We start from the raw sequence: 72,089 nt of genomic DNA on the forward strand, positions 1-72,089 counted from the left end.
TTAAAATGGGATAGAGATTCTTTGGTCTAACTATATTTATAGGAAAAAAACTGACCGTATCCTCCTGATCTCCTCAACCAATCACTGGGGTGTGTCTATGGAAATTTGCAGGGCGAGAATGAATTGCCCCTCCCATAATAGATTCACCCCAGAATTCACAGCTCCAATTCCAGATCCACAGTTTCCAAGAAGATCCACCAGTGCAGGGTGGGTGTGGCTAACACCTGCAGAGAACATTTGGAGAAGGGAGGTGGGTGGGTGGGTCTAGTAGGCTTTAGTGGGAACTCTTATTTTATTATTATTTCCTATTTATTTGTAGATTTGTTTGGGTAAATTTATCCACTGTTGAAGATGGAAATGGAAAATGGAATGGTGCTAAGTTGGAATGTTTTGTAAAGGTTAACTATTTAAAATATTTACATTGCTCATTGTACTATGGATAAACGATATCATTTACAGATTGCTTTGATTATTGTATTATGTATTGCTATGTTATATGTTGACTAAGTGTGGGCCTCCCCTGAGCCTGGCTTTTGGCTGGGATAGAGAGGAATATTAATGTATTTTTATGTATTATTTTAGGCTTAATGCCACTGTAAGCCACCCTAAGCCCTTTGGGGATAGCACAAGGTGTGTGTGTGTGTGTGTGTGTGTGTGTGTGTATGCATCTCATTTGACAAGATCATATTCTGTTTTCTGGGAGACTTTAATGTGTAGTAGAGTATGCATGCTCAATTGCAGTTAATCTTTTGCAAGCAGAATTAGATGTTTCTGAAATGGCTCTGAATCAGCCTTCATAAGGACAAAATTACCAGCACTTATGGTGAATGTGCAGTCATGCCGTCTGAGTTCACTGAGGTGCATGAAATAACCACGACAGGGAAGAATGCTTCCTTGCCGACCTACAAATGCTAAAGATCAGAACTAAAAATAGAAAAGACCAACCTGTATCTGATGGAGCTTTAATTCTAGAAAGCTGACATCCCCCAAATCTTTCTGGTTGAGGAGGAGGAGGAGGAGGAGGAGGAGGAGGAGGAGGAGGAGAAGAAGAAGAAGAAGAAGAAGAAGAAGAAGAAGAAGAAGAAGACGAAGACGAAGACGAAGAAGAAGAAGAAGAAGGAGGAGGAGGAGGAGGAGGAGGAGGAGGAGGAGGAGGAGGAGGTGTTGTTGTTGTTTGGATTTATATCTGTATATATTTCTCGCTCATGCTGTTTCGTGGATGACGTCTTTCAGCCGTGCCTGTCAGGCCTGCGGAGAAATCCAGCAGCCACCTTCCAAAATTCTTCTCCCCTCTGGAGTCCAGGAAGAACAGGCCAAGCTAAACATGATGCTAAAATTCCATGACTGAAACTCACACGAAGAAGAAGAAAAGTTGGATTTATATCCCCCTATCTCTCCTGTAGGAGACTCAAAGGGGCTAACAATCTCCTTTCCCTTCCCCCCCTCAACAAACACCCTGCGGGGTGGGTGGGGCTGAGAGAGCTTCAAAGAACTGTGTCTAGCCCAAGGTCACCCAGCTGGCATGTGCTGGAGTGCACAAGCTAATCTAGTTCCCCAGATCAGCCTTCATAGCTCACGTGGCAGAGCGGGGAATCAAACCAAGTTCTCCAGATTACAGTGCACCTGCTCTTAACTACTGCACCACACTGGCTCTCAGGTGCTACTGGGTTCAAATCTAGCTTTCATTATAGGAGAAAAAGGATGGCCAAATGCTATTTGGGGAGTGCATTAACTGACTACTTTAAATCCTGAACCTGAGCACTGAACCCACAGCCTCTCCACTCCACTCACAGGCAAGCAAATGGTAGCTCACTTTTAAATACATACATACATACATACATACATACATACATACATACATACATACATACATACATACATACATACATACATACATAACTTTCATCCATTATATATGATTTGATTTGATTTCATCCATTATATATGATTTGATTTGATTTCATCCATTATATATGATTTGATTTTTCAAAAATAATATTCAATTTTGATGTGTGTTTATATATCAAAATTGAATATTATTTTTGAAAAATCAAATCATATAACAAACAAAACAGCAATAAAATGGATCTCAATTTTCAATAAAATATAGACATTATATATGTCTATATTTTATTGAAAATTGAGATCCATTTTATTGCTGTTTTGTTTGTTATATGTTATATATGTATAAACTTGAGCGAAAACATTCCATCTTATTACATCTCACCACATCTCATTACATCTTATTACATCTCACGTTATTACATCTCACATTCTGCTATTTCATTATTTAATTAACACCCACTGATATATATCAAATAAACTTACTAGCTGCCTTGACCACTAACATATTAATAACATGCAAAGAGTCAGGAATAGCAACGTTTTAATCAATACACCAAAACAGTGTCTCTCCTTTTCCTCCCTGGATGCCGGCCTTTCCCTGCTGAGTAGATCCTTGAAAAAGTGCAGGGCACTGCATATCACACCCCAGTCCGCAACCCAAATGACTAATTAAGAACATAAGAACATAAGAACATAAGAACAAGCCAGCTGGATCAGACCAGAGTCCATCTAGTCCAGCTCTCTGCTACTCGCAGTGGCCCACCAGGTGCCTTTGGGAGCTCACCTGCAGGATGTGAAAGTAATGGCCTTCTGCGGCTGTTGCTCCCGAGCACCTGGACTGTTAAGGCATTTGCAATCTGAGATCAAGGAGGATCAAGATTGGTAGCCATAGATCGACTTCTCTTCCATAAATCTGTCCAAGCCCCTTTTAAAGCTATCCAGGTTAGTGGCCATCGCCACCTCCTGTGGCAGCATATTCCAAACACCAATCACACGTTGCGTGAAGAAGTGTTTCCTTTTATTAGTCCTAATTCTAAAGAGTCCCAAACGCTGCAGCCTCTCCTCAGAAGGAAGGTGCTCCAGTCCCTCAATCATCCTCGTTGCCCTTCTCTGCACTTTTTCTATTTCTTCGATATCCTTTTTGAGATGTGGTGACCAGAACTGAACACAGGACTCCAAGTGCGGTCGCACCACTGCTTTATATAAGGGCATGACAATCTTTGCAGTTTTATTCTCAATTCCTTTCCTAATGATCCCCAGCATAAAGTTTGCCTTTTTCACAGCTGCCATGCATTGAGTTGACATTCCCATAAAACTATCAACTAAGACGCCCAAATCAGACTAATTCTGAGTCCCGAAGACTCAGAGCACTGTTTTTTCCTGATGTAGGAGGAAGCAAACCTGCACGCGAGTCTCAGAACTTAACTCAGCACAAGCTTTGCAAAGTGAGGGCTCGAGTGAAATCTTTTCTGACAGTGCTTAATCTCCACCTTTCGGAGCCGGCACAGAAACACACGTTCTACTGCCCAGGTCGCTTCTGCTGTTCACACTCTGTTTCCCAATCTGTCGCCTCCTTGCACTCGCTTCCCGCCTGCTGCGGGCCCACTCGGTGTGACAAATGTGTCCGGGCACCCACGGAGGCAGAGGGCCTTGCAGGGTTGCTGAGCTTAATGGAAAGGGGCACCTGTGCCTCATCCAGACAGGGGGCTGCTCAGCACGGGGGGGGGGGGGAGCCAGCCTCCTGTAGCATCCAAAGCTCAGAGGCAAAGGCCAGGTGGGGCTCAAATGCTACAGGAGGTGCTAAGCATAGATCAGGGGTCTGCAACTTGCGGCTCTCCAGATGTTCATGGACTACAAATCTAAGGTGACCAGCCGTCCCGCTTTTGGCGGGACACTCACGCTTTTGCGCAATGTGTCCCGCATCCCGTGGGGCTTTAAAATTGTCCCGCGTGTGCCTCCTGCGCTGCCGCACTGCCTTCTGGGGCGCTTCCCGGTTTCCTGACCAGGGAGCGCCGCAAAAGGCAGTGAGCTCCTGTGGCTGCGCGGGTGCGTGCGCGCGCGGCCGCCCCGCTTTACAGGAGCAAAAATCTGGTCACCTTATACAAATCCCATCAGCCCCTGCCAGCATGGCCAATTGGCTGAGCAGTGGGATTTGGTATTCCTACCCCTCATCCTCTGCCAGTTCTGAACATTAGAGGAGGAGGAGGAGGAGGAGGAGGAGGAGGAGAGTTGGATTTATATCCCCCTTTCTCCCTTACAGGAGACTCAAAGGGGCTGACAAACTCCTTTCCCTTCCCCCCCCCACAAGAAACACCCTGTGAGGTGGGTGGGGCTGAGAGAGCTCCGAAGAACTGTGGCGAGCCCAAGGTCACCCAGCTGGCATGTGTTGGAGTGCACAAGCTAATCCAGTTCACCAGATAAGCCTCCACCACAGCTGAAGTGGCAGAGTGGGAAAACAAACCCGGTTCTCCAGATTAGAGTGCACCTGCTCTTAACTACTACACCACGCTGGCTCATAAGAGCTAACTGATTTGTATATACATGATATTCTATAAAATCACAAGCAGATTATAATAATGAAACACAATACTATGGAATAAATACATGATTACTATCATTAGTTTCTGGACACATTTCTTGCAAGTTATTCATTATACCATCAAAGTCCAGCAATATTTTGGTGGTTGCCTAGCAACCTCCCAAAAGACTACTGTTGTTTCTGTTATTTTCTAGTTTTAATCCATCCATATTCTATTATATTAGATTCCAGATGTTTCTGCCAACCTGGGAATTCCTGCAGGTGTGCAAAGAAATCTCGCGCTCTGCCTCCCTAGCTCCCTTTTGTGGAACTATTAATCCACACTCTGTGGCCAGCTTTGGAATTGGATATATCATGAACAGACGTTCCAGGCTGTGGTCGTAGACTGCTGGATTCTGGCCCTGCTCTTTGAGTTTAGTAGAGGACGGGCCCCATTACCTGCTAGATTGCAACTTCGACGCTCGCGTCGGGATGAAATGGATTGTTCTTGGACTAACTGCGAAATCATTTTTTTTTTCAATACGGCGGAAGATAGAATTTCAATTGAGTAACAAAAGCCCACAAGTGATTCGAGCTGCACCAATTTTTGCTAAATTAGCAGCTAAAGCTGGGCAGGAGATGGGAAAGTTTTATAGGTTTTTGATGGAATCCTGGCAAAGTGCAAGGCTTTATTGTTTTATGATTGGGTTCCAATAAACGGAGCCTTTCCCCTCCCCCCCCCTTTCTCTTTGCATCCAGGAGCAGTTCCACAGGTGATGCGAAAGAGGTTATCCTGACCCTTTTGGCACAAATCCCCTAAAATGTTTCCAAAACATTTTCAATCCTCCCCCCCCTCATAATAGGCTGACCAGCCGTCCCGCTTTTGGCGGGACAGTCAAGCCTTTGAACAATTTGTCCCGCGTCCCGCGGGTTCTGCAAATTGTCCCGGTTTTGGGGAGGCTGCTGCACTGCCTTCTGGGGCGTAAGGCAGTGCGGCAGCCTCTCGTGCGCCCGGCCGCAGGAGCGCATGGCCTTCTGGGGTTTGCTGTTTGCCGCTCTGTGACAGGGCAGCAAACGGCAAGCCCCAGAAGGCCGTGCACTCCTGCGGCTGCGCGCGCGGCCGCTTCCCCCGTCCCGGATCACAAAGGCGACCATCTGGTCACCTTACCTTATAACGTGTGTCTCACCCCCTTGAAACGATTCCTCACCTCCATTACATCATTTCTCTCTCTCTGTTTTTTTAGTTCCGTGTTAAATAGATGCTTCCGTGCTTCACGACCCTCGTGCTACATTCTCTACCCCTTGTATACTTGATGTTTCAAAGATTGCCTCCCTCCAATCAAAAGAAATGCTGCAAATAAACAGATAAGGGAGAACGGAGCTAGCTCAGAAAATGACGCTGAGAAGGCAGAGGAGGGTGGGGAACATCGTAAATTGATCGCACAAGCAAGTGAAGGCGTTTTCAAAACGTGTCCGCTCGAGAATCGTTTTAAAGGGGGATTCGTTGAAAACATTTCAAGGCTGGACACAAAACTTTGGGGGCTAAAAACGACGTAAACCTCCACCGAGGAAACATTTTATTTCCTTCCACAAGATGTTGTAAAAGGTTTGGTGGGAAGGTCTCCTGGGATCATAGAGTTGGAAGAGACCCCCCAGGGCCATCAAGTCCAACCCCCTGCCATGCAGGAACACACAATCAAAGCACTCCCAATATATGTTCATCCAGCCTCTGTTGAAAAACCTCCAAAGAAGGAGACTCCACTACACTCCGAGGCAGTGAATTCCACTATCGAACAGCCATGACAGTCAGAGAGTTCTTCCTAATGTTTAGGTGGAATCTCTTTTCCTGCACCTTGAGTCCATGACTCCTGGTCCTAGTCTCTGAGGCAGCAGAAAACAAGCTTGCTCCCTCACCAACATGACACCCCTTCAGATATTCAAACATAGCTATCATGTCCCCCCTTAACCTTCTCTTCATCAAACTAAGCATCCCCACTCCCCAGGTCCCTAAGGGGCTTTCCGCACTGACAGAGTTGTACTGGTTTCTATCTAGGTTCACCTCAGTGTATCTGCACTGCAACTGAGCTCAACGTTGTTTTGTCTCAGTTCCCCCCCCCCCTCAGAACTGCGACATCCCTGTCGCAGTTATGAACTGCGACTTTCTGCTGGAACAAGGTCGATACCGCTTTGAAGCTTTGAAGTGCGGACGCATCGAAACGACGCCTCATCCGTTCAACCAATCAGGCGCTGCTTTTGTGGCATGCGCAGAACGGGAGAGTTGTGGCGGGCATGTAACTGTAAACTGTAAACTGTAAAAACTGTAAAAAAAATGCTCCCGTTTCCCATGGTAACACAAGCTCCAATCACGATCGAGGAGCTAAACAGGCACCACGATGATCCTGCCCACTTAGCTCGGTTCCAGGGGGCCAAGTAAGTTGCTGTGCGGACAGCCTGGAATCGCCCCCCACTGAAGGGAACCGAGTCGACCTTAACTCCCTTCTGTAGTGCGGAAAGCCCCTAAGTGTCTCCTCGTAGGGCATTCCAGACCTTTTACCATTTTGGTTGCCCTTCTCTGGACACGTTCCAACTTATCAATATATCTTTCTTAAATTGTGGTGCCCAGAACTGAACACATGTCCTTCAACCATGGCTGCTCCTTATCACAGCATTCACACTGGCATAATTTAGAAGGGTTCAATCAAAAGCAGTGGGAGTGCAGGGAAGATCTAGCATCCGTGACTGCATCTCTCTCTCAGACATCTTTGCAGTGTACATGTGAGGACTGCCATGACATCATCGACCAGTAGACCAATCACGTCCCTCTGCTGTCCCTTCCTTTCCAGAAGTCTGATTTAGACGAGCAGCCGAGTTTCCAAAATGAAAGCAGGAGGCCAAATCTACTCTTACTCCTCCTCCTAAAAGAGTTCCCTTTCGAGTGTGTGAAAATAAATGACCTAGGTTCAGAAGAGTCCACGTTTCATAATCCAGCCTGAGTCACTGATCTGGGTGGCCCTACTAAAAAAGGCAGCGACTCATGCAGAGATGCTATGCACACTATCCTCTGAAGACCCCTGAAGACCTGTCTCTATCCTGCCTGCATAATCAAACCTTATGTGAAGCAGAGAAGCCATTGATTTCTAGACTAATGTCCATTAGCATAGAAGAAGGACAAGAAGTTTGGATTTATAGAAGAAGAAGAAGAAGAAGAAGAAGAAGAAGAAGAAGAAGAAGAAGAAGAAGAAGAAGAAGAAGAAGAAGAGGAGGAGGAGGAGGAGGAGGAGGAGGAGGAGGAGGAGGAGGAGGAGGAGGAGTTTGGATTTATATCCTCCCTTTCTCTCCTGTAGGAGACTCAAAGGGGCTTACAATCTCCTCACAACAAAAACCCTGGGAGGTAGGTGGGGCTGAGAGAGCTCCGAGAAGCTGTGACTAGCCCAAGGTCACCCAGCTGGCGTGTGTGGGAGTGCACAGGCTAATCTGAATTCCCCAGATAAGCCTCCACAGCTCAGGCGGCAGAGCAGAGAATCAAACCCGGTTCCTCCAGATTAGATACACAAGCTCTTAACCTCCTACGCCACTGCTGCTCCCTTTCCCACCCTTTCCCTGATGTAAGGAGTCTCAAAGTGGCTTACAAATTCTTTTCCCTTCCTCTCCCCACAACAGACACCTTGTGAAGTAGGTGGGGCTGAGAGAGTTCTGAGAGAACTGCAAGTAGTCCAAGATCACCCGGCGGGCTTCATGTGGAAGAGAGGGGAAACAAATCGAGTTCACCAGGAAAGAGTCTGCCGCTCACATAGCGGAATGGGGAATCAAACCCAGTTCTCCCAGTTAGAGTCCACCTGCTCTTAACCACGACATCATACTGGCTGTAGAGACTAACAAATTTTGTTTTGCCATCAAGTGACAGCTGGCTCATGGTGACCCTGTGGACCCCGAGATGGTTTGCCATTATCTGCCTCAGCATCACGCCCCTGAAATTCCTTGGTGGTCTCCCATCCAATTTCTTGCCAGGGGCTCTTTCCGCACATGCAGAATAATGCACTTTCAAACTGCTTTCAATGCTCTTTGAAGCTGTGTGGAATAGCAAAATCCACTTGCAAACAGTTGTGAAAGTGGTTTGAAAATGCATTATTCTGCGTGAGCGGAAGGGGCCAGGGTCAAGGCTGAAACGATGTGTGAGGTCCAAGGTCACCCAGCAAGCTGCAACTGGACTCACATCTAGCTATACCTCCAAAGGAGGCTGACTGGAAGGAATAAAAATGCTCACACAGGGACACTGCAGGCAGCCTCTTATGGAGTAACTCAAGTTCAGGGCTCCCAAGCAAATATTTTTCAGTGCAGATGTCTGGCAGTGACGGGTGTCTGCTCTGTTGCCAGTATAGAAAGAGCCATGAGCCCCCAGACCACATTTTAATAGATGGTCTCAGAGTTCAACAGGCCGTTGTCTGATAATAGTGAAAGGGTAATAAGAACATAAGAACTAGTCTGCTGGATCAGACCAGAGTCCATCTAGTCCAGCACTCTGCTATTCGCAGTGGCCCACCAGGTGCCTTTGGTAGTGGGGGGGAGGCCATTTCATTGGATGCCCCAGTGACGGTGTCCCTCAGCTGTGATAAACATGCATCTCTGGGCTATCATGGCTTTGCTTCTGATCTTGCTAATGAACAGAGAAGCACTTGATAAACTAAGAGAGCAAAAAATCTATCGCAGAAGAAATTAGCTTATCTCTCCCGGGCCGGAAAAGAGCACAGGACGCGATCACAGAGAACAGGTGATGTGCCGAGAATCAGACAAGGGTCTTATTGATCCTTTTCTTTTCCCACATCTTTTTTTTTCAAAAAAATTCCCACCTGACAGTTCCTCACCTTGCCATGTTCAGCGCGACAAGGTGAGATAAAAGGACTCGGAGAAATTTGCAAATCGGTGAGTCACTTTGATGCCGAACTTTGCTCTCGTTTTCTTTTCTGTCTTTTGTTCTTTTCTTTTCCTTTTTAACAAATTGGGGAAATGAAAGGGAAAGGGGAACAGACGGAGACATGTCACCAAGGAGATGTTGGAGAAGAAACTTGGTCACACTTCCTAAAGTGCTCCGTTTGACATTCTGTCACTCTCCAAAGTTATTAAGCAGTGAAACATGGGGCAATACACAGCTAGGGGTGGATCTGGTCTTCTAGATGTGGAACGGGATTGCAAACTTCTCCAAACAAAGAAGAAGAAGAAGGAGGAGGAGGAGGAGGAGGAGGAGGAGGAGGATTTATATCCCCCAATTCTCTCCTGCAAGGAGACTCAAAGGGGCATACAATCTCCTTTATCTCCTTCCCCCCCCCCCCACAACAAACACCCTGTGAGGTAGGTGGGGCTGAGGGAGCTCCAAAGAACTGTGACTTGCCCAAGGTCACCCAGCTAGCATGTGTGGGAGTGCACAAGCTCATCTGGTTCCCCAGATAAGCCTCCACAGCTCAAGTGGCAGAGTGGGGAATCAAACCCGGTTCTCCAGATTAGAGTTCACCTGCTCTAAACCACTACAGCACACTGGCTCAGTTTCCCTTCGGGAAAAAAGGCTGCTTTGAAGGATAGACTCTATGGCACTCTACCTCACTGAGGTCGTATTCCTTCCCGGGCTTGACACGCAAATATCCAGGAGTTTCTCAACCTGGTTCTGGCAACCTTCTACCCCTGCCGGTGGCCAAGGGGACCTGGCAACCCCAACATCATAAAAGAGGTGATCAAGATTTTATTTGCTACTGCCGGCTTCTTTTCTCCCTGTCCGACTCCTCATCAATGGCACGCAGCCCCATCTGTCTTTAGGATTTATTCACCCGAGAGAGGGTTTCCCTCCCCGATATCTCAGCATCTGGAATATTCATAAACATTCCATAACACCTCAGCAGCTGAGCCAGTGGCCAGGGAAGGCTGATTTACATTCTCACAGCCCATCGGTAAAACCTTTTAAAGACTTCGGCCCAGATATAGCCCATATTTCCCCCCCTGCTGTTGACCTGGTTGCCTTTTTGACGTCAATTGGCAAGAGCCCCCTGTTTCCCCATCATTTGATACCTCGTTTTTCTTTCTCGCAACCGAAACAAGAGCTCTAAAAGATGATCCAAAACTCATTTTCGCATCATAAACGGTTATGGGAAGTCACTGCCGTAGTCATGCTTCTGTGTTATACCTGGAACGGTTCGGTAAGATACAAATTAAAACTAGAGCAAATGATGTTTTCAAGCTGGATTGGGAGAATCAAAGGGCGCTTCGTACAGGGAGTTCAAGACAGGGATTGCCAGCTTTGTGCTGGAACATCTCTGGGTTTGGGAGGGAGTGGAGTCTGAGGAGGGTGAAATTTGGGGAGGGGGGGTCCTGAGTGCGGTATAACGCCATAATGTCCAACTTTCAAAGTGCCCTTTTTTTTTCCAGAGAAAGTGATCCCTGTCTGGTGATCATTTGTAAAAACCGGGAGATCTCCGGTCGCCGCCAAGAGATTCACAAAGTTAGATGGCCCTCAAATGCAGCTGTGAGAGCCTGAGAAATGTTTGGGACTGGGGCTGTGGTTATAAGAAAATTGGGGTGCTGTGTGGTTTCCGGGCTGTATGGCCGGGTTCTAGCAGCATTCTCTCCTATTCTCCTATTCTCTCAGAGAATGCATCTAGAACACGGCCATACAGCCCGGAAACCACTCAGCACCCCAGTGATTCCGGCCGTGAAAGCCTTCGACAATACAAGAAAATTGATTTCCTGCACACATCCCTTTTCTCTAGTCGAAAATTCCCCGTCTTCCAGGTTGTGTTAAGAGCCAGCAGGGGAAAAGACAGCGATTGAACACCAAATGGATGATATTATAATGCCCCTGTATAGATCTGTGTGTGTGTGGGGGGGGGGGGGTGGTGGACATAGCTTGTGTCACTTATCCAAGCCCCCTTCCGCACACGCAAAATAATGCGTTTTCAAACCACTTTCACAACTGTTTGCAAGTGGATTTTGCTATTCCGCACAGCTTCAAAGAGCACTGAAAGCAGTTTGAAAGTGCATTATTCTGCATGTGCGGAATGAGCCCAAGTCTGAGCACAGCTCCGTCTAGAGACTAGCAGAGCTGAAGGTGCAATGAAGGTTGCTAACTTCCAGGTGTGGGCTGGAGATGACCCAGAAGCACAACTGGTTGATGTAGCCCTCCCAAAGTCTCTTCCCAAATCTCCAGCAATTTCTCAACTCAAAGCTGTCAACTGCAAGCTGGGAAATTCCTGAGGATTTGGGAATACAGCCTGGGGAGGGGAGCTTTGGGAAGGGGAGGGAACTCGGCAGAATATAATGCTATGGAACCCATCCTCCAAAATATTCATTTTCTCCAAGGGAACTCAACTTTGTTGTCTGAAGAATTAGAGGTCAGTGTGTTTTGGCTCAGCCCAAGGGAGTGAGCAGCAGTGGCGTAGGAGGTTAAGAGCTCTGGAGGAACCGGGTTTGATTCCCAGCTCTGCCGCCTGAGCTGTGGAGGCATATCTGGGGAATTCAGATTAGCCTGTACACTCCAACACACGGCAGCTGGGTGACCTTGGGCTAGTCACAGCTTCTCGGAGCTCTCTCAGCCCCACCCACCTCACAGGGTGTTTGTTGTGAGCGGGGAAGGTCAAGGAGATTGTAAATCCCTTTGAGTCTCCTGCAGGAGAGAAAGGGGGGATATAAATCCAAACTCTTCTTCTTCTTCTTTATTTCATTTGAAGGAGTGGGTGACATGGAAGGGGAGGTCAAAGGGGAAGATGTGAATGCCAGAACGAGGGAGTGGTAAGGCTGGAGGGAGTGGGTGGAGGGAAGAGGTCCAGGGCTCCGGCAGCAAAGCAAAATTAAAATCGCTTGCCGCAGAGAGAATGGACAGTGAAAGTCCGACTTGAAAAATACGTCTGTAGAAGAAATCTTGCTGCAACGGACATTCACCCCCCAGCATGCTGCAAACACATTGCTCATAATCGGCCATTATGTATTAAAAGGAAAACGGATTTTTCACTTCCTACCGTGTTTCCCCGAAAATAAGACAGTGTCTTATATTAATTTTTGCTCCCAAAGATGCGCTATGTCTTATTTTCAGGGGATGTCTTGTTTTTTCTGTGTTCTGTTCATCGGGCATGCTTCCAAACAAAAACTTTGCTACGTCTTACTTTCGGGGGATGCCTTCTATTTCGCACTTCAGCAAAACCTCAACTACATCTTATTTTCAGGGGATGTCTTATATTCAGGGAAACAGGGTAAGTGAATGTGTGCATGTTCCTGTTTATCCCCCCAGAATTGTCGAAATGTGGCACAAATATTGGGGATGAATAGTTTGCCTGGCTTGCTGTAGAATTATTGTACCCTTAAAAAGGACACAAAGAAACCAGACGGCGCTGTTTGGCTTTCTGGGAAACTCAAGGGGCGCGCATGGAGTCAGCCCCGTCATTGATCATTCCACAGCATGCTCGCTTCTCTGCAGAAATAATCAGCAACTTCTGGAAACGAGTTTACTAGTTAATCAGTCCCAGTGGTAACATTTATCTCCTGGGCGCACCTTCTCACATGCATATGGACTGAGATGCTTTTTTTTTTTTTTTCAAAAATAGAGGCTCTTTTGGGCTGGGCTGATAAGAGATGAAAACAAACCCAGACAGAGAACAAAAGATTATAATGCTCACGTATCCTTTGGTGAGATGTGACCTGTTTGTGCGATACGCAGAGGTGATGCAGAAAAGGTGAGCGAACCGGCTCACTTTCAAGCAGGGCTGTTGGTGGCGTCTTCCGTTGTTATTATTTTTCCCCCCACAAGCACATCTTCGGCACTGGATGTTTGCACAGTGCTTGAAGGTGAATCTGGGCACTGTCATACTTGTGTCGGTTATCTCAAGGCTGGATTATTGCGATGCGCTCCGCGTGGGGCTGACCTTGAAGAAAGTTCAGACATGACTGGGATTCCCAGCTCTGCCGCTTGAGTTGTGGAGGCTTATCTGGGGAATTCGATTAGCCTGTGCACTCCCACACATGCCAGCTGGGTGACCTTGGGCTAGTCAAAGGCCCCTTCCGCACACGCAAAATAATGCGTTTTCAAACCACTTTCACAACTGTTTGCAAGTGGATTTTGCCATTCCGCACAGCTTCAAAGAGCACTGAAAGCAGTTTGAAAGTGCATTATTCTTCATGTGCGGAATGAGCCATAGTTCCTTGGAGCTCTCTCAGCCCCACCCACCTCACAGGGTGTTTGTTGTGAGGGGAGAAAGGAAAAGAGTGGGCTGCCAGGCACAACTTTGACTTCTTTTTTTTGCTCACTTGCGCTTTCTGGGGGTTAGCCTCCAGTTTATAGAGGCACTGTGGGGGATCTTGTGTAGGAGTAAATACTGAACCGCTGCTAATGAGAGAACCGCAAAAAGGAAAGCCGTTCGTGATAGGGCCTTCGAGGGCTTCCCCCTTTGTCTCGAGTTACTGCTTAGGGATGAATGTCAGATCAGCAACTCATGCAGAAACACACAATAACACCCACAATAACGAACCACTTGCATGGAGTAGGAATTAAGAGTGGCAGACTCTAATCTGGAGAATCTGATTTCCTGCTCCTCCACGTGAAGACTGCTGGGGGGCCTGGGGCCAGTCACAGTTCTCTCTGAACTCTCTCAGCCTGCCTTAACTCACAGAGTGTCTGTGGTGGGAACAGAAGGGGAAAGCAGTGTGTAAGCCACCTTGAGTCTTGTTATGGTTGAGAAAAGCAGGATATAAATCCAAGTGGTTAAGAGCAGGTGTACCCAAATCTGGAGGAATCAGGTTTGATTCCCCACTGTGCTGCTTGAGCTGTGGAGGCTTATCTGGGGAATTCGATTAGCCTGTGCACTCCCACACATGCCAGCTGGGTGACCTTGGGCTAGTCATAGTTCCTTGGAGCTCTCTCAGCCCCACCCACCTCACGGGGTGTTTGTTGTGAGGGGAGAAAGGAAAGGAGTGGGCTGCCAGGCACAACTTTGACTTCTTTTTTTTGCTCACTTGCGCTGTCTGGGGGTTAGCCTCCAGCTTATAGAGGCACTGTGGGGGATCTTGTGTAGGAATAAATACTGAACCGCTGCTAATGAGAGAACTGCAAAAAGAAAAGCCATTCGTGACAGGGCCTTTGAGGGCTTCCCCCTTTGTCTCGAGTTACTGCTTAGGGATGAATGTCAGATCAGCAACTCATGCAGAAACACACAATAACACCCACAATCACGAACCACCAGCACGGAGTAGGAGTTAAGAGTGGCAGACTCTAATCTGGAGAATCTGATTTCCTGCTCCTCCACGTGAAGCCTGCTGGGGGACTTGGGGCCAGTCACGGTTCTCTCTGAACTGTCTCAGCCTGCCTTACCTCACAGAGTGTCTGTTGTGGGAACAGAAAGGGAAAGCAGTTTGTAAGCCGCCTTGAGTCTTGTTATGGTTGAGAAAAGCAGGATATAAATCCAAGTGGTTAAGAGCAGGTGTGCCCAAATCTGGAGGAATCAGGTTTGATTCCCCACTGTGCTGCTTGAGCTGTGGAGGCTTATCTGGGGAATTCAATTAGCCTGTGCACTCCCACACATGCCAGCTGGGTGACCTTGGGCTAGTCATAGTTCTTCGGAGCTCTCTCAGCCCCACCTACCTCACAGGGTGTTTGTTGTGAGGGGAGAAAGGAAAGGGGTTTGTAAGCCCCTCTGAGTCTCCTACATGAGAGAAGGGGGGATATAAATCCAACTCTTCTTCTTCTTCTTTCTCCTCTGCTTCTTCTTCCTCTTCTCTTGTTCCTTTTCTTCTTTTCCTCTTTCTCTTCTTCTTACTTCTCCTCCTCCTCCTCCCCCTCCTCCATAGGAGTGTTTCAAAGGAGCTGTTTCAGGAAGAGGGTCTATGACTGTGGTGGCGAACCTTTGGCACTCCAAATGTTATGGACTACAATTCCCATCAGCCCCTGCCATGCTGGAATTGTAGTCCATAACATCTGGAGTGCCAAAGGTTCGCCACCACAGGAGGTCTATGTTGTAGACCCTGATCTCATCAGCTCTTGGAAGTTAAGCAAGGTTGGTACTTGGATGGGAGACTACCTGAAAAGACTCTGAGAGGAAGGGTATGGCAAACCACCACTGCTTCTCCCTTGCCCTGAAGAAGAAGAAGAAGAAGAAGAAGAAGAAGAAGAAGAAGAAGAAGAAGAAGAAGAAGAAGAAGAAGAAGAAGAAGAAGAAGAAGAAGAAGAAGACGACGACGACGACGACGACGAGAAGTAGTAGTAATTTGGATTTATATCCCCTTTCTCTCCTGCAGGAGACTAAAAGGGCTGACAATCTCCTTGCCCTTTCCCCCTCATAACAAACACCCTGTGAGGTAGGTGGGACTGAGAGAGCTCCGAGAAGCTGTGACTAGCCCAAGGTCACCCAGCTGGCGTGTGTGGGAGTGTACAGGCTAATCTGAATTCCCCAGATAAGCCTCCCCAGCTCAGGCGGCAGAGCTGGGAATCAAACCCGGTTCCTCCAGATTAGATACATGAGCTCTTAACCTCCTACGCCACTGCTGCCCCCTGCTCTCATTTTTTAGTTCAGGTTTTGTACGATCAGTATCCTCATACTCCGATTCCCATCCTCATCTCAGTCCCATTTGCATGTCTGACACCCGACATTCCTCACTGTTAGGAAAGGCACTTTCTGAACACATCCGGAAGCAAAGGTTCCTGTGACCACACAGTGCGCAAGTGCTACCAGCGCAGTTGCGGTGTGAAAGGAAGGACTGGCAAAGATCCACCATCATCCGTCCTTGGCTGCTGATTCTTCAGAGAACGTCTTCCTGACCACCTCCCTGCTTACAAAGCCCCGACTGTCAATGGCGTATCTACCTAGGGACAAGGGGTACCCCTTGTCCCCGGGTGCCACTCTTCTGCTCACGTGGGGGGCGCAAAATCGGCCCCCCACGTGACCAGGAAGTCCTTCTGTCTCCTCGTTTTCGCGTGCCCTGACCCGTCCGAGGTACTCAAAAATGATGAGGCAGCAGGAAGCCCCAAGCGCCCTCAATCCCACCCTGAACTCCCCCCTCCCTTCCTCCCCCCCCCTGCCAGCTGGGCTCCCAGTTCTCTTCTGAACTCCCCTCCAGGCAGGCCAGAAGAGACTGCAGTCCCGGCCTCGGAGACCTTCTTTTATAAGCACTGAGGCCTGGAGTGGGGCTTGGGGAGCAGGAAGCTGGCTGGGCGAGTCTGGGGGGGAGGTGGGCACCCTAGACTTTGCCCATGTCCATCGTGACGTGGACGGGGTCGAGGGCAGTGGGGGTGGAGCCTGGGGGCATCAAGGGTGGGGGACAGAGGCTGGGGGGGCATTCTGGAGACAATTTGTCTCCGGGCGCCATTTACCCCTGGAACGCCTCTGCCGACTGTGGCTGCCCAGTCACAAAAATAAATTTCTCTTGGTTAATTGCGTGGTTTTAAACAAGATAGAGAGACTCATTAATCAATTAAATCCCCAACTCTAGAAACAATTATTTCAAAGAACAAATTGTAAACATACTGGATTGGGGGGTTGTTTCCAAATAATGCCTGCCTGTACTACAACGGGAAACCTTTTAGTAAGAGCATCAACCATGGCTAATAAATGACACCACGAATAAGTACAAGAAGCAAAGCTTCATCTAGCTTGGAGGGTGGATCTTTCTATTGCAATTTTATCCTGCTCTTCTTTGAAGTCTCTTTACTCCCAACATCTTATCCTCAAAACAACCCTGTGTGGTAGGCAAGTATCACCCAGTAAGCTCTGTGGCTGAGTGCCACGTCACACCCGAGCATCTCCAGTCCCAGACCTCAGCGGATGCAAACCCCCTTTTGAATGCTGCTGCGGCTCATCTCGTCACCCACTGACTTCTTCAAAAGATATTCTGGTCCCTGAGTATGTACAAAGTGTGTTTTATTTCCCACTGAGTGTCCTTGTCATGAGATGTGTTTATAGCCCCTGAGCACAGTGGCTTTTAAAAGACAAAATTGTAGACATAGAAATGGCTAAGCAGACTTGATAGTGAAATGGACCTCCCATGTAGGAGTCCATCATCTAGATCGAGGGATGTATTTGTACCTCTCTATTCTGCAGTGGTTAGACCTCACCTGGAATATTGTGGACAGTTCTGGGCACCACAGTTCAAGAAGGACATTGACAAGCTGGAACAGGTCCAGAGGAGTGCAACCAAAATGGGGAAAAGGTCTGGAATCCATGCCCTATGATAGGGGTGGCGAACCTATGGCACGGGTGCCAGAAGTAGCACTCAGAGCCCTCTCTATGGGCATGCGCAAACAGAGTCCCCCCCCCCCACACACACACACACTTATCTAGGCAGGGCTGGGCCACTGGGCTCAATTATTAGCATTAAACCTAAGACCTAGTTTTGGGGAAGCAGTGTACGTAACCCTGTTAAGCGCTGTTAAACCCCACTGATTTTCATGCGAAGAACTAAAGTGCGATCCTTTACCTGGGAGTAAGTTCAGTTGCTGGCAATGGGGCTTGCTTCTGAGTAAACCCTCCTAGGGTCGTGATTCACCTGTTGGAAGAGATGCACGGTTGCTTCAAAGCAAAGCCGCCAACTACCACCAAGCTTACTCCCGAGTAACGCACGCCTCGGAGTTTTTCTAAACTGAAACCTCAGTATTCAGGTTAAATTGCCGTGTTGGCACTTTGCGATAAATAAGTGGGTTTTGGGTTGCAATTTGGGCACTCGATCTTGAAAAGGTTCTCCATCACTGCCCTATGAGGGGAGACTTAGGGAGCTGGGTATGTTTAGGTTGGTGATGAGAAGGTTAAGAGGTGACATGATAACCATGCGTAGATATTTGAAGGGATATCATGTTGGTGAGGGAGCAAGCTTGTTTTCTGCTGCTCCAGAGACCAGGGCCAGGAGTCATGGGTTCAAGGTGCAGGAAAAGAGATTCCACCCAAACATCAGGAAGAACTTCCTGACAGTCAGGGCTGTTCGACAGTGGAATGCACTACCTCAGAGTGTGGTGGAGTCTCCTTCTTTGGAGGTTTTTAAAGAGAGGCTGCATGTCAGGAGTGCTTTGATTGTGTGTTCCTGCATGGCAGGGGGTTGGACTGGATGACCCTTGGGGTCTCTTCCAGCTCTATGATTCTATGATTCCATGTCCAGAGACAAAAATCTTCTGATTACCAGTGCACATTTGGATAGTTTTTATATATCTGAATGGGCCAGAATGAATGTGCAGTTATGTTTCACTTAGTAGCTAGTCATGTTGCAGCTGCTGTCCCATTCGATCTACTAGGTTGTATTGCTGTGTTTGGTACTGAAATGAATACTCTTCTTCACGAATCAAGCAATGATACGGGCAGCTTGGCCTGTCCATCAGACACCTCAAAGCAGTAAATGCAGAGGTGGGATCCAGCAGGTTCTCACAGGTTCCCGAGAGTAGGTTACTAATTATTTGTGTGTGCTGAGAGGGGGGTTACTAATGGGTGATTTTGCCACGTGATTTTTGCCTTAGTTACGCCCCTCCTCTCAGCAGTAGTGCGCAGAACTTGAAGCAATCTAGCAGGAGGTGCACCGGCGTGCGTGGCAGCCTGCGCCTGCGTGCATTCGTTTCCCGCCCAAGGACCGGCGCAGCGGCTGCATCTTTGCCACAGCCCCGCCCCTGGAATGCCCGGCCACGCCCCTGTCGTGCCCCGCCCAGCCCCATTGGCGCTACATTACAGTTTGAATCCCACCACCTTGGGAACCTGTTACTAAAAACTGAGTAAATGCAATGAAATTATCCCAATAATACTATGGCAAAGTTGAGAAAAACCTGCTGAGGAAGTATTAACAAAAATACGAATTAACCACTGAGCCCTGTTGAAATGGATCCAAGCATTTGGACTTCGATGTTAGGATGCTATCATTTAGTACTTTCAGGAACTTTGGCGCTAAGAATCATTCGGACTTTGGTACCAGAATCATTTGCGACACAACCGTTCTTGGTGTGTTAGTGCAGAGAGTCTCTGTTTTTGTTTAGATTCTTGTATAGATTGGGAATGTAAGAGACCAGTCTTGATACATTTGAACATTTTGTATGTTATATTCTGCATGTTATTTAATACATTTCACAATTCACATAAGAACATAAGAGCAAGCCAGCTGGATCAGACCAGAGTCCATCTAGTCCAGCTCTCTGTTACTCGCAGTGGCCCACCAGGTGCCATTGGGAGCTCACATGCAGGATGTGAAAGCAATGGGAGCTCACATGCAGGTCCCACATAGAATTAGATCTAGGATCACCTCTCCCCTGGTTGGTTCCACAACCATCTGCTCTAAGCCACAGTCATTTAGCATATCCAGGAATGTTCTCTCCTTACTATGACCTGAACATGCATTTTTCCAGTTTATATGGGGATAGTTAAAATCACCCATTACCACTACATTTTTGTTTTTGTTGGCCTCTCTAATTTTGTTTTCCATCTCAGAATCCTCTTGTGCACTGGTCAGGGGGACAATAATATATTCCTAATATTAAACTGTCCTTCACACCTGGTATTGATATCCACAGTGATTCTGTAGGGGAACCAGCTCCCCTTGCATTGTCTATTTTATGTGACACTATGCTCTCTTTTATGTAAAGGGCAACTCCACCCCCAATGCGCCCTGTCCTATCCTTCCTATATAGCCTGTAGCCTGGTATAACAGCATCCCACTGGTTCTCCTCATTCCACCATTTCTCTGTAATGCCCACTATATCAAAGTCCTCCTTCAAAACTCTGTACTCCAGCTCCCCCATTTTAGGTCGAAGGCTTCTACTATTAGCATAGAGACACCTGTATACCCTGTCTCTGTCCTTAACCTGGGATTTATGTGCTTTACCCTCAAGTCTTTTGTAGACACTATCCCTTGTCACATGCCCATTGCTATGTTCATACAGGGCTTGGTATGAAGAATTGTTTTGCCTAGTGTCCTGGATACAGTGGTTGTTTGTTCTGGCTTCTGTCCTCATGAATCCAGCCTTACGAAGGGTGAGTGTATAACTTCCAGGTCTCCTGCTGCATTGGCAACCCCTGACATCACTCAACAGTGTGTGTGTGTGGGGGGGGGGGGATGTTGGAAAAAATTACTGCTGTGTTGACGGCATAGTGCATTTCTGGGCCCAACCTGGGAATGACACCACACCTCTCTAGGATCCATCTCTCTTATGGCCACCATAGAGTTTCTGCTCGAATCCCAGAGAGGTGAGGCATCACTTCCAGTTTTGCCCCAGAAATGATGTCACACTGGGAAACGGGATGCTGGAATAGTGGGACCGTGGTCTTATCCTGAAGAGCTTTTCTGCTTCACCATTGTCTTTGTGGAAAGACTTATTAGCCACCGCTCCGGCTTGAGATGGCTCAGGTAGTAAAACAATGCAATGAAATCATAAAAGCAAGAGCGATAGCCATTATCAGTTTTAAAACAAATACAGCAACAGCCCGCTGGGGCATGAAACAACACTCAGCAGTCTAAACCAATATCTATAAAACAGCCCAGTCTTGAAGCAGAGTATAAAAACAGTATCAATTAAACTGATCAACAAAAGAAAGAAAGAAAGAAAGAAAGAAAGAAAGAAAGAAAGAAAGAAAGAAAGAAAGAAAGAAAGAAAGAAAGAAAGAAAGAAAGAAAGAGAGAGTAAGAAAAATAGGAAGGCGAGAGAGAAGAGAGAAAAAGACAGACAGACAGACAGACAGACAGACAGACAGACAGACAGACAGACAGACAGACAGACAGAAAGAAAGAAAGAAAGAAAGAAAGAAAGAAAGAAAGAAAGAAAGAAAGAAAGAAAGAAAGAAAGAAAGAAAGAAAGAAAGAAAGAAAGAAAGAAAGAGTAAGAAAAATAGGAAGGAGAGAGAGAAGAGAGAAAAAGACAGGAAGAAAGACAGAAAGACAGAAAGACAGAAAGAAAGAAAGAAAGAAAGAAAGAAAGAAAGAAAGAAAGAAAGAAAGAAAGAAAGAAAGAAAGAAAGAAAAAGAAAGAAAGAAAGAAAAAGAAAGAAAGAAAAATAGGAAGGAGAGAGAGAAGAGAGAAAGACTGACTGACTGACTGACTGACTGACTGACTGACTTGGTTCAAAGTAGGTTTGCCAACCCCCCTTCTTATATCCAGGAATTTCCCACCCTGGAGCTATCAATCCAAATTCAGGGCTAGGATACAGCAGTCCAAAATTGTGGCTACTGGTCAGCGTGAGACAATTCTGCTTTGGAAACAAGGTCATGAGTACCCTGCTTTGAGTTGCTCTTTTGGAACAAGAACAGGATATGAACTGAAAAATAAAACAAACACCCCTTTCTCCCAGCCAACTAGGCCTCTTTCCTTTCTGGTTTATACATTAGGGGGTTTGATTCTGGCCACGTTTCATGTTATTGGAAGGAAAAGCTCCAAGACCCGTCACCTTCTGAGATCACTCGCTGGTATTTTCTCTGGCCTGCTCCTAGAAATCGCTGCCTCTTTCCTGTTCCGCGGTGTTTATTTTACAACTATTTCATTTGGATTTCTTTTTAGTGGGGTTGGGTTTCAGTATCCCAAGAACTTTCTTCTTCCCACAATCCTGGGAACTGCACAGAGCTGGTTTTAATTAAGCAGTTCAGCAGTGGCCGGTTGAAGGCCTGCAGGCTGTGGACTTTGCAAGACTTCCCGTCACTGTGTGGGAACAGGAGCTGAAGTTGTTTTGAAAAGACAGCCAGCTTCTTACAGTGGAAGGACATACCGGTAGCACCCTGAAAAATATAGCAATGGCTTTACTGTATTGTCGAAGGCTTTCACGGCCGGAATCACTTGGGTGCTGTGTGGTTTCCGGGCTGTATGGCCGTGTTCTAGCAGCATTCTCTCCTGACGTTTCGCCTGCATCTGTGGCTGGCATCTTCAGAGGATCTGATTGTTGGGAAAGCAAGTGGAGTATATATATTTGTTGGAGTGTCCAGGGTGGGTGAAGAAACATTGTCTGTGAGTAACAAAGAAGGCAACCAGGTCAATAGTTGAGGGCATCTGAATAGAAGTATGAGTAACAATGAAGTCTATAGCATGGGAGTAACAATGGAGATAGCAAGGTCACTCGTGGGAGCATCTGAATAGAAGTATCCTGGCCTTTGTTTCCTTTGTCTATGGTCATCCTGTGTTTGTGTGGAGCTGGGTAGACACTGTCTTGACTCTAGTATTTTTCAACACTGGCAGCCAAGTTCTATAGACTTCATTGTTACTCATACGTCTATTCAGATGCCCTCAACTATTGACCTGGTTGCCTTCTTTGTTACTCACAGACAATGTTTCTTCACCCACGCTGGACACTCCAACAGATATATATATATACTCCACTAGCTTTCCATTCCTACCATCAGATCCTCTGAAGATGCCAGCCACAGATGCAGGCGAAACGTCAGGAGAGAATGCTGCTAGAACACGGCCATACAGCCCGGAAACCACACAGCACCCAAATGGCTTTACTCACAATTTTTCCCTCTACGTACTTTTGTGAGACCTTATTCTCAGTGTTAAATAACATCAAAACCAACAAAAGAAACAGATGAAGTTAGGAGCGCTTGCTTGGGCTTGAAGTGTGCAAAATACTCTTTGACGATTTAGCCAATGAAATTCAGCAACAAAAAAGTCACCAATAGGCAGGTGAGTTAAAGAATTCCCCCTTCCTCTCACTAATCTTAGCTCACGGCACCCCACACAAGTTAAATAATATCAAGACCAACAAACCAAACCGACTGACAAATGAACCAAGAAGTCACTCAGCATGTAAGTTAAATAATTAGTTTTTTTGGTTTATTAAATACAGTTATATGTTACAATTGAACATTTTTGTTATTTAAACTATAAATATTGCGAAATTATGTGTTTTTTCTCAAAGTGACACACCATCCAAGTTGTGCTTGGTTTTTTGGTGAATTTTGACACACCAAGCTCAAAAAATTGCACATCACTGCCCTGAGGGAAGAATTAGGGTTAGGGTTAAGGGAGGGAAGAGACCCAGTATCTGGTTTTTCCCCAAATATCCTATGGGAAGAATTAGGGTGAGGGTTAAGGGACGGAAGGGACCCAGCATCTCGATCTGTCCCACACACCCGAAGGGAAGAATTAGGGTTAGGTTTAAAAGAGGGAAGGAGCTCAGCATCTAGTCTTTTTCCCACATTCCCTATGGCCGTGGTGGCGAACCTTTGGCACTCCATATGTTATGGACTACAATTCCCATCAGCCCCTGCCAGCATGGCCAATTGGCAGGGGCTGATGGGAATTGTAGTCCATAACATCTGGAGTGACAAAGGTTCGCCACCACTGTCCTATGGGAAGAATTAGGGTTTGGGTTAAGGGAGGGAAAGGGCCCAGCCTCTGGTTTTCTCCCACATACCCTATGAGAAGAATTAGGGTTAAGGTTAAGGGAGGGAAGGTGCCCAGGATCTCGTTTTTTCCCACATACCAGTGCTGCCAGAGTCCCCCCAACGACGATGACGGCCTTTCCCCCTTTTTCCTCATGTTATGACGCCGTGATAACGCTGGGATTAACTCCATTATAACGCCGTAATAAAGCCATGATAACACCGTAATAACGCCATTATAAAGCCTTTATAGCGCTAGCAATGGCCACCCGTTGACCCCACCCGGCTGCCTCCCTCCCACCCCAGTTGAGGGCTGCTCCTGCAGCACCGTCAGCCCCTCCCTGTCTATCAGCATGGTCCCCCCAACGACGATGATGGCCATTTACCCCTTTCCCCCACGTTGTTATAACGCCGTAATAACACCACTGTAACGCCGCTACAACGCCGCTACAACGCCGCTATAATGCTGCTATAACGCCGTAATAATGCTGGCAATGGCCGTTATAACACGGCTGCTGACCCCACCTGGCTGCCTCCCTCCCACCCCAGTTGAGGGCTGCTCCTGCAGCACCATCAGCCCCTCCCTGTCTATCAGCATGGTCCCCCCAACGACGATGATGGCCATTTACCCCTTTCCCCCATGTTGTTATAACGCTGTAATAACACCGCTGTAACGCCGCTACAATGCCGCTACAACGCCGCTATAACGCTGCTACAATGCTGCTATAACGCCGTAATAATGCTGGCAATGGCCGTTATAACACGGCTGCTGACTCCCACCTGGCTGCCTCCCTCCCACCCCAGTTGAGAGCTGCTCCTGCAGCACCGTCAGCCCCTTCCTGTCTATCAGGGTGGGCAGAGTCCCCCCAACGTAAGTGAAGAAGAAGAAGATTTGAGACCAGTAGCATCTCAAAGACCAACAAGATTTCCAGAGTGTAAGCTTTCGAAAAGAAGACTTGGACTTATACTCCACTTTTCTTTACCTTTAAGAAATCTCAAAGTGGCTTAATTTTCCCTTCCTCTCCCCACAACAGACACCTTGTGGGGTAGATGGGGCTGAGAAGGATCTGAGAGAACTGTGACTGGCCCAAGGTCACCCCGCAGACTTCATGCGGAGGAGCAGGAAAACAAATCCAGTTCACCAGATTAGATTTTATTTTTTTTATTTTTTTTTATTTATTAAATTTATAGGCCGCCTCATCCCCGAAGGGCTCGAGGCGGCTCACAACATAACTGTTTCCAGAACAGTAAATCAATATAACATACAATCTAACTCATTAAAATTCAGCAGCAATTAAAACAATAAATACAGATTAAACAACAAGGTTGTGTAAAAACACACACACAGGTGCCAGGTCTAAAGGCCAAAGGAGAAGGGAGGAGAGGCAGGGCCCAGGATGGAATCAGGGCCCTACCAGGATGGAAAAGGCAGCTTAGTTCTGGTTTCAGTGGGGGGTGATAGAACTGCGGCCAGCCCCTCCAAAAGCCCGGTGGAATAGCTCCGTCTTACAGATGAGGAGGAATTTGGATTTGTACCCCACCCTTCACTCCTGAAAGTCTACAAAATTATGCATGAAGTCTACAAAATTATGCATGGGGTAGAAAATGTTGACAGAGAGAAATTTTTCTCTCTTTCTCACAATACTAGAACCAGGGGGCATTCATTGAAAATGCTGGGGGGAAGAATTAGGACTAATAAAAGGAAACACTTCTTCACGCAACGGGTGATTGGTGCTTGGAATATGCTGCCACAGGAGGTGGTGATGGCCACTAACCTGGATAGCTTTAAAAGGGGCTTGGACAGATTTATGGAGGAGAAGTCAATTTATGGCTACCAATCTTGATCCTCTTTGATCTGAGATTGCAAATGCCTTAACAGACCAGGTGATCGGGAGCAACAGCCGCAGCAGGCCATTGCTTTCACCTCCTGCAGGTGAGCTCCCAAAGGCACCTGGTGGGCCACTGCGAGTAGCAGAGAGCTGGACTAGATGGACTTTGGTCTGATCCAGCTGGCTTGTTCTTATGTTCTTATGTTCTTATGAAAGAGACTCAAGGTGGCTTACAAACTCCTTTCCCTTCCTCTCCCCACAAGAGACATCTTGTGACATAGGTGAGGATGAGAGAGTTCTGAGAGAACTGTGACTGGCCCAAGGTCACCCAACAGGCTTCATGTGTAGGAGTGGGGAAACTCAGCTCAGGGGCGGGCCAACTCCTTGGCATGCCTCTGGTCTTATCTGATGACCTGAATGGTCTTTTCTGGGGTTTTGCTTGGGTTGAGGGACCTCCTCCCTGCCGAGGTTTGCCCGGCATCTTATTTCCTTAGCACCAGCGACCGGCCGTCTTGCGGCAGTCTTCTTTGCCTGGGGTCGAATTAACAACGCTGCTTTGTTTCCTCTTCGTTGGCTCATTGTCTGATGTTTTATTGATTTTTATAGCCCGCTCAATTATTTATTTGGTGGTTTGTTTTATTCTGATTTTTATGGCATTTTTAACGTCGTTACGGGAAGCGGCCTCGGAGGGGAAAAAATCTTGTTTTAAAAGGCGGTGAAGATAGGATTCAAAGAAATATAACAAATGAGAGTTAGGGGGGGGGGAGGGGTAAAGCATAAATTAGAACCGCCGCGTCATTCAACTCCTGATTCAGTGGTTAGTCAATCTTCTCTGAAACTTTCTTATTCAGGTTTATTGTACATGGAAAACTGACCTCGGGCCTCTTAGCTGTACAGTGGGGTCGTGGTGGGATCTTCAGGATTTTCCCAATTTGCAGCTGACAGCCTAGAGTTGACAAATGGCTGGAGATTTGGGAAGAGATCTTAGGAGGGCTACATTAACCAGTTGTGCTTCTGGGCGCTCTCCAGCCCACACTTGGAAGTTAGCAACCTTGGCTGCAACTTCAGCCTTGCTATTCCCTAGACGGAGCTGTGCTCAGACTTGGGCAAGTGACCCAAGCTACCCTGTTTCTCTGAAAATAAGACATCCCCGGAGAATAAGACGTAGTAGAGGTTTTGCTGAAGTGCTAAATATAAAGCTCCCCCAAAAGTCAGACGTAGCAAAGTTTTTGTTTGGAAGCATGTCCGTCGAACAGAACACCAGAGCATGCAGCTGTGGAGCGGAAAAATGGGTCCCTTCCCCAGAACTGCTCAGCCAGCCACTTGGCACTCACCAGAAGTGAGTGGCCACTAACCTGGATAGCTTTAAAAAGGGCTTGGATAGATTTATGGAGGAGAAGTCGATCTCTGGCTACCAATCTTGATCCTCCTTGATCTGAGGTTGCAAATGCCTTAGCAGACCAGGTGCTCGGGAGCAGCAGCAGCAGAAGGCCATTGCTTTCACCTCCTGCAGGTGAGCTCCCAAAGGCACCTGGTGGGCCACTGCGAGTAGCAGAATGTTGGACTAGATGGACTCTGGTCTGATCCAGCAGGCTAGTTCTTATGTTCTTATGTTCTTATGAAGTGACAACATCCCGTCCCCAGCGACATAGAGTCACTTTGGTCTTTTGGCAAAAACTCTATGGTAAAAAACAGCTTCCGCCATATTTTTCTGAAATACCAAAGCATCCCCACAGCGCCTTCAATGTAATGACATCACTGATGACACGCACCAAGCCGAGACCTCAGTTTGCTTCCGATAAATTCTCCCTCATTACCCAACAATCGCCGCTGGTACCCAAGAAGCCTACTTTGGGACAAAAGACCTTCCCCCCTCCCCACAAACTCCACCCACAGATTTACATATTGAAAGGTTATGCCCACACCTCAAACACTAAAATTTTCCCAAAATGGCACCTGCATTTTAACACACCCCAGAGCCGCCTCTTTTATCTTCCCGGCCGTTCCCGTAACTATAAACAGGAACAAACTGGGGCGCAAACTCCCCTGTGTTCCTTTTCTTCCCTTTTAGCCAACCATTTTTAATCTAATTTGGTTTCAGAAGATCTCCTGCCTTTCATAAGCTCCTTTCTCGCGTAATTGCCGTTGACGCTCGTTTGCTGGTTTTTTAGTTTTAGACCGGGGTATTAAAACCAACATTGCTCTCTTGGTGATTATTCGAATCTTTATTTCTCTTTTTCTCTAAGACCCACAAGCGCACGCACACACACACTTTTGTGTTTGTTTGTTTGTTCCAGTTCTCCATGACAAAACTGCAAGGGTATTTCAAATTTTCCACCTAATTGAGCAGATCTAAATACCCAGAAGCACAGCAGACCTCTGTCATAGAGAGAGGCTGTATTCTATTTTTTTCTCCTCTGGAGATGCACATTTAAATATTCATGCGCTATGGAGCTGGAATCAAAAATAGTCATAAGGGGGGAAAAGAGGAGGGACGGAGCATCTTGGCTTTGTTTCTTGGTCGCTTCTCTCGTTCTGCGTTAGTGTTTTAAAAGACAGAAAACATTAGCCCTGTCTGTGACTCTGTTTGTTGACTAATCGCCTCTTGTTCCACCAGTGGCGTAGCTACCATGGAGTAGGGTGGGGACAAATGCCCTGGGCGGCCCCCCATTTGGTCAAATGGGGGGTGGAAAGTCACCCCCACATCATCCCCCATCCCCCCTCAGCTGGGCCAGGCCCAGCCCTGCCATGGTACTCCTTCAGCCAGCCCACAGCTGAGCATCCCTCGGCCCTGCTCCACCAGACCTGGTGGTGGCCACAGTCACTGAGGTCACTTCCGCCCTCAAACCTCACCTTCAAGCTCTGCTACCAAAATCTCCATTTATTCCCCAACTCAGAGCTGACTGCCTAAGTATGATTTCACTGGCTTGCTTTATGAGCTTGGCTTATTTTTATCATTCTTGTTGACTTCGCTTCCTTTAACAATTTGTTGGTGTTTTGCTGTGACCTTATCAAAAAGGGATGTTGGCCACTGGGTGGTAATTGTTAGGCACCCTTGGATCCAGAACTGGAGCAGCAGTGGCGTAGGAGCAGCAGTGGCGTAGGAGCAGCAGTGGCGTAGGAGGTTACGAGCTCATGTATCTAATCTGGAGGAACCGGGTTTGATTCCCAGCTCTGCCGCCTGAGCTGTGGAGGCTTATCTGGGGAATTCAGATTAGCCTGTGCACTCCCACACACGCCAGCTGGGTGACCTTGGGCTAGTCACAGCACTTCTGAGCTCTCTCAGCCCCACCTACCTCACAGGGTGTTTGTTGTGAGGGGGGAAGGGCAAGGAGATTGTCAGCCCCTTTGAGTCTCCTGCAGGAGAGAAAGGGGGGATATAAATCCAAACTCTTCTTCTTCTTCTTCTTCTTCTTCTTCTTCTTCTTCTTCTTCTTTGGGAGGGGATGGATCACAGCCTCCTTTAAGTCAGCTGGTACCTTGCCCCCTCCAAAAAAGCGTTAATCCCTAACTGCCACCCTGCCAACCTCTCCTGGCTAGTTTTTGTGAAATGACATCATTAAAGAGAGGCTCAATGGCCATCTCTCAGGAGCGCTTTGTGCGTTGCAGAGGGTTGAACTTGATGACCCTTGGGGGTCTCTTCCAACTCTATGATTCTATAATTCTATGACCATCATGCCAATGAAATCAAGACCTAGGCCTCATTTTGAGCCTGTTCTTTCCGCACGGACCAATAAACCCGGGACAACAACGGGTTCAACCTGGTGGGGGCGGGGGACTTTGCATGGTTCCCGCCCCCAAACTGGGTCTGCCCCACATTCCCCCCAACCCAGGTTTTTCGAGAATGACAATTTTCACGATTCTTTTGTTTTAACGCACTTTTCAGCCGCTGCCGAGTGAACGGCATTAAAACAAGAGAATCATGAAAATCACGATTCTTGAAAAACCTTTCCTGGCTCCCATCTGCAGAGCCACACAGGGGAAACGAGTCGTATCATGGGGCGGGGGGACGGGGGGGTGTCGGTCCTGCCTGTCTGCGAAGGTGCGCTTTGCAGGCAGGTGCGCTTTGCAGACATTCCATGGGAATGTCAACTCAATGCATGGCAGCTGTGAAAAAGGCAAACTCTATGCTGGGGATCATTAGGAAAGGAATTGAGAATCAAACTGCAAAGATTGTCATGCCCTTATATAAAGCAGTGGTGCGACCGCACTTGGAGTCCTGTGTTCAGTTCTGGTTGCCACATCTCAAAAAGGATATTGAGGAGATAGAAAAAGTGTAGAGAAGGGCAACAAGGATGATTGAGGGACTGGAGCACCTTCCCTATGAGGAGAGGCTGCAGCGTTTGGGACTCTTTAGTTTGGAGAGGAGACGTCTGAGGGGGGATATGATTGAAGTCTATAAAATTATGCATGGGGTAGAAAATGTGGACAGAGATAAATTTTTCTCTCTTTCTCACAATACTAGAACCAGGGGGCATCCATTGAAAATGCTGGGGGGAAGAATTAGGACTAATCAAAGGAAACACTTCTTCACGCAACGGGTGATTGGTGTTTGGAATATGCTGCCACAGGAGGTGGTGATGGCCACTAACCTGGATAGCTTTAAAAGGGGCTTGGACAGATTTTTGGAGGAGAAGTCGATTTATGGCTACCAATCTTGATCCTCTTTGATCTGAGATTGCAAATGCCTTAACAGACCAGGTGCTCGGGAGCAACAGCTGCAGAAGGCCATTGCTTTCACATCCTGCATGTGAGCTCCCAAAGGCACCTGGTAGGCCACTGTGAGTGGCAGAGAGCTGGACTAGATGGACTCTGGTCTGATCCAGCTGGCTTGTTCTTATGTTCTTATGAAGAAAAACGATGCACCTTTGTGCGAAGGTGCATGCCCCAGCCAACGCACTGGCTATCTGTGGGACAGCCAGACGTGCGAATGGGCCAGGGCGAGGGCAGGTTCATGTAACCCGCCTTTCCCCCGCTTTTACTGGCCCGTGCAGAATCATTTTCTAAAGATTGCATTGCCATCTCCCTTTCAATGTGAGGAGGCCCGCAGTATTGCCCATCCCGCAGGCCTTTGAATGTGATTGCTTCATTCCTGGAGCATCTCATACCTGGCTGCCTGACGTCCCAGGCTATGATGTTGTGTGGGGCTGTTTCAAACTACTTCCTGTTACTTTATGGATGGAGTGTCAGGGTAACCTGCCTGGTTGAGTTTCCAGCATATTGTCTTGTTCTGTTGCAAAAACAATCCCACGCTTTCCTTGCCGCCGAGTCGAGCCAATTGACTTAGTGTCAGGGGAACGAATCATATTGTTGTACACCACTTTGATGAAGGAAATCAATGTTGGAATGTGAATCAAAATGCAAATGAATGGGGATTGGAGGGTCAGGCCAGAAGAGATGCTGGAAGATTCATAATCAGCTCTTAGAGGGTTTTTTTTTGCAAGACCTGTTGCCACTTCTAGGGTAAGGTGACCAGATTTTTACTCCTGTAACGCGGAGTAAACCGGGGAGCGCCGCAACCGGGGAGCGCCGCAAAAGGCAGTGCGCTCCTGCGGCCGCGTGTGCGCTCCCGCGCTGCCGCACTGCCTTCTGGGGCGCTTACCTGTTTCAGGTGGGAAACAGGGAAGTGCCCCAGAAGGCAGTGCGGCAGCGCAGGAGGCGCACGCGGCCGCAGGAGCGCATTGCCTAATCGGGACAATTTTAAAACCCCACGGGACGCGGGACACATTGCGGAAAAGCGTGAGTGTCCCACCAAAAGCGGGACGGCTGGTCACCTTATTCTAGGGGGTCCCAATCCGCATCCAAGCTGTGGGTCAGGGGTTTTAACCCTCCCACACGGGGAACGGACACACCTTAATGATACCTACTATCCCTTATGTGAATCAGGCCTGTATTTACCAGCAATCTAAGTGGGTTTTGATTTATTAAATATTTATACTCAGCCTTTCACACCGTCTACGGCAGGGGTCTGCAACCTGTGGCTCTCCAGATGTTCATGGACTACAATTCCCACCAGCCCCTGTCAGCATGGCCAATTGGGGCTGATGGGAATTGTAGTCCATGAACATCTGGAGAGCCACAGGTTGCAGACCCCTGGTCTACGGTGACTCAACAGTGCTAATCAAGTACTGTCCCAAATAATGAAAACTGTGCTTGCTAAGCTCCAGGTAGGGTCTGAAGATCTCCCGATTTTCAGACTACAGGGATCTGTTCCGAGGGTGGCCAGGCCCATACCCTCCGACTCCCCCAGGCATTCTTTAGTGACTATGCAATTCTCTAAAGCAATTGCAGCAGCAGGGGGGAAAGGTGCCCCATCGAAAGCTCTTTTAAACAGAAAGGCTTTGCAATGTCTCTGAAACCAGGTCAGCTGAAGAGCCCTCCATCACATGGACGGCCAGCCTGGTGTAGTGCAGAGGCCTGCAACCTGCAGCTCTCCAGATGTGCATGGTGTCAGGGGCTGATGGGAATTGTAGTCCATGAACATCTGGAGAGTCGCAGGTTGCAGGCCCCTGGTGTAGTGGTTAAGATTGGCAGACTCTAATCTGGAGAACTGGGTTTGATTTCCCACTCTTCCACATGAGCAACGGACTCTGATCTGGAGAACTGGGTTCAATTCCTCAATGCTCCACATGAAGCCTGCTGGATGACCTTGGGCCAATCTCCGTTCTTTCTGAACTTTCTCAGCCCCCCCCCCCCTCACAAAGTGTCTGCTGTCAGGAGAGGAAGGGCAGTAGCTTTGAGACTCCTTAAAGATACAGAAAAGCAGAGTATAATTCCAAACTTTCTTCTTCTTCTTCTTCTTCTTCTTCTTCTTCTTCTTCTTCTTCTTCTTCTTCTTCTTCTTCTTCTTCTTCTTCTTCTTCTTCTTCTTCTTCTTCTTCTTCTTCTTCATCATCTTCTTCTTCATCATCATCTTCTTCTTCATCATCATCTTCTTGTTCTTCGTCTTCTTCTTCATCGTCATCATCATCTTCATCATCATCATCTTCTTGTTCTTCGTCTTCTTCTTCTTCATCATCATCTTCATCATCATCTTCTTCTTCATCATCATCTTCTTCTTCATCATCATCATCTTCTTCTTCATCTCCTTCTTCTTCATCATCTTCTTGTTCTTCATCTTCTTCTTCATCATCATCTTCTTCTTCATCATCTTCTTCTTCTTCTTCCTCTTCATCTTCTTCCTCTTCCTCTTCTTCTTCATCATCATCTTCTTCTTCATCTTCTTCTTCATCTTCTTCTTCATCATCTTCTTCATCATCATCATCTTCATCATCTTCTTGTTCTTCATCTTCTTCTTCTTCATCATCATCATCTTCTTCATCATCATCTTCTTCTTCATCATCATCATCTTCTTCTTCTTCATCATCATCATCTTTTTGTTCTTCTTCTTCATCATCTTCTCCTTGTTGTTGTTGTTAACAAAGGTTGAGCAGCTGAGCTGACCGGCTCCAGCCTTATATTGGTGGCTCCGCCCCCAAGCTCCTTCTGACCGAACAGTATAAGGCTGGAGTCAGTCAGTCCAGCTGGCAGCTGCTTAGTTTGATCCTGGTTCCAGCAAGGCTTGGGGTCGAGCGTTAAACTGGAGGCTCAAAGTCTGTAATTTAAAGCTGGACTCGGATGAGCACAGGTTGGCATCAAACGGGCCGGCCATGCTCCTGAACTCCATGGGGGGGGGGGCAAACCCAGCTGACCCCAACCCCGAGCTCCATGTGGAGTTTGGGGCAGAGTGAGCCCAGCTGGCCAGTGTTCAACTGCACCCCTGCCCCTGAACTCGAGGGTGGGGTGAAATTGCAAGGGGGGAAGCCCTAGATGCGCCCCCCCCCCACGATCCTAGAAAGTGGCACCCAGAACTCTAGCCGTCCCCCCGTGCCCCCTCATTACACCACTGATTAGACAGCGGCAGATAACTAAAATTAAAAACAGGTCAAATTAATACTCAAATTCCGTGCATACTCCAATAGAAGCACTTCCAGTGTTATGCACTTAAATAATCAGGAATGGTTACACATATCCAATACCAGAAAAGACCTGAAATGATTTGACCCAAAAAGGGTCTTCTTCAGAGGTCAATATAATCAGTATAATCCACACACACTTTAAAAAAAATTGAATTCTCAAACTAGAATTTCTTACACAGGCCGGGAAGTTTGTATATGCATCTATAATACCGTGTTTCCCCGAATATAAGACAGTGTCTTATATTAATTTTTGCTCCCAAAGATGCGCTATGTCTTATTTTCAGGGGATGTCTTATTTTTCTGTGTTCTGTTCGTCGGGCATGCTTCCAAACAAAAACTTTGCTATGTCTTACTTTCGGGGGATGCCTTATATTTCGCACTTCAGCAAAACCTCTACTATGTCTTATTTTTCGGGGATGTCTTATATTCGGGGAAACAGGGTACATAATGGCTCGCATTACAGGTGCAATTAAATATAATATAAATCATCTAAGCACTGGCCCAAAACAGAGACTGATGCTGGTTTTGAACTCACTTTTTCCTTATCATTGTCATTGGAGTGGGAAGAAGTAGAGTGGCCCATTCTGTACATCACAAATGAAATGTTTTCAGAAAGGGGTTTGTGTTGGAGTTCCACACAGTTTGCCCCCCAAAAAATTTGGGAAAAGTTTTATTTGTGCTTGAATGTTTTTCCTGAAGCCTTTTAAAAACATTTCCTGCTTGCTGTGTGGAGGGCAGGAAACATTTTATTTTTCCTGCTTAAATGTAAAGCTCTCACTTTTGATTCCTCCGCTGCTCGCACCCACCATTTCCTGCCACTTCAGTTTGATTCTCTGTGCTACCCCCCATTTTCTGATGTTTTCCCACAGACATTTCCTCCATTGGCATCACGGCTGGGTGCCATTTCAGTGGTCGAAGAACGCGAACGGACTCAATTGTGCCTGCCGATTATGGCAACGTGTCAATTTCCCCTTTTAAAATTTTTCGTTGAGGTATCTTCAAAGCTTGATACCCATTTTGAGTGTTTGACAGTCTGGTTGGATGGAAGTAGAACAATTTCATTACACAATAACACACGTTATTTAAATATACACAGGACCACTTCCTTGTTCAGAATCCAGGTGAAAGGCAGTAAAAAGTTCTGTCAAGTTCTACTGACTTATGGTGACTCCAGGCCTTTCCCCACTTACCTTAACCCCCGCGCTACTCTACTCAAGTATGCTGCCAGTCCCGGGCACTCCTCCACGACAGAAGGCGTGCGGCGAATAGCGCAGCCGCCCGACGACACTGCCAGCGCATGTCAGCGCCCTCAGCCGATCAGCATCCCTGGCGCTCTTGCAAATGGCGCCTTTTGATGACCGCGCAGGGTCATGGGGAAGCCCGGGCGCGGGGTCGTGGGGACGCCTGGGCGCGTGCCAGGAGCCCACGCGGCATAGGGGGGATCGGGGTGAGAGGGGAAACGCCCTCCATTGGGTTTTCAAAGCAAGAAACATCAGAGGTGGTTTGCCATTGACTTCCTCTGTGTAGCAATCCTGAACTTCCTTGGTGATCTCCCATCCAAGCACTAGCCATGGCTGATCCTGTTTAGCTCCCAAGACTGGACTAGGCTGGGCCTTCCAGGTCTGGGCTAAGAGATGCTCAGAGGTGGTTTGCCATTGCCTGCCTCTGTATAGCAATCCTGGAGTTCCTTGACGGTCTCCCAACCAAGTACTTACCAGGACCAATCCTGCTTAGCTTCTGAAACCTGATGATATGGAGCTAACCTGGACCATCCAAGTTAAGGTCCAGTTACATTTCCCTCCCCTCACCCCAAGTCACAGCTGTCTTATGGCAACCCCTCATGGGGTTTTCCTAGAGAGAGATGTTCAGAGGTGGTTTGCCGTTGCCTGCCTCCACTTCATTCTGGCATTTCTTGGAAGTCTTCCATGAAAATATTTGCTGGGGCGGAAGCTGTGTGTGTGACTGACTCAAGGTCCTACATTCCTGCTGGGTGACCTTGGGCTAGTCACAGTTCTCTCAGAACTCTCTCAGCCCCACCTACCTCACAAGGTGTCTGTTGTGGGGAGAGGAAGGGAAAGGAGCTTGTAAGTCACCTGGAGTCCCCTTACAGGAGAGAAAGGTGGGGTATAAATCTTCTTCTCCTTCTCCTTCTCCTTCTCCTTCTCCTTCCTCCTCCTCCTCCTCCTCCTCCTCCTCCTCCTCCTCCTCCTCCTCTTCTTCTTCTTCTTCTTCTTCTTCTTCTTCTTCTTCTTCTTCTTCTTCTTCTTCTTCTTCTTCTTCTTCTTCTTCTTCTTCTTCTTCTTCTTCTTCTTCTTCTTCTTCTTCCCACCCAGTTTCCACATAGCCCACAGAAAATAAGGCAAAGGTCTCCCAACTGGGCAGCTCCATAAACAGGCACAGTTCTTTGGGAATTTCCTGGTGGTGACTGGAGATCTCTCACTATTACAACTAATCTCTCGGAGACAGAAATCAGTTCACCTGAAGAAAATGGCCCCTTTGCAAGGCAGACTCTGTAGCATTATTCCCCACTGAATTCACTCCCTTCCTCCAAAGCCCACCCTCTTCAGGATTCATCCCTCCAAAATCTCCTAGGTCCCTTTTCCACATGCAGAATAATGCACTTTCAATCCACTTTCAATGCACTTTGCGGCTGGGTTTTACTGTGCGGGATGGCAAAATCCACTTTCAAACAATTGTGAAAGGAGATTGTGTAGGGGTGAGCCCCACGAACCCAGCAGAGCCTCAGAGAGAGCGGAGGAATGCCTGTGCCATCTGTGCCCTTCTGGGCGCACACGCTCCCCTGCCCCGAGACCCCCATGAGTCATAGGTCATGAGATGCCTGACTCACTGTCACAAGATGTCCCGGACAAAGGGGCGCTTGCCCCCAGGTATGGATTAGGCCCGGACAGGAACGTTTCCTCTCTCACGTACGCAGCCCCATGAGTCATGTACTGTACAATATTCTCCCGCTCTCCCGCCTCCCGACCTCGGCCTGCTTGGCAAACCCTAATAAAAGGTGCCAGGGACAAACCACAGCAGAAGTTGCCAGATCCACAGATCCACGCTTTTCCTGCCTTTTGGCTCTTCTCTCCAACCGGATGATATGCAGCTATGCCTCTCGCCTCTTCCTTACCGCGATCCCTCAAGGGGCCGACTTCAGGATTGAAAGCGCATTATTCTGCCTGTGTGGAAAGGGCTTAAGCATTTCCCAGGCCAGAGCTGGCGACCCTATTTCCAAGTCGGAAAGTTAAACGAGAGAAAAAAATATCCGGGCAGTTCTTTTTTAACAAAAGGACTATCTGCTGTTCCCCACCTCTGAATGCGTTTTAAAAAATTAGCAACCAATAAACGAGACAAATGGCTCCTTCATTCTTCCCAGAAGTCCGCCCGAGCAGAGCCGGCTGCTGAAGCCAGGTTGTGCGTTTTCCTCCCCCTGCCCCCCAGGTCGGTGTCGATTCTGAGACACAATCCACTTCTGCTCCCTGCACGGCCTGTCATGCGGCATTTACTCCTGTTTGGCGCGATACGGGATACCATCCAGGCGGGTTAACGGAGGTGGGCGAGCGGCTGGAACAACTCATTTAGCCGCCTTGTGCCGAGCGTCATAAATTTATTAGCTGGGAGGCCCAGCTGACACCTCGGTGACAGGATATAATTCCCTTACCCAAAAACCTTAACAGCCCTTGACACAAAAAATTAAGCTAAATTACATTATTTTAAAGCAGCAGATGGGGAACGCTGAGCATTTATCCGGGGAAACAACAGAAGCCAGGTTATTGCTGCCAAAGAACACGAAGGTTCTCTGATGCCTTCCATCGTGATTTGAAGGTAGAAGATCCTGGGAAACATTGAATTCTCCGGCAGGACCTTCATCCTTTGGGCGTACGGTGGGATCCAGCACATCCTACGCTTGGAGAGTGATACACTAAAGTGATACAGAGAACCAGCATGGTGCAGTGGTTAAGAAGAAGAAGAGTTTGGATTTATATCCCCCCTTTCTCTCCTGCAGGAGACTCAAAGGGGCTGACAATCTCCTTGCCCTTCCCCCCTCACAACAAACACCCTGTGAGGTAGGTGGGGCTGAGAGAGCTCCGAGAAGCTGTGACTAGCCCAAGGTCACCCAGCTGGCGTGTGTGGGAGTGCACAGGCTAATCTGAATTCCCCAGATAAGCCTCCACAACTCAGGCGGCAGAGCTGGGAATCAAACCTGGTTCCTCCAGATTAGATACATGAGCTCTTAACCTCCTACGCCACTGCAGGTGCACTCTAATCTGGGGAACCGGGTTTGAGTCCCTGCTCTGCCACTTGAGCTGTGGAGCCCTATCTGGGGAATACAGATTCGCCTGTGCACTCCAACACACGCCAGCTGGGTGGCCTTGGGCTAGTCACAGTTCTTCGGAGCTCTCTCAGCCCCACCCACCTCACAGGGTGTTTGTTGTGGAGAGGGAAATGGAAAGGAGTTTGTAAGCCCCTTTAAGCCCCTCCTCCCTATAAATTCAACTCTTTTTTCAAACTCTAAATGACTGAAACAAAAGAAATACAGTACCACGAACGTATCAAAAGTGTATTGTTTACAATCACTTAGTCCTGGTAAAACTTTCCACAGGTAAACTTCATATATACAGAATACACAGTGAACAGAAACTTAGTAAACTTAGTAGTAAAGTTGTATTGAAGACTGGCTCACCCGTTTCACTATATGTAGAGAGACGTGTATGTAATCTTTATTATGACAATGAATAATATTCAAAGTACTGTATGTATCAAATGGCTACTAGCCATGGGGACATCGTAAGAGCCAGCATGGTGTAGTGGCCAGAGTTTCAGAGAAAGATGAAGGAGGCCCAGATTTGAATCCCGACTGTCATGGAAGCTGGGTAACCTTGGGCCAGTCATACCCTTTCAGCCTGACCTACCTCACAGGGTTGTCTTGAAGATAAAACAGAGGAGATGAAAATGAGGTAAGCTATTTGGGGCCTCATGTGGAAGACAGAGAGGGTATAAATAAAGTCGGTAAATGAATAAAATAAATTCGTGGGGGGGGGGTAGCAGCATTGGTCTGAAGCAGACAAGAAGGTTTTGTGTCCACTGGCACCTTTAAGACCAACAAACTCCTTTTTCTTGGTAAAATGTGGCACAGTGGTTACGAGCAGGTGGACTCTAATCTGGAGAACCGAGTTTGATTCCCCACTCCTCCACATGAGCAGCAGTCTGATCTGGTGAAGGGGGTTTGTTTCCCCACTCCTACATTCCTGCTGGGTGACCTCAGACTAGTTACAGTCTCCTCTGAACTCTCCTCTGAACTCTGAACACAAGGTGTCTGTTGTGGGAACAGGAGGGGAAGGAGAGAAAGGTGGGGTATAAATCCAAACTGTTGTTTTTCTCTGCAGAAAGCTTTGGCATCTGAAGAAGTATGCCTGCACACAAAAGCTTATACCAAGAATAAAACTTTGTTGGTCTTAAAAGTGCCCCTAAATTAAAAAAAAAAAGCCTCCATATTTGGAGGTTTTTAAACAGAGGCTGGATGAGCATATGTCGGGAGTGCTTTGACTGTGTGTTCCTGCATGGCAGGGGATTGGACTTGATGGCCCTTAGGGTCTCTTCCAACTCTATGGCTCATTCCGCACATGCAGAATAATGCACTTTCAAACTACTTTCAGTGCTCTTTGAAGCTGTGCGGAATAGCAAAATCCACTTGCAAACAGTTGTGAAAGTATTGTCGAAGGCTTTCACGGCCGGAATCACTAGGGTGCTGTGTGGTTTCCGGGCTGTCTGTGCGTGTTCTAGATAATGGCCAGCATTCTCTCTGGCGTTTTGCCGATGCATTTTGTTTAGGCTGGCATTCTTCAAGAGGATCTCACTCTGAAGATGCCAGCCACAATGCAGGCTAAAACATCAGGAGAGAATGCTTGCTAGAACACGGCACGGGCTATATATAGCCCGAAACCACACAGCACCTTTAATTAATGAAGTAGTTTGAAAACACATTGACTGCGTGTCTTGTGGAAGGGGCCTATGATTCTATGATTCTATATTCAAAGGCAGCAAACCTCTAGGAACATCAGGAGAAGACCTTTGAACTATATTCCCAGTTGGTTGGCCCACCAAAGTTGGAGAAGAACGTGGGTCCAGATGGACTGCAGATCTAATCAGAGAGAGCTCCGTTTCTGTTCTTAGGTTTGGTAGAAAGCAGTCAGATCTTTTCCAACAGACCTTCCCCGCTCCCCTACTCAAAGTGAGTGAAAGCCATATAGTTTACAGAGATAGTTTCCAAAAAAAAAAATTGAAGGCACCAAGCAGATGGTAATCTAGGAAGGAAATAAAATAAAAAAAGAAAGGAACTCGCATTAAGAAAGAAACCGAGGCACAGACAGAACAAGAAGGGCTGTAAAACTGAAGGAGAGAAAAGCTGATAGCCCAATTAATGAGAGAAGGAAACTTAAAATAACGGGTAAGAAACGGAGGGAAAACGCTTGCAGTTGGCAGTAAAGTTTGCATTCCCAAATGAAGGCACCCACCAAAGGAGAAATGCAGGCGGTTTTACGGAGGTGGAGGGAGCTGCCATCGGAAACAGAGTCACCCCAGATGTCTCTCAAAGATGGCATCGTTGGGTACGCCAAGAGCGCCCATCAAGGCTGAAAGAGTGAGAGGCCAACTGGAGAAAACGCCACCCTTGTGGGCAGCGTGGCTGTGATAGAAACGATTAAGGGGCAAAGGGATTCCAGTTGGGGCATCTCTTGCTCAGATGCGGTTACTCCGATGGGGAGCTGCTCCCCAGGTCTCAGGCAAACACCTTTCCTCGCTCTGCTGCAATCTATCTGAGAGTTAGAACTTTATTCTCCTTTTCCGGTGGATTCCGCACAGCATAAATATAATGTCTTCAGGACATTATAAAAAGATCCGTTTTGTCGTTTTGCATTTCCACAGCACAAGCATTTCCCGCCAAAACAGATCTTTTTTCCCCCGCCTTGCCAGTTTCACTGTTGCACCCACAACATCAGGGGAAGACCTTGACTTCTATGCCCTCCAGAGGATCCCAAGTCACCCACTGTGTGCCAGAGGCAACCCTAGCTCCAAGGTAAGGCAATTCATTTATAAGAACATAAGAACAAGCCAGCTGGATCAGACCAGAGTCCATCTAGTCCAGCTCTCTGCTACTCGCAGTGGCCCACCAGGTGCCTTTGGGAGCTCACGTGCAGGATGTGAAAGCAATGGCCTGCTGCGGCTGTTGCTCCAGATCACCTGGTCTGTTAAGGCATTTGCAATCTCAGATCAAAGAGGATCAAGATTGGGAGCCATAAATCGACTTCTCCTCCATAAATCTGTCCAAGCCCCTTTCAAAGCTATCCAGGTTAGTGGCCATCACCACCTCCCTTATTGGCAGCATATTCCAAACACCAATCACGTTGTGTGAAGAAGTGTTTCAGCATATTGATCCTAATTCTTCCCCAGCATTTTCAATGAATGCCCTGGTTCTAGTATTGGCGGCCGAGAAAGAGAGAAAACTTCTCTCTGTCAACATTTTCTACCCATGCATAATTTATAGACTTCAATCATATCCCCTCAGATATCTCCTCTCCAAACTAAAGAGTCCCAAACGCTGCAGCCTCTCCTCATAAGGAAGGTGCTCCAGTTCCTCAATCATCCTCGTTGCCCTTCTCTGCACTTTTTCTATCTCTTCGATATCCTTTTTGAGATGTGGCGACCAGAACTGGACACAGTACTCCAAGTGCGGTCGCACCACGGCTTTATATAAGGGCATGACAATCTTTGCAGTTTGATTCCTTTCCTAATTATCCCCAGCATAGAGTTTGCCATTTTCACAGCTGCCATGCATTGAGTGGACATTCCCATGGAACTATCAACTAAGACGCCCAAATCCCTTTCCTGGTCTGTGACTGATAGCACTGACCCCTGTAGCGTGTATGTGAAGTTTGGATTTTTTGCCCTTATGTGCATCACTTTGCATTTTGCTACATTGAACTGCATTTGCCATTTCTTAGCCCAAAATTTATTTATTAATTACTGCACTTATAGTCTGCTTTTCACTCCAACAGGGATCCAGTGCCCTTTACAACATTCTTTCCCTTCTCTATTTTATCCTCATAATAACCCAGTGAGGTAAGTTAGTCTGAGACCATGTGATTGGCCCAAGGTCACCCATCAATCTTCCCTTGACAGAGTGGGGATTCAAACCTGGGTTTTACACATCCTAGTTCAACACCTTAGCCTGACTACGCCATGCAATGACCACTAGTTTATGTGGTTTTGAAAAGACTGGAAGCGGGATCTCCGTAGTGCTTAGTCACCATTTGTCTTGGAATTCAAAGAAGAAGAGAGGAGGAGGAGGAGGAGGAGGAGGAGGAGGAGGAGGCGTTTGGATTTATATCCCCCCTTTCTCTCCTGTAAGGAAACTCAAGATGGCTTGGAACTCCTTTCCCTTTCTCTCCTCACAACAGACACCTTGTGAGGTAAATGAGGCTGAGAGAGCTCTGAGAGAACTGTGACTAGCCCAAGGACACCCAGACGGAATGTAGGAGAAACACATCTAGTTCACCAGATAAGTCTTTGTCACTCAAGTGGAGAAGTGGGGAATCAAACCTTGTTCTCCAGATTAGAATCAGAGGTGGGATCCAACCAGTTCTCACCACTTCTCTAGAAGTGGTTACTAATTTTTTTCTGAGTGCCGAGAAGGGGTTACTAAAGCAACCTCCCTGCCCGATAGGGACTGGAGGGGCGTGTGTGCGGCGGCGCCACTGTTTGAATCCCACCCCCATCGGAACCTGTTATGAAAATTTTTGGATCCCACCGCTGATTAGAATCCACCTGCTCTTAACCACGACACCACGCTGGCATCTCCTGACCATTCTTGGAGCATCTCCTGACCATTCTTGGAGCATCTCCTGACCATTCTTGGAGCATCTCCTGACCATTCTTGGAGCATCTCCTGACCATTCTTGGAGCATCTCCTGACCATTCTTGGCCACAGAATGCTGGACCACATGGACCTCACTCTAAAACAGCAAAGCAATTCATTTTGCTGGCTGTTGTGGGTTTTCGCGCCTAATGTTTCGCCTGCCACAACCCCTTCCATCTTCAGAGGCATGTTGTGGTAAGATGTGTATCTCTCTATGGCACATTTCAGCCAGTCCTTATGGTAAACTGTGGCCAATCCATAGCAGCAGTGGCGTAGGAGGTTAAGAGCAGGTGCACTCTAATCTGGAGGAACCGGGTTTGATTCCCCGCTCTGCCGCCTGAGCTGTGGGAGGCTGATCTGGGGTCAGATTAAACAACCTCCCACACACGCCAGCTGGGTGACCTTGGGCTAGTCACAGCTTTACGGAGCTCTCTCAGCCCCACCCACCTCACAGGGTGTTTGTTGTGAGGGGGGAAGGGCAAGGAGATTGTAAGCCCTTTTGAGTCTCCTGCAGGAGGGGATATAAATCCAAACTCTTCTTCTTCTTCTTCTTCTTCTTCTTCTTCTTCTTCTTCTTCTTCTTCTTCTTCTTCTCCTCCTCCTCCTCCTCCTTCTTCTTCTTCTCCTTCTCCTTCTTCTTCTTCTTCTCCTCCTCCTCCTTCTCCTTCTTCTTCTTCTTCTTCTTCTTCTTCTCCTTCTCCTCCTCCTTCTTCTTCTTCTTCTTCTTCTCCTTCTCCTTCTCCTTCTCCTTCTTCTTCTCCTTCTTCTTCTTCTTCTTCTTCTTCTTCTTCTTCTTCTTCTTCTTCTTCTCCTTCTCCTCCTCCTCCTCCTCCTTCTTCTTCTTCTCCTTCTCCTTCTCCTTCTCCTTCTCCTTCTCCTTCTTCTTCTTCTTCTTCTTCTTCTTCTCCTTCTCCTTCTCCTTCTCCTTCTTCTTCTTCTTCTTCTTCTTCTTCTTCTTCTTCTTCTTCTTCTTCTTCTTCTTCTTCTTCTTCTCCTTCTTCTTCTTCTTCTTCTCCTTCTCCTCCTCCTCCTCCTCCTCCTCCTCCTCCTCCTCCTCCTCCTTCTCCTCCTCCTCCTCCTCCTCCTCCTCCTCCTCTGCGGGCCAGAAGCCCATGGAATCCCTAAAGCCAGACAGGAAACTTCCTTCTTCCACAGCAGATGATGGGCTCTCAGATCTCCCACTTGGTTCCAACTCTCCTGAATGGAAGCTACAGCTGAATTAGGCTTATAGTTGTCCATAGCAGCACAGATGGAGTGGGTGGCTGTTGCAGTGGCATGAGAATCCAATCTCTGCCCAGCTCATGGCCTCTTACCGAGCAGAGAGGAAGCAAACTTTGCAATCCATGAATAATGCAAAAAATATATGCGTGAGAAATCTGTCTTTTCCTGGCATCCCTCTCTCGACAGGACTGTAGAATTCCCACAGGGGAAAACTGGACAGGTGGGTCACTGGATTCTTCACCCCTGCTGGTCTGACTTGACAACTGCCGTCCTGGGTTCATTTTTAGTTCAAATCCTTCAGAAAATGTGTATCTCTCTATGACACATTTCAGCCAGTCCTCTGGAGCAGCAGTGGCGTAGGAGGTTAAGAGCTCGTGTATCTAATCTGGAGGAACCGGGTTTGATTCCCAGCTCTGCCTCCTGAGCTGTGGAGGCTTATCTGGGGAATTCAGCTTAGCCTGTGCACTCCCACGCACGCCAGCTGGGTGACCTTGGGCTAGTCACAGCTTCTCGGAGCTCTCTCAGCCCCGCCTACCTCACAGGGTGTTTGTTGTGAGGGGGGAAGGGCAAGGAGATTGTCAGCCCCTTTGAGTCTCCTGCAGGAGAGAAAGAGGGGATATAAATCCAAAACTCTACTCTTCTCTCTATTTTCATGTCTTTGGGGGGTTCCTCACATATAATTGTTCCTGCTAACTATAGGGTTGCAAGCTCTGGTTTGGGAAATACCTGGAGATTTTTGGGGTGGAGCATGAAGAGAACAGGGTTTGAGGTGGCGGGGGGGAGACTCCGGTGGGGTATATAATGCCATAGAATCCACCTTCCAAAACAGCCATTTTCTTGGTTAACATTTTTTATTTGTTCTTGAGCAGCTTTACAGCACAAAGGATACACAGAAAAACAAATTACATTTCCCGTAAGGACTCCCAGTTTTCTCTGCACTGAGTATTAACACATACACACACTCACACACACAATTTACCACTTGCTCTAGGTAAAATTGAGATTCAGTGGCGTAGGAGGTTAAGAGCTCGTGTATCTAATCTGGAGGAACCGGGTTTGATTCCCAGCTCTGCCTCCTGAGCTGTGGAGGCTTATCTGGGGAATTCAGGTTAGCCTGGACACTCCCACACAAGCCAGCTGGGTGACCTTGGGCTAGTCACAGCTTCTCGGAGCTCTCTCAGCCCCACCCACCTCGCAGGTTGTTTGTTGTGAAGGGGGAAGGGCAAGGAGATTGTAAACCCCTTTGAGTCTCCTGCAGGAGAGAAAGGGGGGATATAAATCCAAACTCCTCCTCCTCCTCCTCCTCCTCCTTCTTCTTCTTTTTTATTGGCATACAAACCACCTTGGTGAAATTGGACCTTTAAAGCTATTGCTAACAAAGGTCACACTTTTCTCTCTTGGATCTTATTGTAATAATCCCTAATCTTCAAAAGTACTAATCATCAATTAATTTTTTTCGATTTTATCCAAATCATCTACCAAAGGTTTCCAGTTGTCTGAAAAATCAACTAAATTCTTCTTTAGAAAATAGTTAGTTTGGGCATCTCTGTCAATTCTAATATTTTCACCCACCATTGTTAAATTGTTGATATAACTGGAGTTTTCCATTTCTGCATATAGAGTATTCTTGCAGCTGCTGTCATATACAAAAACAAAGCAGCCATTTTCTTCAGGTAATCTTGATAACCTGGAGATCAGTTGTCATCTCAGTATTACAATAATCCAACTACCTGACTGTTGTGGGTTTTCTGGGCTGTGTGGCCATGGTCCGGTAGTTTTTGCTCCTAGTTTTGCCCACATCTATGGCTGGCATCTTCAGAGGCATGTCACAGTAAGATGTGTTTCTTTCCATGGCACAGTGTGGAGTGATGGTGTGGTGAGGTATATGCATTGTCCACCTCACAGGTAGGAGGGTAGGTAGGAGGTGTCTGGATGGAGTTCAATTGCAGTTGCCTTTGAATGTCTCTGGTTTTTAATTGTGGTGTTTTTTAATACTGGCAGCCAGGTTTTGTTGATTTTCAGACTCTCTGTTGAAACTGTTTTATGTGTGAGAAAATAAAAATTCTATATATATTTTTGAAAAACTGTCCTGGTGTAACCTCTGACTGTGGGTTCTGTGGGGCAGAACCTGGAATGAGTTTGCAACAACAATTTTTAAAAACAAAATGGTTTACTTTCTTAACACATAACATATAACATAAATATTTAACATCACACTTCAAGGTCCTGTTCAGATTGCCTTTTCAAGTCCTTCTAGTTACAGTCTACTGATACTGCCAAGTCCAATTCTTCTTTGCAAGTGGGTTGGCTCCTGAAGACTCCAAGGGCTTGATGAACAGGATTCAACATGATGAAGGTTTCCAGGAGAACTCTCACCCATTACAACCACAAAAAGAAACCCTGAAACAATAAACTCCAACATTTACAACATAGCAAAAATAAACAACTGCTTTCCCAGTAGTTCCCAACCATATTTCAGTTACCTTAACAAGGTGTTAAGGGCTTATACAACCAAGGTCCGAGTCTGGTAGCCTCGTCTCCTCCAACTACATGAGCTCTCCTGCAGCCTCTTGCTGCTTTGAGTCTCCACCCCTTACTGGGTCAACCCATTCTGAGCATGGGGGTTACACTGGTGCTTATGAATGTCAATAGTTTCGCTACATAGTTTGACATAGCAGCTGTAAGAGTGGTCAAGAATTTGTAGCACAGATTCACACCAAGTGTCATCTTTGTGCCTTCCCAAGACGTAAACATCTGCCCTGATGCTAGCTGGGTGCACGGAAGTCAAATTTCTCTCTCATTCACACACTAATGACCATTCCTTTTCCTCTGAAACAACAGCCTTTCCTCCTAGGGAAAGTATTTTGGCTTTTGCATTAGATGCCTTTCTTGCCATTTTTGCCAGCTTTGGGATATCTTTTTCAAGATGGAGCCAGCCAATCTGAACTCTGCAGTCTAAAAGTAACCGGACTCTAGATCTGTAAAGTGGCATTTGTACGTTGTCCAGCTTTATCGATAGCTGATCTGATAACATAGTAGAAAGGTTAAGCCTTATATCTCTCCCTGGGAGACCTTCCATTAGAGGAGTAATCAAATCTTTCTTAATATGGTCATACATTTTATAGTCAACCACACTATGTTCAAGAGGTTTTACATTCAGCTCTCCACGTGGACATACACTTCCTTTTAGTGGTTTCTTCTTGTAGATCAGTAGCTGAAAAGATGCTTTGTTTCCATTCTGATGGAAGCGCCCTGAGCCAGGGAAAACAGTCTCCATGATTTAAAAGATGTTATCATTTTCATGTTATCTATCTTTTTTTTTAAAAAAAAAATCTTTATGGAGTCTCCTAAGGAACGAAGTAGCTGTCCAAACGTTTGGAGGATTCTTCCTCTTTCTTTTTTAACTGCAGAAGTCAGTATAAATTCAGACCTGAAAGGTCAAACAGAGAGACTTTACTTATGTTCTTCGGAGATATAGCTGCTGGGGTCAAAGTAGCAACAGGAATTCAAAGGTCACGAAATGCTAATGTCTTTTCTGAAAGAGCGTTTGACCAGGTTTCCTCTCAGAGATAAACGGCTGGGAAAAAGAAGAAGAGCTTGGATTTGTAGCCTGATTTTTTCAACCGTAAGGGCCCTCAAAGGGGTTTACAAACTCCTTTCCCTCCCTCTCCCCACAACAGACACCTTGTGAGGCAGGTGGGGCAGAGAGAGTTCTGAAAGAACTGTGACTGGCCCAAGGTCACCCAGAAGGCTTCATTTGGAGGAGGAGGAAAACAAACTTGGTTCATCAGATAAGAGTCCACCACCCATGTGGAGGAGTCGGGGATCAAACCTGGTTCTCCAGATTAGAGTCCTCTGCTCTTGAACTACTACACCCCGCAGGCACAGAAAAAGTTGTGAAATGATGAGGACGAATGGAATTGAAGCTCCAATAATTTCAACATCTGTCAGGTTAGAAATCATTCAAAACAGAAAACAAGGCTAGGAACAAGGCTAGAGTTGGTTTTTATACCCCACTTTTCACAACCAGAAGGGGCTTCAAAGCAGTTTACAATCACCTTCCTCCCCTCTTTCCCCCACACCTTGTGAGGTAGATGGGGGCTGAGAGAGTTCGGAGTTAACTGTGACTGGCCCAGGGTCTCCCGGCAGGCTTCATGTGAAGGAACAGGGAATCGACCCGTGTTCTTCAGATTAGAGTCCACTTCTCTTAGCCACAGTGCCACACTGGTTTTACAAAGAATGATAAGAAAATTGTTTAGGCGAGGAAAGGGGAAATGGGGAAATTTGCCAGTACTTATTCATACATGCTCCCAGAGGCGTACCTCCCATTGGGCAAAGTGGGCAGCTGCCCTGGGCGCCACCTTGTGGTGGGCGACAAAATTGCAGGTTTGTGAGGGATTTTGTATTTTCAGTGTTTTTCCGTTTTTGGCCTGCAGGGGGCGCAGATTTTAGGCTAGCAGCACCAAAATTTCAGGGATTTTTTGGAAGACTCTCCTGATGATGTCACCCAGGTTTGGTGAGGTTTGGTTTAGGGAGTCCAAAGTTATGGACTCCCAAAGGGAGTGCCCCCATCCCCCATTGTTTCCAATGGGAGCTAATAGGAGATGGGGGCTACACCTTTGAGGGTCCATAACTTTGGACCCCCTGAACCAAACTTCACCAAATCTGGGTGGTATCATCAGTAGGGTCTCACGAAGACACTCTGAAATTTTGGTGCTGCTATCTTAATAATTGCACCCCTGACAACAGGCACCCCCTAAATTTCCCCAGATTCTCTTTTTAAATTCACTCCCTTCCCACCAATGCTTGTTTTCTTTCTTTCTTTTATTCTCTCAGTGCCTAATAAAGGTGGTTGTTGTTGTTGTTGTTGTTGTTGTTGTTGTTGTTGTTGTTTTGTTGTTGTTGTTAAATCTACCCCCTTTGGCATGGATTTCAAGGGAGAATCTGAGGTCCCCAGTTTAAACACCATTTAAAATGATGCTGTTTGGGGGTGGATTCCAGCATCACTTGTTTAAACCAGGGAGCCCAGATTCTCCTTTTAAATCCACCTTAAAGGAAGAGTCTGGGCCCCCCCAGTTTAAATAACATTGAAAGTGATGCTGTTTCCCCCAATTGGGGGGACTGGATACAACACCATAAAATGTTTTCATAGCAGTAATAAAACATTTTGAAAGCATTTTGAAAATGTTTTCCAAATATTATTTCGGCTGTGTGGCATGGCCCATTGCTATGTTCAGATTTGTGAGTTGGGGGATGTTCTATAATGTGATGGTGACTTTGAAACGACCTGGTGGAAAAAATTATTGTTTGGTCATGGTGGGGGCCACCCGTGGGGGGGGCATCAAACTCAGGTTTTGCCCAGGGCTCAAGTTTGCCTAGGTACGCCCCTGCATGCTCCTAACTGAAGGCGTTTTAACAGATGCTTAACTTCCAGTAGATTACCTGTGCAGGGAAAGATTTTTTAAAAAACGAAATAATGTTTGCCTCTGAACATTCACCTTTTCATAGGCTATAAAGACCACTTCTCTTTCTGATGATTTTCTCACCCTCAGATAAAAATTTGCCTGCTCTCAAAATTGCAGGGAGGGGTGATTTTGAATTATCCTTGCTTTCACGACCAAGAGAGGGAGAAGAGAATCTCCATTTCAGTATCTTCTTTGCACAACTCAAAACGCACAAGTTCTTTATTTCGCTCTCTCTTCCACTGATTTCCTCCCGGTGCAGTTTGCGATATGATTTGTATATCAAGAAATCAGCTTCGTACGGTTTCCGAATGTTGTGGCTTGCATGCCATGAAATGTTCCTGCTGGTGGGAAGCAGAGGCGTATGTAGGGAAAATGCAGCCCAGTTTTCTGCCCGGCGCCCTGTATGGCTGACGGCTGTTCTGCCCAAGCGTCTTTGATTGAGGTGCCCTGTTCTTGGTTGGGACAGAAAGGGGGAATGCAAGCCAGTTTCCACAGTTCTTAAAATGGCTTTATTCAAAGGAAGAAACAAGACCCTAACTCCTCCCAGGGTTAACTAAACAGAGTACTTGCTTATCCTCAGGCTGTAGGAAGCTGTAAACTTGTCTCTTCTCCGGCTGCTGTTGGAGGGTTGACAGTCTCTTGCTTCCTTGTAGCTCTGGAATCTTGCTCTTGCTGTAGATGAACTTGGCTTGTTCTCTTATTAAACCACCATATAAACCTATGGAGGGTTGACAGTCTCTTGCTTCCTTGTAGCTCTGGAATCTTGCTCTTGCTGTAGATGGACTTGGCTTGTTCTCTTATTAAACCACCATATCAACCTATGGAGGGTTGACAGTCTCTTGCTTCCTTGTAGCTCTGGAATCTTGCTCTTGCTGTAGATGAATTTGGCTTGTTCTCTTATTAAACCACCATATAAACCTATGGAGGGTTGACAGTCTCTTGCTTCCTTGTAGCTCTGGAATCTTGCTCTTGCTGTAGATGAACTTGGCTTGTTCTCTTATTAAACCACCATATAAACCTATGGAGGGTTGACAGTCTCTTGCTTCCTTGTAGCTCTGGAATCTTGCTCTTGCTGTAGATGAACTTGGCTTGTTCTCTTATTAAACCACCATATAAACCTATGGAGGGTTGACAGTCTCTTGCTTCCTTGTAGCTCTGGAATCTTGCTCTTGCTGTAGATGAACTTGGCTTGTTCTCTTATTAAACCACCATATAAACCTATGGAGGGTTGACAGTCTCTTGCTTCCTTGTAGCTCTGGAATCTTGCTCTTGCTGTAGATGGACTTGGCTTGTTCTCTTATTAAACCACCATATCAACCTATGGAGGGTTGACAGTCTCTTGCTTCCTTGTAGCTCTGGAATCTTGCTCTTGCTGTAGATGAACTTGGCTTGTTCTCTTATTAAACCACCGTATCAACCTATGGAGGGTTGACAGTCTCTTGCTTCCTTGTAGCTCTGGAATCTTTGCTCTTTCTGTAGGTGGACTTGGCTTGTTCTCTTATTAAACCACCATATAAACCTATGGCTTCTCTGGACCTATATGGTTTACATGGACGTTATTTATTTATTTGTTACATTTATATACCGCCCTCCCCAAAGGCTTATGAACAGTGCGGAGATCCTCACCCTTAGCACCTCATAGATTAACTGAATAACTAACTCATAGATTAACTGAATAACTAACACAGAGGGCTTCTGGGTGGGGAAAGGAGAATTGTCTGCTGGGAAAAAGTCTTAAAGAGGCAGGGACTAACTAAAACACCCTCCCAGGAAAGACTTAACAATGAGGCAAAACCCATACTAACTACAGGGAAACTGAATCTTAAAAGGGAAATAACTAAAGGCTCTGTGGGGGCATGACAGCCGCCCTTCCTTATCATGACCAAACAGCAATTTTTGCACCAGGTAATCTCAAAGTCACCATCACATTAAGACAAGTCACTAGTCTTGAAGTCAGTGTATTGGCCTGGGGGGGAGGAGGAGGGGTGTGGGGGACGATTTTTCACACAGACACCCCTCATGACTAAATGGCCGCAGCCCTGGGACATTTGACCCCATATGTCCCCCTGAGCGGTACGCCCCTGGTGGGAAGAATGTTATCTCTGAAGCACAGCTTCTTGGCTTCCTTCACTGGCAACTCACCCCAATGCTATGTTTGGAAGAAATGGAACCCCACCCATAACAGGAAGAGGGGGACACTAGAGGTCTGGAGCGGGAGAGGAAAATCCGCAAGAATCGCCCCTCCCTCCACCTGTCCTCTGAAATCTTTCACAATATCCAACCTATTGTCTAGAAGTGACAGACATCGTCCATATTAATGCCACCTGCATAGATAGAAAAAACCATGTACAACGCGTACACAATACAACGCAGATGGATCAATGAAACCGTCGGCAGAGAACTTAAATTATTGAAAAAAGATGAATGGGCGCTAAAAGAAAGGCGACGAGGCGCATTTGCTCCTTTGTGGGAGCGACATCCTTTGTCGCACTCCCGATTGTTATTGAAATCTCAACATCTAGAGGGATTTTAATAGGACCAGGGCCAGAACTGGACATTTGATGGTGGACTCAGGTCTGGACACCACGTGCAGAGGACAAGAGAAGGGGAAGAGCTCGATTTTTAACTGAAGGATTCTTAAAAACTTATTAATTTGTTACTTTAAGTGGCTAAGAGTTATCCTTCAGTATATTGATCGATGTTATTGCAGATCTATGTAACACATTCTTGTTTTCTTTTTCCTTTTTAAAAATCTCCTTGTTATCATTTTTTGTAATGTTTTCTGAAAAAAATTAAAAATGAGAAGATTGCGTTGCTGATTGCCTTCTCATTTCTGAGTTCTGTTAAAGGTGATAGTTCTTACCTGTAAAACTCCTCTCGGCCTGAGACCCACATAGCTGAAGGATTATCTCTCCCAGTAGAAGAGTTTGTATTTCATACCCCACCTTTCTCTCCTGTTAGGAGACCCAAGGTGGCTTACAAACTCCTTTCCCTTCCTCTCCCCACAACAGGCACCTTGTGAGGTAGGTGGGGCTGAGAGAGTTCTGAGAGAACTGTGACTAGCCCAAGGTCACCCAGCAGGAATGTAGGAGTGCGCAAACACATTCTGGTTCACCAGATAAGCCTCTGCCACTCAGGAGGAGTGGGGAATCAAACCCAGTTCTCCAGATTAAAATCCACCTGCTCTTAGCCATTACACCAGCGGGGCTGAGCATTTGAGTAGACCTGGTGGCCATTCCGCTCTGCTTTTATGAGACCAAGCCATGTTCACAATACAAGCACACACATTGCTCTCTAGTAGAATAGAATAGAATAGAATAGAATCTTTATTGGCCAAGTGTGATTGGACACACAAGGAATTTGTCTCCGGTGCATATGCTCTCAGTGTACATAAAAGAAAAATACATTTGTCAAGAATCATAAGGTACAGCACTTAATCATAAGGTACAGCACTTAATGATTGTCATATAGGTCTAGTAAGCAATCAGGAAACAATCAGTAGTAATGAAAACATAAAATGTAAAATCATAAAATAAAATAAAATGTAATAAAATGTCAGCACAGGCTATAGTCATACAGTCATAAGTGGGAGGAGATGGGTAATAGGAATGATGAAAAAAGTAGTGCAGTAATTATATAATAAGTATATAATAAATAGTTTAACATTATCGAGGGAATTATTTGTTTAACAGAGTGATGGCATTCGGGAAAAAACTGTTCTTATGTCTAGTTGTCTTGGTGTGCAGTGCTCTGTAGCGACGTTTAGAGGGTAAGAGTTGAAACAGTTTATGTCCAGGATGCGAGGGGTCAGTAAATATTTTCACAGCCCTTTTTTTGACCCGTGCAGTATACAGGTCCTCAATGGAAGGCAGGTTAGCAGCAATTGTTTTTTCTGCAGTTCTGATTATTCTCTGAAGTCTGTGTCGATCTTGTTGGGTTGCAGAACCAAACCACACAGTTATAGAGGTGCAGATGACAGACTCAATGATTCCTCTGTAGAACTGTATCAGCAGCTCCTTGGGCAGTTTGAGCTTCCTGAGTTGGCGCAGAAAGAACATTCTTTGTTGTGCTTTTCTGATGACATTTTTGATGTTAGGTGACCATTTTAGGTCATGAGATATGATGGAGCCTAGAAATTTAAAGGTCTCTACTGTTGATACTGTGTTGTCTAGTATTGTGAGAGGAGGTAGGATGGGAGGGTTTCTTCTGAAATCTACCACCATTTCTACGGTTTTAAGTGTGTTCAGTTCTAGATTGTTCCAGTGGCACCACGAGGCTAGTTGTTCAACCTCCCGTCTGTATGCGGTTTCATCGTTGTCTCGAATGAGACCAATCACTGTTGTATCATCTGCAAATTTCAGTATTTTAACAGATGGATCGTTTGAGATGCAGTCATTGGTATACAGAGAGAAGAGAAGTGGTGAAAGTACACAGCCTTGGGGGGCCCACATCTTGGGGGGCCCACATAGTACACACATCTAGGCTGGCCTGGGCCACTGAGCATGACGTGCACGCACCACGGTGAGCAGGGAGGACTCGGCTGGCGGGCCTGGTACCTGTGCTCCAGGTGGCTGCTGCCCTAGGGGGAGGGTGCAGAGGAGGCAGAGATGCTAGAGAGGCACAGAGTGGTGCACGCGGGACTTCCTGGAGGCTAGAGCAAGCTGGCCCCTTCTCGAGCGGGTGGGGCAGAGGAAGAGGGAGCCAACCGGTTTTTTCTAAACTAAAACCTCAGCATTCAGGTTAAATTGCTGGGTTGGCGCTTTGCGATAAATAAGTGGGGTTTGGGTTGCAATTTGGGCACTCGGTCTCAAAAAGGTTCGCCATCACTGCTCTAGTTCGCCCTCACCGCCCTGAGCCCTCCAGGGGAGGGTGGTATATAAACCCAATAAATAGACAGACAGACAGACAGACAGACAGACAGACAGACAGACAGACAGACAGACAGACAGACAGACAGACAGACAGACAGACAGACAGACAGACAGACAGACAGACAGACAGACAGACAGACAGACAGACAGATAGATAGATAGATAGATAGATAGATAGATAGATAGATAGATAGATAGATAGATAGATAGATAGATAGATAGATAGATAGATAGATAGATAGTGTCTGAAAGCCATTCTTGCTCTCTAAGCTCAATGTACCTTCCCCACGCATCAGTTAGATGCTGCCTGCTCTTCCTGCTCCAAAATAGATTTGCTACAGGTTGGAAAATGGCACCAACCATCCATCACGGTTCATGCTGAAGGGTGCACCATATGCTTCTGGTGACTGACAGTGACAAAATCACCATGTGTGCGGAGGAGGGGGCTTCTTTGGGAGGCGTCCAAAGCCCACGGACAGAAATATTGAAATCAGGTCTTCCGATGATGCCTAAAGGAGATGTTTTTTAAAAAAAACTTGAAAGATGCGCTGAGCAAGTTGTCGTTCCATAGGGCTGCCTCCAACTCTTTGCAGACACCGAATAGGAGAGCCACGCACATATCTGGGGGCAGCTAGGGAGATCCTGAAAGGGACAGAGGGTAGCTCTAGGAATTTGCTAGAAACGGTATGGAAAAACCATAGATTATCCGTTGATTCCTAGAACTAACCTTTTGTAGTGGCAGATGTCTTTTCTTGGTATTATTCTCCTGCTGCCCGTTGAAGGGGCAGTAGGTAATGGGAGGTAAGGCAACGGCCAGCCTAAAGCATGGGCAGCTTCTCCTACTCCTCTCCCTTCCCTGATTGGCCAAGGGGGAACTGAGCCGAGAAAGAAAGGAAAACAGAGGAAGTTGGCAGTGATGGGAAACTGCAGATGCTGCTTTCCTCAGGGTGCTTTATTGAGGAGCAGGCCTCATCCAGTGCTCCACAATGGCCTTTTCCACACAACCAATATAAAACATTTTAAGCATTTGATGGGATCCAAAAATTTTAGTAACAGGTTCCCATGGTGGTGGGATTCAAACTGTGGCGTAGCGCCAATGGGGCTGGCAGGGCACGACGGGGGCGTGGCCGGGCATTCCTGGGCGGGGCATTCCTGGGCGGGGCTATGGCAAGGATGCAGCCGCTGCGCCGGTCCTTGGGCGGGAAACGAATGCACGCAGGCGCAGGCTGCCACGCACGCCAGTGCACCTCCTGCTAGACTGTTTCAAGTTCTGCGCGCTACTGCTGAGAGGAGGGCGTAACTCAGGCAAAAATCACGTGGCAAAATCACCAATTAGTAACCCCCTCTCGGCACACACAAATAATTAGTAACTTACTCTCGGGAACCTGTGAGAACCTGCTGGATCCCACCTCTGATTTTAAGGCAGGAAATAAGACATTTATTCCATGGAGTTCTGCAGCAGTTTTAGCCCAAAACGTTTTATTTTCAGCCTAAAAACGTTTTAAGTGAATTTAAAAGTTTTAACTGAATTTAAAAGTCAACTTTTATGCAATGTGTATTTTGAATGTGGCTTATATAGGGTTTAGTATTTATTGTATGGTGTATGTTGACGATCACTTTAAAAAATTCACATTTAAATCTGCTTTGAGGTCTTAGCTTTAAAAAGGGGTTGGACAGATTTATGGAGAAGTCGATCTATGCCTACCAATCTTGATTATCCTTGATCTCAGATTGCAAATGCCTTAACAGACCAGGTGCTCGGGAACAACAGCCGCAGAAGGCCATTGCTTTCACATCCTGCACGTGAGCTCCCAAAGGCACCTGGTGGGTCACTGCGAGTAGCAGAGAGCTGGACTAGATGGACTTTGGTCTGATCCAGCTGGCTTGTTCTTATGTTCATTATTGGCTTCTGTGTTTCTAGTTTGTATGGTATGAAACTGTTTTCTTCTTTCACCTATTTTTATTGCCACTGTGCCTAATTTAGGTGCTTCTTTTATGGTATTTTTCGGTGGGGGGGGAGGGGAAATAACATTAAAAATACATACGCTTAGCAAGGAAAACCGTTGCAAGGAAACAGAAACCAGTCCTGAAATAAAGACTCGCAGACTCAATTCACTCAAGGGAGACATGAAATCAATAGAGGATCTTTCAAGTTGAAGCATCAAAGATGAGAAATTTGAACTCACCCTGGCTCCGTATTGCTCTATTTAGAAGTAGAAGCTACCAGCAAATACAATTCACATTCTGTAAGCGCAGGCACAATATTAGCAATTGAGGCATATCCTCCCCCACCTGATCTGAGAGGGACAGGAGCACATGAAAAGGAATCTCCCACCCTCCTCTGTTCTGTCATCTCACATGCTCGCAAGCAAACGATCCGGCCCTTTCTACACAAATCACCTAAAACGTTTGCAAAATGTTTTCAATCTCCCCCTTTACCGTGATGTTAGTCCGCACTCAACCCCTCGAAATGATTCCTGGCAGCCATTAGATCACAGGTGTCAAACTTGCAGGGGAGCAGCAGTGGCGTAGGAGGTTAAGAGCTCGTGTATCTGATCTGGAGGAACCGGGTTTGATTCCCAGCTCTGCCACTTGAGTTGTGGAGGCTTATCTGGGGAATTCAGATTAGCCTGTACACTCCCACAGCTGGGTGACCTTGGGCTAGTCACAGCTCTTTGGAGCTCTCTCAGCCCCACCCACCTCACAGGGTGTTTGTTGTGAGGGGGGAAGGGAAAGGAGATTGTAAGCCTCTTTGAGTCTCCTACCGGAGAGAAAGGGGGGATATAAATCCAAATTCTTCTTCTTCTTCTTCTTCTTCTTCTTCTTCTTCTTCTTCTTCTTCTTCTTCTTCTTCTTCCAGATGTTATGGACTACAGTTCCCATCACCCCCTGCCAGCATGATACTGGCAGGGGATGATGGGAACTGTAGTCCATAACATCTGGAGGGCCGCAAGTTTGACACCTATGCTTTAGATTCCCCCCCGTTTTAGTTCTGTGTTGAATTGATGCTTCAATGCTTCAAAGCTTCTTGCTGCAATTCTCATAGCTTGTATAATCGAAGATTATTTTTTTAGTTTATTATTATCATAAATCAACAATTACAAGCTTAGTTACTATAAACATCCCTCAATACATAGTGCTACAAGTAATACCTTCACAGTACAGAATTGGAAAGTTAACACTAAATTAAAAAAGAAAAAAAAGAGATAGCTGAGTCAACTATTTCACACAAAACATATAGCTAATTAACTAGACAGATAATTAACTAACTATTTGTTCAGTTATTCTTGAAAACCATCAACTCCCCCCCCCCCCCTTAAGTGCATATGGCTTCCACTTGGGTCTAATCCTTAATATAATATCATTCATTTTCTATATAGCTTTACATCATTTCATTAATTTCATCAGCACTGCAGGCATGGCAAATATCTATTCATCATTTTTCCTCAATGCAATGAGGAAAAATGCTTCGAAGATTTAACACCAACACCAACACCCATTTAAAAACAAGGCAAGAGGAAACTGAATGAGCTCAGAAAATGGCGCCAAGGAAGAAGTTCGGCACAGAGGCATGGGAAACGTAGTCAATCGATCGCATAGCAACTGAAGACGTTTTGAAAGCGTTTCAACCAAAGAATCGTTTTAAAAGGGCCTTCATTTAAAACGTTTTGAGGCTGGAAATAAAATGTTTTCAAAAGACTCAAGGGGGTAAAAACAATGAGGAACTCAGCGGAGGAAACCTTTTATTTCCTGCCTCAAAATGTTTTAAAAGGTTTGTGCGGAAAGAGCCACTGGATGGCCCCTTGGATTGAGAGGGAAAGAGTGCACTTCGAAGGGAAGCTTATGAGATTTCTCTTCCCACATCTTCCTCCATCCAAGTTCTCCTCCTCCCGGCTGCCATTTTGCTTCTCATGATTGAGACTTGGCAGGCAGGCAGTGGTCTGTATGTGCACCCTGCACATAATGGCATATCCTCTGCTCCAGGCGGGAGGCTGCCATTTCATTCACTCTTTCTCTCTACCTGTTCTTTCATAAAATCATAGAGTTGGAAGAGACCACAAGGGTCATCAAGTCCAACCCTAGAATCATAAATGGGAGGCCCTTTTTTGGGAGGACCTCCAATTTTTTAAGTATTAGGATGTGTAGTCCTCGAGCCACTGCTTTTATTAAGCAAACATTATAGTATGGAAAAAAGATATTAACTGAAGAATGCTGTAGTGGAATTCAGCTCCAAGAAAGCCAGCTTGATGCCATTCATGGTATCCTGACAACAAACCAATTTCTGAACTCAAGAGTCTCATTATTGTGGTTGTAAGGATCTCAGTCGTTCTTGTTTCCCTTACAGCCCAACCTGGCCTTGATGGAGATTCTTTTGGCCGGGCGTCCGGCCAGGACCTGCACCAACCTTGTGAGAATGCTTATCTCGCTGTTGCATAGTAGAATTCCGTTCTCATGAGAACGGAGCCGGGGGGATGGGTTAGTCAGCATTATAACCTGTTGTTTGAGCGGGGTTGCTCATTCCTGCCATGTCGTGTGTGTGTGCTTTCCAGGATGTCTGAATAAACGGACTTATAATCAAAAGCCTTTTTATTTCTGCTCTTTGGAATTCCTTACAGTGGTGTTCAACAGACCTTGACAGTTAAGTGCATGGCTCAAGTACTGGAGGAAATCTGCACTGATAAGGTATTTTGTGCTAACTGTGCCATTTTATCTACATTTACAATCACCAAGCAAGTTGGAGAACTTGGAGAAGAGCTGCACATGTCACTGGCTGTCAAGGAAAAAAGTTTTGATTCGTCATTGGGAAAGAGTGATGAATGTTATACCATTCAGCATTAATTACATCCGGCATCATGTACTTATTCACTTATTCACCATCTGTTTCAAATTTTTCTCCCAAAGGTAGATGCAGACTATGGAGACATAAGAACATAAGAACAAGCCAGCTGGATCAGACCAGAGTCCATCTAGTCCAGCTCTCTGCTACTCGCAGTGGCCCACCAGGTGCCTTTGGGAGCTCACATGCAGGAAGCAATGGCCTTCTGCTGCTGCTGCTCCTGAGCACCTGGTCTGTTAAGGCATTTGCAATCTCAGATCAAGGAGGATCAAGGTTGGTAGCCATAAATCGACTTCTCCTCTATAAATCTGTCCAAGCCCCTTTTAGAGCTATCCAGGTTAGTGGCCATCACCACCTCCTGTGGCAGCATATTCCAAACACCAATCACACGTTGCGTGAAGAAGTGTTTCCTTTTATTAGTCCTAATTCTTCCCCCCAGCATTTTCAATGAATGCCCCCTGGTTCTAGTATTGTGAGAAAGAGAGAAAAATGTCTCTCTGTCCACATTTTCTACCCCAGGCATAATTTTATAGACTTCAATCCTATCCCCCCTCAGACGTCTCCTCTCCAAACCAAAGAGTCCCAAACGCTGCAGCCTCTCCTCATAAGGAAGGTGCTCCAGTCCCTCAATCATCCTCGTTGCCCTTCTCTGCACTTTTTCTATCTCTTCGATATCCTTTTTGAGATGTGGCAACCAGAACAGACATTTTTTACCATGCAGAAGTCAGGTGGCTCAGCAGAGGCAAAGTCCTCAAATGTTTTTTTCCCCAGTCCATCATGAAGTTGGTGTTTTCTTGCAGAGAAAGGAAAAGGCCAAGAAGTACATTCTGACCCTGAATGGATTTTCAATTTGGCTTTCTTAACTGATACCACAGAACATCTGAACACACTGAATCTAAAGTTTCAAAGCAGGAAATGAAATATTTTCTCCATGGAGTACTGCACTGTTTTTTTTCTTCCTTTGGTTTCGGAAACGTTTTATTGCCAGCCTGAAAACGTTTTTTTTTTCTGAAAACCCTTTTATAATGATTCTATTGTTTGCCCATTGCCATTTTCCATACCTCTGTGCCCTAGCTAAAATTCCCCCTTGGCCCCATTCCACCCCCCCCCCCAAAAAAAAACCCTGATCTTTAGAGTGTACCTCTTTATTTTCCATCATTTTTGGCTGTTCTCTCAATCCTGCCTCCCCCTCACATTTTCTCTTGCATGCGGGTAAATTTACTCAAGATTACATGAAGCAACGATTTTCTTCCTGCAGTCTCTCTTGGGTGTGTAAACCCACAATTACCACAGAGAAGATAAAACTTTCTGAAGCATTGTTTGGAAAAAAAATAGCCCCCCAGGAGAGAAAAAATCCTCATGGCGGTCTTGATACGTTTGGTGGGGGGTGAGTGTAAACAAATATTGTAGAAAGGGGGGGCAGAGGTGGGATCCAGCAGGTTCTCACAGGTTCCCGAGAGTAGGTTACTAATTATTTGTGTGTGCCGAGAGGGGGTTACTAATTGGCGATTTTGCCACGTGATTTTTGCCTTAGTTACGCCCCTCCTCTCAGCAGCAGCGCGCAGAACTTGAAACAGTCTAGCAGGAGGTGCACCGGCGTGCGTGGCAGCCTGCGCCTGCGTGCATTCGTTTCCCTCCAAGGACCGGCGCAGCGGCTGCGTCCTTGCCGCAGCCCCGCCCAGGAATGCCCTGCCCCTGGAATGCCCGGCCACGCCCCCATCGTGCCACGCCCCGTCTCATTGGCATGACGCCACAATTTGAATCCCACCACTATGGGAACCTGTTACTAACATTTTTGGATCCCACCGGGGGGGTGGGTCAAAATGTTCTTTTTTAGGTGACTTGTGTGGAAAGAGCCCCATTCTGAATTGAAAGCTTCTGAATCCTAAACCCTTTTGTGAAGCAAGTTAATGAAGATAACTTTTCAAACTTCTCATGCGGCAGTGAACTAAAAATTGAGAAGGAGAGGAATTCACAAGTCAATGTGAAAGATACATCAAAGCACTGAACCTACTGCAAGTGGAATTCCAAATCGGACTCAGTGATTGCCACAAGCATGGAAAGGAAATAAGAATGTTTCAGAATCCATTTGAAGTAGCACCAGAAGATGCAAGAAACTTCTTTTTTCCGATGGAACTGGTCGATTTGCAGGCCAGTGATCATCTCAGAGACATTTACAAAAAAAATAGTCTGTTAGATTTCTATTCTGGTCTACCTGTTATCTTTCTCACCCTGAAGGAATTTGCTGCAGGCATGTTCATAGCCTTTAGCACCATAGAATCCTAGAGTGGGAAGAGACCACAAGGGCCGTCAAGTCCAACCTCCTGCCAAAATTGTGAAATCCAAGAGCAGGTCAAGACATATAGATGAACATTTACATGGCATTTTAAGGCTATTCAAAGACATATCTAGAGTGGGGTGAGCCAGAGCTCACCGTCTGATGTGAAATGTCCTGTCTATTTCTCAGGACACGGAAGTTCCTTCAAGTCTTTCCTCTCAGTATTTTCACAGAAATATACATATTTTAAATCTGCAGGTTTGACAAGTGCTTTTTGTCATGCCCCCACAGACACCCTCGCCATTTTCCTTATTTAAGCCTCAGTTGTACCGTTAGAGAGAATGGATTTAGTTGCCTTTTGTACAGTGTTCTGTGGGAGGGAACCTTAGTTAGACCCTGTCCCTTTAAGAAGCCCCCTATAGGCAAGAGCACTGCAGTATCTCTAATTAGTTAGTGTAACCCCCATGCTCAGAATGGGTTGACCCAGGAAGGGGTGGAGACTCAAAGCAGCAAGAGGCTGCAGCAGACCTCATGTAGTTCGAGGATACAAGGCTACCAGACTCGGACCTTGGTTGTATAAGCCCTTAACACCTTGTTCAGGTAACTGCAATATTGTTGGGAACTACTGGGAAAGCAGTTGTTTATTTTTGCTATGTTGTAAATGTTGGAGTTTATTGTTTCAAGGCTTCTTTTTGTGTTTGTAATGGGTGAGAGTTCTCCTGAAACCTTCTCACCATGTTGGAACTCTGTCTCACCAAGCCCTTGGAGTCTTCAGGAGCCAACCCACTTGCAAAGAAGAATTGGACTTGGCAGTATCAGTAGACTGTAAATATAAGGACTTGAAAAGGCAACCTGAACAGGACCTTGAAATGTGATGTTAAATGTTGATGTTATATGTTAAGAAAGTAAACCATTTTGTTTTTAAAAATTTGTTGTTGCAAACTCATTCCAAGTTCTGCCCCACAGAACCCACAAGCTGAGGTTACATTAGCAGTCCCTGTTTTACAGTCTTTTTAGTTCTGGTGTCTGGGGAAGGCTGGAGAGAGCAATATCTCAGACTTATAAGGTGTTAGAGATCCATGGAACTCAGAATAAACAAGTTCAACAGGATCGCAGTCCAAATAGAGGACACCAGGAGATCTCAGAAGCAGCACAAGCAGTGCAGACTTTCTTGGAAGCAAGCAAGGAAGAATTGGGTGTCTGCAAGCTCTTCAAACAATCTCCAATGGTTTCCAGCATTGCAAGTATTTTTTAATAGTTAGACTTCATAGGAGGAGTCCGAGTCCTAAACTGTCAATATTATTAAACTGTTTTTGAACTGTTACTCATTCCTCTGTGGGTCTTACACTCTGTTCTGGCCAAGTGCAAGGTACCCGATAATAGATTTCTTGGGGAACAGAACACTTCGGGGGTAGGGCGGTCTATTAAATTGAATTAACAACAACAACAACAACAACAACAACAACAACAACAACAACAACAACAACAACAACAACAACAACAACAACAACAACAACAAGAAGAAGAAGAAGAAGAAGAAGAAGAAGAAGAAGAAGAAGAAGAAGAAGAAGAAGAAGAAGAAGAAGAAGAAGAAGAAGAAGAAGAAGAAGAAGAAGAAGAAGAAGAAGAAGAAGAAGAAGAAGAAGAAGAAGAAGAAGAGACGAACGCAGTCACGGAGCTACAAGGGGACGGGTGTGTGTGCTGTGCACTGGGCACACGCCTGGGGGGTGCAAAAATTGCCCCAGGTCCCTTTTCCTTCCCCCCGTGGTGCCCCCCTGTGGCGCCCCCAACCCTCCCCCGCACCCCATCCCCCCCTTCCCGCACTTACCTTAGTTCCTTTCCTTTTTCAAAACTTTTCCAGGCTGCAAAAGGCCTGTTCTCAGTAAAAATGGCCTGAGAAACCAAAGTTCCCAGGAGACCTTGGGGCTCACAAGTTCTCCTGGGAAGTATAATTCCTCAGGCAGTTTTTACTGAGAACAGGCCTTGCAACCTAAACTGAAAAAAAAAGGAACTAATGAAAATCTTGAGGAAAGAAAGAGAGTGCAGTATGAAGCCACAGGGGAGAAGGCATGAGGGCAAGAAAAATAGAATCTTTTCCAGGCCAGTTTGGCCCAGCTTTTTTCTCTGCACGAATGTGAATGCAGGCATGACCTTACAAATATTGCTCAGGTAGCTAGGCAAAGCTGTGCCCAGGGCGGCCTCTGAGTTTTCCGCCCCCCCCCCTCCCCCGCACGCCACCACTTACCTTATCCAGCAGTTATGACGGTGCTTTCGGGTGGCCATGGCACAGGGATCCATGGGGGGCGGGTGTGTGTGAGAAAATGTAGAGACTGCCATCCCCTCTCTGTCCCATAGAGCAGGGCAGAGGGAGTTTTCCCTGCTCAGGGCAGCAGCTCTGAGCAGCAAGAGCAGGCCGCTGCCGCCATTCCCCCCTCTGCCCCCAAGGAGCAGGCAGCTGAGCCTCCTTCTCTGTAGGGAAGAGGGGGTCCTTGATGCTGCCGGCTCCTGCAGCAGGAGAGAGGGAACTTCTGAGAGTGAGAGGGGTGCTGCTGCAGCCTCTAAACTTGGGGCTATTGGCTTCCTCTTCTTTTTAAGCCGAGAAAGGGACCTTTCTCGGCTTAAAAGAAAAGAGGAAGCCCAGAGCTCCGAGCTTAGAGCTGGCCTCTCACTCTCAGAAAGTTCTGAGAGTGAGAGAAGCTGCAGCCCCATTCCTGGGCATTTAGGGGTTTTACACTAGAGCGGTCCCTTTCTCGGCTTAAAAAAGGGGGTGTGGTCCGGCTATTTTGCACCCCCCATGTGACTTCTTTTGGTGTGCCCGGGACAAACCGGCCCAGATGTCCCCGTGGGAGCTTCACCACTGTGTCAGGCTGATGATCAGAAACCCCTGAACTTCATGTTACTTTGAAGGCAGAGCTTCAGAGGCAGAGACAGAAGTATAAAGCTGAACTTGGCCAGGGCAGAGCCTGGCTGGATCCAGCTTTAAATTGCAGGTTTCGGAGGTGGTGCCTGTGTAACTCCCATGCTCAGAATGGGTTGACCCAGTAAGGGGTGGAGACTCAAAGCAGCACGAGGCAGCAGACCTCATGTAGTTGGAGGAGACAAGGCTACCAGACTCGGACCTTGATTTCTATAAGCCCTTAACACCTTGTTAAGGTAAACTGCAATATTGTTGGGAACTACTGGGAAGGTAGTTGTTTATTTTTGATATATTTGTAAATGTTGGAGTTTATTGTTTCAGGGTTTTCTTTTTGTGGCTGTAATGGGCGAGAGTTCTCCTGGAAACCTTCATCATGTTGAATCCTGTTCATCAAGCCCTTGGAGTCTTCAGGAGCCAACCCACTTGCAAAGAAGAATTGGACTTGGCAGTATCAGTAGACTGTAAATATAAGGACTTGAAAATGCAACCTGAACAGGACCTTGAAATGTGATGTTAAATGTTGATGTTATGTGTTAAGAAAGTAAACCATTTTGTTTTTAAAAATTGTTGTTGCAAACTCATTCCAAGTTCTGCCCCACAGAACCCACAAGCTGAGGTTACACCTGCAGTTTAAAGCTGGCCCAGCCAAGACCAGCCTTGAACTGCACACCCCTGTCCCCAACAAATGCCACATGGAGTTGGGGAGGTGCAGTTCAACACTAGGCAGGCAGTTCTTGCCCTGGACACCATCTTTAGTCGATAGGCTTCTGAGGGTATCTGTCACAAACCTTAACTTGGACATCAATGCCTCGGCTAACAGAAAACAGTCACTGAAGTCACACTGACTAGGTAAGCAAGTGTCACTAAAAAGATTTCACAGTAAAATATTGTTCCCAAATGGGTTGTGGCTGTTTCCACACAAGTCACCTACATGTTTTTAAAACATTTTAGACCCCCCCCCACCCCCCCACAATAACATAATTTTTGTTCACACTCACCCCCTTGAAACAATTCCTGACCGCCATTTTCTATTTTTCCCTGTTTTTCCCCCAGTGCATTGACCTGGTACATTTGAAGAAATTTATTTTTGTTTGTCTTGATGTTTTTTTAGCAATCTGCTCCTCGAATTCTCTTTTTGATCTCCTAATTGCTAACTGTCATTTCTTTTGCCAGATCCTGTGTTTCCTGCTGTCACCTCAATTGAGTAAAACTTCCATTTTTACAACGCAGACTTTTGGCTTTTTATAGCTTCCTTGGAGGCCATAAAATTAAAGGAATCAGGAATAAAAGGATTGTTTCTGGGAGGCAGGAAGGTGGCAAAGAAACTGAATTGATTTTTCACATCTGTTTTCATTGTGGAACCAGGGTCTCTGCTACTGTTGCCAGACTCCCCTCCTTCCATCTGCACAGACAAACACACACACACAACCTGAATGTATGTACTGCCCATTGCAGCGGAGGGCCTTACATACAATCAGTGACGTACCTAGGCAAACTGGAGCCCTGGGCAAAACCTGAGTTTGATGCCCCCCCCCCCAACAACAACCTTTATTAGGCATTGAAAGAATAAAAAAAGAACGAAAGAAAACAAGTAGGGTTGGAGATTCGGACAGTCCAAATCCGAATTTTTACCGAATCTGCACGGATTCGGACGGATTCGGACGAGCAGGGGCCGAATCTGGGCTGTCGAATCCTAACAGATCGAATCCATGGGATTCGGATTACCAACCAGTGCGTTTTATTTTTTGGTGTTTTTTTCACATTTCGGCCTGCAGGGGCATTTTTTAAACATACCAGCACCAAATTTTCAGGGTATCATCAGGAGACTGTCCTGATGATACCCTCAAAGACTAGTGCATTTTGGTTAGGGGCCAAGTTATGGACCCCCCCAAAGTGGTGTCCCTATCCCCATTGCTCCAATGGGAGACTAAGGAGATGAGGCTACCCGCTTTTTGAGGGTCCGCTGGCCCCTGAACCAGAAGCTTGCACACCAAACTTGGAGGGCTATCATCAGGACAGTCTCCTGATATGATACTAATCAGTAGTACCATTACATCTACAAGAAACTACCCCTGCAGGCACCCCAGAAATTGCACGTTGCTGTTCTGCAGTGACTTAGCTGCATTGCTGTCAACCAGGAATTTTCTGGGGGGGCTGTGGGTACATTTTCATTGACCCACAAAACTTTCAGGGTATCTTCAGGAGAGTCATGAGTGACACCATCAGGTTTGGGGAACTTGCTGGGAAGTGGAGATGGGCCTACCCTTTTGGGTCCCATAGAATTAAACCCCCTGAAGCAAAATTCTGGCTTTCAGAGACTCTCCTGAAGACTTTCATACCCTGAAAGTTTTAGACGACCAATGTGCTCAAAAGCCTCTACCAGAAATTCCCCATTGACAGCAATACAGCCAAGTCACTTGGGAACAAAGAATCTTAGGCAGAATTTCTGGGGTGCCACAGGGAGACATTTTGAGATGTATTGGCACCAAATTATCAGGGTATCATCAGGTGACTGTCCTGATGTTTGCCCACCAGGTTTGGTGCAGTTTGGACGAGTATGGACCCTCAAAAGGGTGCAACTATCCCTACGGCTATTGTGTTTCCAATGGGAGCTGATAGGGATGGGGGGCTACACCTTTGAGAGTCCATAACTTTGAAACCACTGGGGCAAACTGCACCAGAGCTTTTGGGGGGTATCATCAGGACAGTCTCGTCATACTAATTTGCGTCACTTTAACTAATAAAATGTTGGTTTCGTGTTTCACAGCTCACTCCTCCAGCAGGCTTCATGTGCAGGGCGGTGAAACATGAAAACTGGAATTTTTTTTAAAGCTAGTGGCACCAAATTTCAGGGTATCATCAGGAGACTGTCCTGATGACACCCGGTTGAATTGCAGTTTGGTTCGAGGGGCCAAAGTTATGGACCCTCAAAGGGGGCCTTATCCCCATTGTTTCCAATGACAGCTAAGGAGATGGTGGCTACCATTTTGAGGGTCCATAACTTGGCCCCCTAAACCAAACTGCACCAGCGTGGGGTGTCATCAGGACAGTCTCCTGATGATACCCACTGATATTTGCGCTGATATGTCACAAATGTGCCTGCAGTTCCCCAAAAAATTTGCCCAAGGTTTTCTGCAGTGACTTCTGCATTGCTGTCAATGTGGAATTTCTGGTGGAGGGCTGTGGGGTGCACATTTATCAAGGTACAGTCACAAAGATGTTCAGCCCAGGGTATCTCTCAGGAGATGTCTTTTGGATGACACCATCCAGGCTTTGAGGAACTCTTTGCTTATGGGGGCAGTGGGAGATGGACCCTACCCATAACATTGAGACGCAACGACTTAGCAACGGTGCCACCACAACTGGATGGTGGCCATAAGAAGAGACTCTCCTGAAGACACCCTGAAAGTTTTGTCAGGTTTACCATGAGAAATGTGCACTCCTTACAGCCCCTCCCACAGAATTTTCCTATTGGCTGCAATGGAGGCCAGCCAGCCGCACCTACAGAGCATAGAATCTGGGGGAAATTTCTTTGGTGACTGTGAGGGGTGCAGTTTTAGAGCTACTGTCACTCAAAATTTTGGGGTATCATAAATGTACTGTCCCTAATGATACTCCCCAAGTTTGGTGAAGTTTGGTAGTTCAAGGGGTCCCAGCGTTATGTGGACTGGCTTCAAAGGAGTCAGCCCCCATCTCCTGTTAGCTTCAAATTTGGAAACAATGGGGGGATGGGAACGCACCCGCCTGAGGGTCATTAACTTTAACCCCCTAGAACCAAACTGCACCAAACTTTTGGGGAGAATCATCAGGACCAGTCTCCAGTAAAGATATCGAAATTTTGGTGCTGCTAGCAGCTGCAAGGGTGTCCCCTGCAGGCCAAAACGATGTAAAAAAACACTCCAAAATTCAAAAAAAATAATAAAAAGCGGACCCGAATTTTTTGGATTTGCCCGAATTTTTCGGGTATATCCGAGATTGGACTATTGCCTTCAGATCTCGGGCATACAAATAATTTTATGCCCCAAAATACCCAAATCCGAATTTTACCGAATTTTTTTAGTATTGACCAACCCTAAAAAACAAGCATTGGCAGGAAGGGGTGGATTTAAAGAAGGAGAATCTGGGGGAAATTTAGAAGATTGTGTGCCTGCTGTCCCAGGGTGCAATTATTAAGATGGCAGCACCAAAATTTTCTTTGTGAGAGTATATCTTCATAGCGAGCCCCTACTGATGAAAATTACCCATGTTTGGTGAAGTTTGGTTCAGGGGGTTCAAAGTTATGGACCCTCAAAGGTGTAGCCCCCATCTCCTATTACAGTGATGGCGAACCTATGGCACGGGTGCCAGAGGTGGCACTCAGAGCCCTCTCTGTGGAGCGCACTGAAACAGAGTTTCATCATGTGGGGAGGTGGAAAATCACTCCCCCCCTCACACACACATCTAGGCTAGGCTGGGCCTCTGGGCTCGATTTCATTAGCATTAAACTTAAGACCTGGTTTTGGGGAAGCAGTGTGAGTAACCCTGTTAAGTGCTGTTAAACCCCACTGATTTTCATGCAAAGAACTAAGCAGCGATCCTTTACTCTGGGGAGTAGGCTCGATTTGCTGGCAATGTGGCTTGCTTCTGAGTAAACCCTCCTAGAATTAAGTGATTCACTCCATTTGAAGAGTTGCATAGTTTGCTTCAATAAAGCCAACAACTACCGGCCTCGAGCTTAGCTGGTAACGCCTCAGAGCCAACCATTTTTCTTAACTAAAACCTCAGTATTCAGGTTTAAATTGCGATGTTGGCATACTGCGATAAATAAGTGGTTTTGGGTTGCAGTTTGCAGCCTTTCGGTCTCGAAAAGGTTAGCCATCACTGTGTCCTATTAAGCTCCCATTGGAAACAATGGGGGGATGGGGAACATCTCCCTATGGGAGTCCATGGCACTGGACTCCCTAAATTAAACCTTAGCAAACCTGGGTGATATCATCAGGATAGTCTCCTGAAAAATCCCTGAAATGTTGGTGCTGCTAGCTTAAAAACTGCGCCTCCTACAGGCCAAAAACAGAAAAAAAAACACTGAAAATTCAAAAAATCCCACCTGCATTTTTGGTGCCCCCCACAAGGTGGCGCCCTGGGCAACTGCCCACTTTGCCCAATGGGAGGAACGCCTCTGCATACAATCAGTGAACACTGCATATTAGAGCATGCATGTGCGTGGTCCTGGCACCCCCACTAAGCTATCAAGAATACAACAATCTTTTTGTTAATCCTCAGACTTTGACCCTTTCTGCACGACACAAAGGGATATGCAAAAAGAAGAATTTTGGGGAGGAACTCCACACAGCTTTTTTCCCCCCAAAACGTCCTCAGGATGTTTTATTTCGGCTCAACTTGGAGTTCTTTGAAATTGCTAAACTAGCAATCTTTGCATTGTCGAAGGCTTTCGCGGCCGGCAGGGATAGAGCCTCGGGGTGCTGTATGTTGAACCGGGAGAGTATTCGCTGACGCGTGCTTTCAGTGTCTGTGGCATTCTGCCGCCTGGCGTTTAGCCACCGTCTGGCTGCATCTTCAGAGGATCCTCTGAAGATGCCAGCCACAGATGCAGGCGAAACGTCAGGAGAGAAGGCTGCTAGAACACGGCCAGACCGCCCGGAAACCACACAGCCCCCAAGCAATCTTTTTTCTGAAGTCGGCTTAAAGATACGCATGAATTACAGCATTCCATTTTCCTGCAATGTTCTTAGTGGCAAGAGTGTTACAAGATACCCAACCTCCTGAACAGCTCTGATGTGCTCTTTTGTGAGACTGTTGACAAATTTTATACTGGAAATTAGTAATTTTAACTGTGTTTTTAAATTTATTTATTTATTTATTATTTCGATTTTTATACCGCCCTATCCCCGAGGGGCTCTGGGCGGTGTACAACAATTAATACAGATAAGTTAGGGGCAAACCATACAAATAAGACAACAGCAGCCCATAAAACTCCGACATTAAAACATACTGAATTTCATTAAAACAGCGGTAATTTCATAATGAAGGCACCCGGAAAATCCTTTCCTTTAAAACCCTCCCCTAGGGAGCAGTCGGACTCCTCCATAGGAGGATAATCTTGATGGTATCGAAATCTTGTTTTACTTTGAAATTCTGTCCTGCTTTGTATGCCAATAAAGGCTTGTTGTTCTTGAAGTCGACTTAAAGTCGTCTCCTGCTTACTGTATGGAGCTCAGGAGACAACGTATTTCTCCTTGCCCTGTAAAGCTCTTACTGACATTTTCTGCTGCTTGAATCCTCGGTTGCCCGGGCCATTTGCTGAACTTGCCCTGGGATGCGGGTGGAGGGGTGCCCTTGTGCTGCGGCGGCTGCCACCACTGCCCCTCCTTGGCCCACCCATAGTCCGCTGGGGTTGCTGCTTCAGTGTCCTTGCCCCACGCTAGCAAAAGCTTATTGAAGTGGGCCGGTGATAGTCTCAGCGGTTTGACCAGGTGGGAGGACCGTTGTCTCCGAGAGAGCGAGTGGCCGCCTCATTCTGCTGTTTTGTTTGGACTGTTTTTACTCATTCTTTGTAAGCCCCACCCCCAAGCCATGTGTGCATGATGATTGGCTGGAAGGGGGGTGGTGGAAGTGAGTTGTGCATGGTGATTGGCTAGAAGTGCGTCGTCACCGCTATAGCTAGCCTTTTATATACACTGATGAGACCTCGGTCCATCAGAGTCAGTATGGTCTACTCCAGTGATGGCGAACCTTTTAGAGACCGAGTGCCGGGGCGGAGCAAGGGGAAACTGCACCTGGGGCATGTGTGCGCCCCGCGCCCCTGTCATGCCCCTGTCCGCCCCTGCCCTGCCCTGGAATGCCCCAAAACTCTGCCGCCACACCCCCGAATGCCCTTGCCACACCCCCACAGAAGCGCATGCCCAGTACACCGCGCTCCCCTCACCCCCTTGGCGCTGTGCCACTGTCGATTGCCCAAGCTGGGGCGACGGCACGCGTGCCCAAAAAGAGGGCTCTAAGTGCCACCTCTGGCACGCGTGCCATAGGTTTGCCACCACTGGTCTACTCAGATTGGCAGCAAGTCTCTTGGGTCTCTGGAAAGGTCTTTCACATCACCTATTGCCAGCGTGGTGTAGTGGTTCAGAGCAGGTGCACTCTAATCTGGAGAACTGGGTTTGATTTCCCCACTCTACCACATGAGCTGTGTGGGCTTATCTGGGGAATCCGATTAGCTTGTGCACTCCAACATATGCCATCTGGGTGACCTTGGGCTAGTAAAATATATATATATATATATATATAATGAGCCAGAGACAGTATCTAATTTACAGAAGGGAAAAAAGACCGTCTGGCTGTAGTGCGAACTTAAAAACTCTATTTTTAATGAAAATAATTAAAACGTTTATCTAACAGAATCACAACTTTTAGTCAACAACTTTAATCAACAACTTTTAATCAACGAAGTATACATATTATAAATAACAACAAAACAATGAATAATACACACACAGGGGATCGCAAAGACAATAATATCAAGTCTCTGTAATAAAGGTATCACTTTGAAAGCGATCCACTAAGGGTGTAGATGTGAAGGATACCAAATGCCTGATGCTTGTAAATACTCAACTTCGTGGGTGAGCCTCATGTACTCATAGGTGAGAGTACAAAACATCGGGATGATGATGGAGAAATCCTTGATGGTGGTCAGTAGACCTTGGGCTAGTCACAGCTCTTCGGCGCTCTCTCAGTCCCACCTACCTCACAGGGTGTTTGTTGTAGGGAGGAGGAGGGGAAGGAAATTGTAAGCCCCTCTGAGTCTCCTACAGGAGAGGAAAGGGGATCAGAGGCGTAGCAAGGGGGAAAGCACCTGGTACACTGGTGTGTCCTCTGCCCCACCACACCCCTGCCACACTCCTGCCACACCCTCACAGGGGCGCCCCCCGGTGCATCACGCACCACCACCACCACCCGGCCCCCTTGGAGCTACGCCTCTGGGGAGATATAAATCCAAACTCTTCTTCTTCTTTTACTGCCAGAACATTTAACTGGAGGTGCCTGGGATTGAACCTGTGGCCTATTGCATGCCAAACAGATGCTCTACCACTGAGCCAAGGCCCCTCCCTAACTTTCTGATGGTTGGAAGTGCCTTGCTCAACTGCTG

This window comes from Sphaerodactylus townsendi, linkage group LG10, assembly GCF_021028975.2.
Source record: "Sphaerodactylus townsendi isolate TG3544 linkage group LG10, MPM_Stown_v2.3, whole genome shotgun sequence".
NCBI classification, from domain to species: Eukaryota; Metazoa; Chordata; class Lepidosauria; order Squamata; family Sphaerodactylidae; genus Sphaerodactylus; species Sphaerodactylus townsendi.